Here is a 60,948-nt window from a genome sequence, read left to right on the forward strand (position 1 = left end):
ACAAGATCTGTGGAATAACGCCGAGGCTGAGATCAGGGCGCACGTGCGGCGTTGTTGACGGACGAGGAATTTGATCGATGGATTTAATGATTTAGAGTGCACAGATGGTTTGATAACATTATTGCTTATATAACAGTTATTTGATATCTAATTTATATATCGTTATATGGGCCTGTGGAATATTTTGAAGTGCAAGCGCTGTCAGCGGCGCGCAGCCATTGTTGACAAAGGACGATCGATGGATTTAATGAATTGGGGTGACATGGATGGTTTTATAAACGTGTTATTTATGTAATAGTTATTTGAATAACTCTGAATGTTACGTCAGGCCCGTTCTCAGCAATTAAAGTCCCAAAGTTTAAGTCCCAATGATCATCGTCACACACACATCTGGGTGTGGTGAAATTTGTCCTCTGCATTTAACACATCCCCATGTGATTTTGATCCATCCCCTGGGGGAGAGGGGAGCAGTGAGCAGCAGCGGTGCCGCGCTCGGGAATCATTTGGTGATCTAACCCCCCAATTCCAACCCTTAATGCTGAGTGCCAATTCGTTTGTGTTTATGTCACGTTAGCGTACCTATCGTTTAGCTTGTTGTTGCTCGTTCATGTCTGTTCTTGGTGTTGGATTTTGTCTAATAAATTTCCCCCAAAATGCAACTTGTACTCCGGAGCGACTTATATATGGGTTTTTTTCACCTTACTGTGCATTTTATGGATAATGCGACCTATATTCCGGAGTGACTTTTAGTCCGAAAATTACGGTACTTCCGTCCTCCCTAGGGTGGCTCCATCTGCCCTCATCGTTTGGTTCTATAGTAACTGTCTGAATCTGTTTCTCCGCATTTTCTTTGTACATAACTTTGACAAGTCTGTGTTTCTGAACCTTCTCAGTGTCTGGGTGGTAAACCAAGTATGCAGGGCTGTTTTTGTCATAGCCTGCAAAAAGACCTACGTCACACCTTGAGTCGAGTATGCCCTTGTTTTGTTTGTAGGTATAACACTCAGACCCAAATTTTTGGATTTTGGACAAGTCTGGTATTTTAGCTGTTAACATCTGGTAAGGGGTTTTCCCTGTACGCTTGTTAAAACATCTGTTTCTCACTATGGCTGCTGTTTGAACTGCATTGTTCCATAGACATTTAGGTAGATTAAGTTCAACTAGCACGCATCTGCCCATCTCAAAAAGTGTACGCCAGCCCCTTTCAGCAGTCCCGTTTTGGTGGGGTGAGTATGGCGTTGATGTCTTATGTATGATACAGGTCTTCCTCAACAGAGTTTGAGACTCTCTGCACACGAATTCTGTTCCATTGTCTGACCTTATACACTTTACTTTTCCATAAGGTGCTGTATCCACTAAGAACTTTTCAGTTGCCTGCATAGTATGGTTTTTTGCTTTAAGAAAGTATACAAACACTGCGTTTGGATAGCCATCTGTGAATGACTGCACATATTTGTAACCATCAATAGAATCATTAGCAATTGGACTTGCTAGGTCTGTATGCACCATTTGTAAAGCAGCCCCTGCTCTTGTATCAGGGTTTCTATTTCTGGTTTGTGCAAACTTTCCCTGGATACATACTTTACACTCTCGATTTGGCTTTACAGTAGCTCCCTTAATTTTCTTACTATTCACCACATTCTGTAGTTTGAGGACATCCTCGTAGTCGCAGTGGCCTAATATTTCATGCCATGTCTGCATGTCATGACAAGTATTACATTGGTCAACATCATTACTCTCAGTGTGTAGATAATACAACTTGCCGTATAGTACATAGATGTTGAATTTTGTACCGTCTTTATATGTCAGGTTTATTTTACTGGCATGTGTACTATAAAGTATAAAGAAAAGACTCAGCAAACAGAAATCACTGAGACAAGAATATTTATTCGAATGTTCGCGCGGAGTGCAGTACAGAAAGCTTACAACAATCTTACTACACTAAATATCTGTATGCACTCCTGCTCTTTTTATTTGGATTTGTCCTACCCACAATGTGAGACACAAGCTCCTAAGGGAGGGTGGAAGCATGTGGGCTTTGTCTCGTAAGCAAAAATAAACACAAGGTGTTGCATACTTATATGGCAATGTCGGCAAAACAATTTAAGCAATCAGCATCTCTCTTTGTCTCAATGATAAAAACAGGAAACTTGACGTTTTCTTGCAGCTCCATCTGAGAGTGTAAAATTGCGGTCAGACATGTTGTTTCTACGAATTGTCTCGGTCGACGTTCTCTTTTTGCAGAGTTGCAAGCTGGTAGCTTCGTCCTGCCTGACCCAGCCGTCACCTCTCTCATGACCCAGCTGTAACCTTTCTTTTCTGTAGCACAACATAAAAAACAGCAAAGCCAAACAGCAAGCATATATTGCAGTAATATTGCAGTAAAGCATTGATTAGAGAACGCATGATAACATATATATATACATTTTTCTAACATTATATATCAGCACGCCTGCTTGAAAATGACTGTTGCTCCACAGGCAGTGGCTGACTTGACCGAAAAGATGTCTTGCGGGTAGGAGGGTATGAGCAACGCATCCCTCAGCGTTGTCCTGCATGGTTGTCCTGTGTTGTCCACCAGGATCACCTCTGCAATCCCCTTGTGCTGAGCAACACCTCTGCACAAGGTGCCATCTGCCAGCTCAACACAGTGCATACCCGGCTTGAATGAGTCATCAAAACTTTTAAACTTGGATATAGCCGTGACAATATGGGAAGTAGCTCCAGTGTCGACCATCATCCCTTTCTTTGTGATGATGCGCGCTGGGTGCTGGTCTCTTCCGATGTCTGCGTCCTTGATCCTAAAGGCGTAGTCTGCTGCTTCCGATCCTGATCTGTTGCTGCTCTCATCTGCGACTTTCCTTGTGGCGTCGTTGTGGGTGTCTTTCTTGCAATGGCTGCACCAAGTCTTTCGTCAACATGCTTTCACCCGGTGACCCTTCATGCCACACTTGAAACATAATATATTGACATCTTCATTTCTCCTGTCCTGTGCACTTGGCTTTGCGGGTCCCCGCCCAGCTCGTGAAACAGTGTGCATCACATTGTCGCTGGTCTCTGCTGTAGTTAGGTTCTCTGTAGCTTCATAACTACGCAGCTTCGTTTTGAAATCGACAAACGTTATTGTCTCTTCATGATGGGCTATGTTTATTGCAAATGGTTTGAATTGTTCAGGCAGTCCCCTCAAAACCATAGCAATTAGCAGGCCATCTCCAAACGTTCCGCAGCGTAATGGTGGCCTCCACCCTGATGATGTAGTTCGTTACTGTCTTGCTGCTCGATTTCTGGAACAAAGCGTGGTGTACAAGTTGATAATGCAGGCCTTCCCCTTCCCGGCATAATACTCTCACAAGATCTTCCAAGCTTTTCTTCCATTGTCCGGTGCATTGCTCATAATTAATATAAGCCTTTTGTCATCCAAAAACTGTGTTAACTCAGCTCAATCATCGGCGTTCTTTTTGCCATCGGATGCTCTCTCTTCTTCGCTGTAAAGGGAAATGTGCTTTCGGCAGTTTGCAAACATATTTTTAAGGTTGTGTTAAACTTATAATCATATTAATATAATATCTAGTATTGGAGCGCTCGTGTGGATTGGTGGGTGGCGAAGAATGTGCAGGCAAACTGCATGAACTTGTTTTCGTTGAAGTGTTGTGTATAGGCCCAGACAGGGAGTACCGGACGAGAACATCTCAAGGTCGTTGAGGAACGAGAACAACAGCACGTCTATGTGGCCCGGCTTCGCGGGGAAATCCAACCACCTGACCTCAGCGATAGCGCCGACGCGGGGAGGAGATGGCCGTCGACCAATCATCTCACAATATTTTGCATGCTTTAACATTCATATTGTGTTTCTTTAAAACTGGGCAACCCGGAAGAATGTGTCGTCTTTTGGTGGTCACAAAAACGCACGAGTTTTAGTGTGAGGGACCCGGGACCCAGGCCTGTATTAGTGCGCTTTGTCAGGAATAAATAATTGGTAAATTTGGTCTAATTGATCTACTGGTCTTCTCTTTGACAGAACGAACTCGCAAAATTGTTAGGTGCACCAGTGTGTGGATTAGGACATAGCAATTTATGTGTTAAGTGTTGATCGCAATTTGGAGTCAGATCAATAACTAGAATCCGTAACCTAACAATTATCTTGGTGACCGCGGACGTGATGTCAAGAGAAGGGTAATTGACAACTCGTGGTCTTTAGCCAAGACACCGGACAGTGTCAGGGACACTGTCTCCCGGTTGGCGAACCGTTTGGAATAAGCGCACAACGTTGAGCTGGTACGACGTCTCCTCAACCCTGAGCTCATCACCGATAAGGTAAGCAGAATACCTGTTACTATAAGTTGAAATGCTGCAAATTGAAAGAGGAAATTTGAGAGGAGGCTGTCGTTCAGATCAAATAAGGTGTGCATGCTTTAATATTCATATTGTGTTTCTTTAAAACTGGGCAACCCGGAAGAATGTGTCATCTTTTGGTGGTCACAAAAACGCACGAGTTTTAGTGTGAGGGACCCGGGACCCAGGCCTGTATTAGTGCGCTTTGTCAGGAATAAATAATTGGTAAATTTGGTCTAATTGATCTACTGGTCTTCTCTTTGACAGAACGAACTCGCAAAATTGTTAGGTGCGCCAGTGTGTGGATTAGGACATAGCAATTTATGTGTTAAGTGTTGATCGGAATTTGGAGTCAGATCAATAACTAGAATCCGTAACCTAACAGCTGTTTGGTTCTTCCAGAATAGTTTTCTTCAATCCTAATAAGTGCCAATGTCCAAGCATTTTGGTCTCCCACAGCTTGTACTTCGTTTCATCTCCGTCGAACATGAGTCGAGGCAGCCTACTTGCCCCTTGAGCCTCCATGATGCGCTCTGTTAGCAGTTAGCACGCATTCCGTCGTGACTTTCTCTCGGCTTAAAACACTCTTCTCCGAGTTGCTCCTGGGCCCATAACCTGTTGAGCTTCACGCCGTTGTACTGCATGTGACTCGAAGAAAGTGTGCGTTGGAGACAAAGAAGCTCCTCTTAGCCGCTTTTTTTATTAGGAACTATATACAACCTCTCTCGAGGTTTCTTCCAACTCTCTATTTGGCACACTTGCGCCCCCCCCAATGTCAAACAAATCACTGCATCTGAGTACACAAACATGAACATCTTGATCTTAACAGGATTATTTCAATATAAATATTATTTATTGCACCCTGTGGTAGGTGGCACGGTGACGCACTGGTTAGCACGTCCGCCTCACAGTTCGGAGGGTGAGGGTTTGATTCCAGCTCCGGCCCTCCCTGTGTGGAGTTCGCATGCTTTGGTTTGGGTTTTCTCCGCATCCTCCGATTTCCTCCCACATCCCAAAAACATGCTTGGTTGGCCGATTGAGCACTCCAAATTGCCCATGGGTGTGTGTGCGAGTACGGATGGTTGTTTATCTCTGTGTGCCCTATGATTGGCTGGCAACTGGCCCAGGGTGTCCCCCGCCTACTGCCCAATGACAGCAGGGACAGGGTCCAGCACGCCTGAGCCCCTGGGCACAAGCTGTACAGATAACGGATGGATGGGTGGATGGCACCCTGTGGTAGCCCAACTCCTCGCAGATAGATGAGTCTTTGGTCATCTTCCACAGTACCTCTGTGGGAATTGGACGATGATTTGCCTCATTCGGTTTTCTTCCTTTCGGCCAGACAATGAGTGGAGTCTACAATGTGGTTGATATTTGATGCCCACAAAGGGGAGATTTTGATCAACAAGTTGCCATCTTGCCAGAAGTCCCGATCTGATTCTGAACATCCAACGCAATTCTTATCATTGGGAAATTGTTTCTACACAATGCCAAGTTTTGAAGGTGGAATTTCTTCTATTTTCCACACCTAGTTTGTTTCATTCTCAAATACCCTTAGACTCATGAAAAATAGAAATGTTTTATATCTTGTTTGTATAATTGACAAATACACATTATCTGAAACGCCCCCCACCCCCCCAGAACTGGTACCGACACCAGGATTAAACTCAGACACATAATAAAAACACGTACAACGAACAAGGCAGAATGTGACAAGTGTCCATTTGATGTTTATTTAGGATATTAGTTCACTCGTTTGTAATTTTTTCACTTTAGTAACTGCTGTTAAAATTACCCTGCGAGCATTTTGACGTCTAATAGACGTCTATTAATGTGGAATAGATTTGGATAATACAGATAGCATACTAAAACGGTAGTAAACAAGCAGTGGGATCAGATATTTTGGCTCGTCAAACTTAAAAGGAGTTGAAATTTAGCCAAGTAAAATTTTTAAATTGGGAATGAGACATTTGGACCAAATTGAATTCAGTCAAAAGGGGGCTAGGTTGCTCAATGTACCTAATCAATACAATAGTTATTAGTTAATTACATCTCAGTAGAAATTATGTTGTCAGAGAGTTGTGTTCATTAAAAGGAGAGTTAAAAGGGCATTAAGAAGTTTTGACCTTTAAATTAATTATGCATAAAAAGTGACAGTTAACAACATGACAAAGTAAAACATCAGACAAAGTAAAGAGCCAGCGGAATTTGTCTGATTATTCTTTCCTAGCTTTTTGATGAGAATAATTGATTAGGATAATTTTTTTGGGAGCCATCTGATGCTGCATGCTCCCCCATAACACAGACCCATACTTAGCCCCTTGAGTAGAAATATTTATTGATAATTTTATTGAAACTTGGATTGATGTATTTACGAAATATTTAATTGGCGAGACTGTCCAAACGGGTAGAATTATTTTTCAGGATTCAATGTTTGCTTGCTCACGTACATACTAAATTTGCTTGTTGTGGGATGAGAGTTGAGCTGTAAGGGTGAATGAATGGGCGCCCGAGTGTCTGTGAGTGTGTAGGTGTGTCCGTGCGCAATATGATTGTCCAAGGTAGTTTGGAGTTGGGGTGTTGTGATCACGATAGAGGATAAGATTCCTCTCACCTGAAAGTATAGTACAGATTGGAATACCTAGGATTTGATGATTGATCAGGGGCACCATTGACGACAAAATGGTTCAGTGTGGAAGGCCCGTTTCAGTCCTATGACCGGACACGACAGGAGCAGCTAGTCCAGCTACGATCAGTATGATACTGTGCCGGCACGCTTTGTTGGTCGCTTTTAATCCCTGATGATACAATTTAACACATTGCGTGAACGTGTCAAAGGGGGGAGAGTGAGTGTAAATGAGTAAGTAGAATCAATTTGTAAATTGTGAGATCCAATGTTTTTTCAAATGTACTTGTTTTTGAAGGCTCAACAGGGCATGTAAGAATTCAACATACCGTGATGGAAGGAGCAGAAGAAGGATCTCGAAAGGAAGGGAGTGAACAAGAGGCAACAACCTGGAATGGATACATTGCGTGGTAACAATTTAGGGATGATAAGGTTTATTTTTTTTTTTTTAAGATGAACTGCAAACGGTGATGAATCATACAGCTACAAGATAAGCAACAAATATTTAGAAGGTCGTTTAATGTAGGAGATAAATAGACCAATTACAGGGAATATTTGATAAAAGGGTAAATTGTTAACAAATTATTTTAGGACGATTTATTTGCATGATGAATATTGAATATTATGAATATTAAAAGAAATTGAGCAGTTGAACCATTTTGGGAAAATGATGAATGATTTGAACATGAATTGAATTGGACATGAGACATAGATAACTGATATACACTGAATTTGAATTGGGTTCAAGCACTCCTTCCCGCATTGATGTGTGTGCATATGTCTGTTAATGCCCAAACTGGGCACACCTCTTCTGAGTTGCAGAAAGGTCGCTGTTTTCCTGGACCAATTTTGACCCTTCCAGTTGCTGATCCATGTTAGGGTTTTCAGGTTAGTTTGATCCTATGATTATGTTGGAATGTAACCTGTAATAATTAAACTCGCTTGTCCTGTCTTAACAAAAGTAGTAGAACAAAGTGCTAAGATCTTTTGAACTGATTGACTAGCTGCAGAGGAAGCAATCAAAGTTGTTTTGTTCACACAACATCGTGAAGGACCCCCTGCTGTGCTTTGATCAGCCAGGGTCTTCGGCCATTTACCCACTCTCAACCCCCACTCTGTTTCTCTTAATAAATATCCCCTCGCAGGAACAAGGGTTCAGACTTCATTCTGGAGTGAGTGAACTCTCCACCTGCAGAGGTCAAAAAGGACTTACTTGTCTCCCGTGTGGTTCTTGCAAGATATTGTTTGAGTGAACAAATCTCTAACATTTTGGTGCCGAAACCCGGGACCCTCATACCCATCATCTGGCTGACGGAGGACGACGCGCTGCACACCGTCGACGGGCCAGCGTCCATTAGCCGGACCTGGTAAAGAAAGACCTGGGAAGGAAATTCTTCGCTGGGCCAGCATCTTAGGTCTGCCTTCGTCTGACAGAGGTGGATTGACGGGACCCGGCAGTGCAACGAACCAGGTGACAAGTAAGTTAAAGGCCTGAAGTTGTGTTGTGTTGTTAAACGCGTAACACATAGAGGTGCACGAGAGCCAGCTTGGGTTCAAGTCCCAGTGGAATGAACAGGCTAAGAAAAGCAGAGCTTCTTTTTCGTTCATCGAAGAAGTGTGTAGACTCTTCTTTGTCTGTTTTTCCGAGCTGAGGGATCTGGCTTGGGTTAGAGTCCCAGTGGAAGGAACGTGCTAAGAAACACGGAGCTTCTTTTTTGTTAATCAAAGAAGGGCGTAGATTTTTCTTGGTATGTTTTTCCAAGCCAAAGAATAGCTTGGGTTCAAGACCCAGTGGAAGAAACGGGCTAAGGAAAACAGAGCTTCTTTTTCTTAATTGAAGAAGGGCGTAGATTTTTTCTTTTGTCCGTTTTTCCAAAGCTGTTTGGGAGGGTTTTACACTCATCCCTGGATAGGCCTAAAAAGCGCTGGCGTTTGTGTGATTGAGTGTGTGACTGGTAGGATAAATTGACTAAAAAGCAGTTCTAGCATTGATCCACGGCATTAATACAGGCTAGTAATTTGTTGAAAGGTCAATTTAAACCTGCATTGAGGATCCTCAAAGAAAAAAAAAAATTGAAAAAAATTGTAAAACCTTAAACTACTAGAATTAAGATGGGAAATAAGAACGGTAAATCTCTTGCTCTGCTCTTCTTTGAGATGAGAAGTTCATGGCAAGGAGATTTCTTAATTGTATGCAATACATGCTGAAGTGAAAGAATATGTATGGAATACAAGGAAATTAGAAAAGAGAGAGAATTGGATTGTGCTAAAATGTGGTTGAAAGCTTCACAAGAAAGAAGAGAACAAATCCAAAAGACAAAAGATGGAAAGTTGAAAAGTGATGAAGCCGCCATTCAATTGAGATTTGAAAAAGAATTCTGGGTACATAGTGGCATCCCATTCAATGATGCAGATGAGAGTGCTTATCAGCAACATCTTAAAATTCCGCTCCTCACTGGTTTCCCCCCTGACTTGGGCAGTTGGGTGAGAAAACACTTGGTGGAAGCGGACACTGCTTGCTTTACAAAAAACATGCAGTGGCTCAGAGACGCTGACAAAGGGATTGAGAAAGGCAGAAGTTTTGATGTATTTCATCTAGATGATGATAATGATCTAAATGAAGATACAACAATCTTCTACCAAAGTTCCCAAAGGGGCAGAGGAAGAGTTAGATACCAACAACGTCGCAAGCCACCATTCAAATCAAAACCCCCATCAGATTCAGACAACTGTTGGAACTGTGGGAGACGAGGACACTTTGCAAGAGTGTGTCGTTCTGCAAAGCAATATCAATCAAAGGGTGCAGGAAGGGGCAGAGGAAAAGCCAAATTTTTAGCATGACAAGTTTCCTCCTCTTTGACCGCTTATGCTCATACAGAGAAAGAAAGAATAGATGCCCATATGGCAGCAAAACATGTCATTGTCAGATTATTAGAATTTTCTTTAGATTATTAGAAGTCTTGTCCATCCAAGAAGTATGACAATGCTGTTTGTATGCCCAAATTACAAATGACTAGAGCTCAATTTGTGTTACACTAAAGTTAAAATATGCAAATCAAGTGGTAAAGAAATGCAACTTGCTTCTAGAAGATAAATAAATAAAATTAGAATGTGCTGTCCTCGTGTGCATGGGAGGGACCAGCTCATGATCGACCACAGGAAATGGCCAGCCTGTGACGAATCATTGTTGCTGAGACCTACCTTCTGCACGCGAGAGCTGTGCATGTGTGTGCGTATGTGTTAAAGTTAAAGTTAAAGTCCCAAATTGATGAAGATTGGCTAAACTTTTAATATAAAGAAATTTGCTAGACTGTTGTCTATTCAATTTACACCGCAGAACAGAAACAATTTTGACAGATAAAAATGAGAGGAAAAGAGAGAAATCTGTTTGCGAGCAGAAACTAATCCACACTAGTGTATGTTAAGTGTCGAGCTCACATGAGAAATTCGATGAAGAAAAAAAAAAAAAAAAAACGACAGAACATGCTTTCAGGAATTGGAAGGAGCTAAATTGTGAATTTAAGATTTTGCAATGCTACATTTAATAGGAATAATTGATTGGTTGTGTTATAAGATTATACAAAATTCTAAATGCAAGCTAAATCTGAGAGATTGAGTTCTTCAAATTTAAAAACAAAGAAAAAATTCAGATTAATTTGCCAGTTGTTTGTTTTAGTTAAGTTTTTTTTGGACTGGTGGATTGTTCTACCAGGAAACCTGAGTTGAAAATGATATATGAATGCTGTGTGGTGAGCTTGGATGAATTGGGACCAATGTGATAGTATGACTCCTTTTTGGAGACTGTGTGAGATGCATATGATGAGCATTGATGAATGATTGCCTGAATGAAAGGTTGAATGGTTGAAGTCGTTGGCGACTACTATAGAAAATTAGTAGAGCGACTTTGATGAAAGAGTGATTTTGAGCAGGTTGAATGTTAGAAAGAAACACGTAGCTTTTGGATTGATAATTAACTAGAGAAAAAACTGGAGAACCAGTAACACATGTAGAAGATGTGTGAACTGAGAAATTGAGAAGCGTTTTGGAAAGAAAGTCAAATTAAATGATGATGGAATCATATGTAGTACAGAACGCATTCTCCCAAAAAGTTTGTCAAGGTGTGAGGCATGGGCGTTGCCAAGCCTCAAAAGGAGGGAGTGAGTAGGACAGATAGTGGAAGATAGTAAGAATACAACACTTTATGACAATGAATTTTCGAATACGTTTGGTGTTATACTGTGGTAAATTTTTTTTTTTTGTTCTGGTGTAGATAGGTTAGCAACACGGGAGATTTAGAGGTTCAAAAGAAAGACAGTTAAAAGAAAACATTTTTGATTTGGACAATTGCAGGCTAACAGGAACATGAGAACGATAAGAACTACGAGGTGGGATCCAATTTCATTGGGGAGATTGAGAATTCACAGCACCATACTCGAAGTCACATTTTTGAGCAAGCATGACAATAACATGTGAGAGGTCAAGACATACAGATCAGGGCTTGATGTGGAAAGCAGACCTCGATGAGTTGATTTTCAATAATGATACTGAAGACAACATACTGTCCGATTAAATTGGAACAATAGATAAAATGTAGCTCAAAAATAGGATGAGTTGCAGGATTTACGATATAAAAACGAGACCGCTGTTATTAGAAGAATTTGAAGTTTGGTAAACAAACGTTACCAGCAAATTGATGGAAGCAGCTACATTTGGAGATAGTCTTACAAGTTTGATGTCCCAGCCTGTCATTCTCAGTGTCAGGGTCCCTGAAACCCAATCCGAGACTTCGCCTGCAGCCGTGAACAACTACAAAATGGTGCCTGGCTCTGAAGCACCTTTGACCTTTGGCGAAGGACAAGAAAAGACTGCTGTTGTGCTTGGAGAAGGACAAGTACACTCCGGAGGACAGACAACATCCTCGGGGACGGAAAAGACAGTGAAAAGCGGAGGAACTCACAATGATGAAAATTGACTCATTTGAACAATGGACTCATTCAAGAGTGATGGATGGGGTCGCTCTGAAGCAACGACAAAAGAACACGAACTTGAGAGGGTGAAGTGCAGCAAAAAGATATGGACTTGGAGTGTCCGACAACCAAATCGCACTCCTTGCTACGGCGTTACCAAATTTGGTGAAGCTTGGTTCAAAGTGGAAGGGAGATTCATTGTGCACTGAGTTTGACAGAACTGAGGAGATTTGATAAATAAATAAATAAAAATTTGAAAAATACGTAGGGCTACAGAGAAAAGCATTATAATCAGAGATTGAACGGATTTGGATACAACAAATAGGCTAAAACGGTAGGAAACAAGAGCAAGATCTGATATTTTGGCTCATCAAGCTTAAGACGTAGAGGTCGAGTTATATAAATTTTAGAACAGGACATTTGGCAGTCAGGAAGAAGTTAGATTGCTCAATGTACCTACTCAATACAATAGTAAGGTTTTTTGTACCACAGTGGAGGTTGGATGGTCAGAAAGTTAGGTACGTTCAATTTTTGACATTCACACAATCATGCATAGGAGTCACACGGCGACAGTTAACAAGACAATGACTGCAATAGGGGCCACATACGACTGCACCGACAGGAAAAAAGTAGAAGCGAGAGAGCAGAGTATGGGATTATATGCTCAAACGTCTGCTATACAGTTACCAATAGGAGATTCTATCAAAAGAAGCTACATGAGAGATGGATTAGAATCTATTTGTCTGTGTGTTCTGTGTGTGTGTGTGTGTGTGTGTGTGTGTGTGTGTGTGTGTGTGTGTGTGTGTGTGTGTGTGTGTGTGTGTGTGTTCACACCCTGTGTGGGTGCGAGCGTGTGAGGAGAAAGAAGGCATGGGTAAGACAATCTCTTTTAAACCAGGAGGCAATAAATGGGAACGCCCCTGTCATAAATAGTTTTTGGTTAAAGGGAATCATTAGGAGGTGTTCAAACTCTTCCCGCAAACACTCCTATTTACCAGTTAAATGGGCACTACAATTGACTACGAGAGTTGCAAGCAACAGATAAAGAGCAGTCCTTGGCAGATTATATGATCAGGACGCTCAAACTGTGTCAAAGACAAATTTACTGCCGCCTGATCTTTCCTCCTCACAGGTCGACAACCCCATCAATCCAGGAGACTGGGTCTACATCAAAGTCATCAAAAGAAGGAACTGGGCCAGCCACGACAGGAGGGACCATTCTAAGTCTTGCTGACTACACATCCAAGGTTGCAGGACCCACAAATGCAGTAACGACGACTGCTCTCCAGGAGGAAACTGGATGGGAGCTTTGGACATCACCGCTGTGTGCCAGGATGAGAGAGCCGTTTTCAAGGTGTAAGGGCTCTCCAATCAACATGGCTACACCATCGAACGGAACATACTTCATACAGAATGGCTGGTGGCTTTGTGGTCACAAGGTTTATCCGATGCTGCCCGCCAACTGGACACGAGCGTGTGCGCCAGTGTGTGTGACGGAACACACCTACAGACTAGTCCATCATCAGCTGACGAAAACGCGAGCACATATACAACTTCTTAGACGTGACAGATGTGATAATGATAATGAGACGTGGATTGCGTAGATGCTGTTCTGTTGAGCATGTATTACGGAAACTTGTTGATTTGACCATCAAATATGCTTCGCAAGTAATGGATGCACTGATGTACTGTTTCTTTGTTTTTCTTTTCATTTTTTATTGATAGCATTCTGGTCGCCTAGGCCAAAGGGACCGTGTAAGAATTTTCCTGCTAATAACATCTGGCCAGCAGGTTTTTCGCTTACACAATAAGTTTGATCTGGGGTATTAAGGTAATGCCTCATCTTCACTGGAAGGTGTTGCTATCATTGTTTGTTGTTTGGGGTGGCATAATCATATGATAAATCAGGAGGGAGATGTTAGGGTTTTCAGGTTAGTTTGATCCTATGATTATGTTGGAATGTAACCTGTAATAATTAAACTCGCTTGTCCTGTCTTAACAAAAGTAGTAGAACAAAGTGCTAAGATCTTTTGAACTGATTGACTAGCTGCAGAGGAAGCAATCAAAGTTGTTTTGTTCACACAACATCGTGAAGGACCCCCTGCTGTGCTTTGATCAGCCAGGGGCTTCGGCCATTTGCCCACTCTCAACCCCCACTCTGTTTCTCTTAATAAATATCCCCTCGCAGGAACAAGGGTTCAGACTTCATTCTGGAGTGAGTGAACTCTCCACCTGCAGGTGTCAAAAAGGACTTACTTGTCTCCCGTGTGGTTCTTGCAAGATATTGTTTGAGTGAACAAATCTCTAACAATCCAGATTGTGGTTTGCTGAGCACACTGCAGCGGACCCAGATGGGACCATCGAGATCCAAATAACCCCAACTGTCTGGGTGAAAGCCCTGAAGAGAAAGTGGACAGAGCCTCGATGGACTGGACCCTTTGCAGTGGTGGAGCGCACGTTGCATGCCGTCCAGCTGGCCAGCAAAGGAGACACGTGGTATCATCTCTCCCAGTGTGGCCCTGTAAAGGATTCCTGCAAAGATCCAGATCTGCCCTCGACAGCGTCCCCACTCCCAATTGAAAAAGAGGCAGAATAATCCTCTTCCCCTTGGTGGCCAGGTAGTCTATCCTGAGCCACTGAAGACAAAGACTGCACAGCAGACGTTTTCAGGTTCCTTCCAGACGGAGCAGAGCTGCAAAAGGGGTAAGAACTGTGCTTACCCTCCACCAGTGGGCGTGCCAAGCCCCCAACGGCTGAACTGTTACCAGCAAATGTTATCTCGGACTGACGATAATGATAACATTTTGGTCGCCTAAGGCAAAGGGACCGTGTGAGCCATTATAACATCAGGTTTTTCACTCACACACTCAAGTGAAACAGAATTGAGACAAGACCTCCTCCTCACGGCAGTTTTTTGCTGACATAGTTTGAAGATTTTTGATACTCTCATACCTACAGCCACCACTCTTCCCCCAACCCCGACATAAGCACGTGTATCATCTGTGTTCGTTTTTACATGGTTCGTTTTACATGGTTGTTGTGTTCCTTGCATTCGGTCTTTGTGTAACCGACTGATTACTACTGTAATTGAGAGCCGCGATTTAGATTGACCTGCCGCCTATCACATGATCTAATATTCCCGTGTTCATAACGCAGTTTGTTAGTTTGTCCTTGCCTTTTGGTTGACCTCTGTTGAGGTCAAAAGGGGGCCTGAAGAGGGAGCAACAGCAATGTCTAAATACTCTTATTAATTTATACAAACATAGTTGCTCCATCAGAGAACAGACACGGCACACACAGCTTGGTAACTTTTCCATTACACATAAGGCAGAGCTCATTAACGTCATGACACATTGATACAAAACATTTAGTAGATAACAAGACATCCTTATGAGGATATGTTTTTCCTTTTTTCCCCCTCCCTTTTCTTCCCTTCCACATTCCTGCTTGCGGCGAGTATAAAACCTTCTGATCTGGAGTCTGAGGTTGTTGTTTTCACCTGCTGAAGTGCATTGTGTACTGACTGCCGTGAGACAACCCAAGATCTTGCAAATAAAAAAACAACTATTACTCCACATCTTTGTTTTCCTTGCTCAACGCCGGACATCTTGAACAAAACGCAACACTACCCAGACGTCTCGGCTAAAACACGTCTAAAAATGGTCTGAAAGTGTAGTAAATGTAGACGTCTATGCCGTAGACGTCTATAGCATAGACATCTAATAGACGTCTATACCATAGACGTCTACGGGATAGACGTCTATTAGACGTCTATATGTGAAGGTTTTTAGACGTCTACGGGACAGACGTCTATTAGACGTCTACATGTGATAGTTTTTTAGACGTCTACGGGATGGACGTCTATTAGACATCTATTTGTGAAAGTTTTTTTAGACGTTTGTTGAGTAAACGTTCGAATGATGGCTAATAGCTATTAGTGTGATCAGCGCTAATCGCGCTAATAGCTAGTGATCATTTGAACATCTAGATGTCTATTCAACATTGAGGTTCTCCAAAAAATTTTACCTGTAATCCTTACCTTTGTGTAGTTCCAGGAAGTTGTGAAAATGCATTTGATTAGTGATGGTCCAGGGTGTGAAAATTTACATTTTTAAATATAAAAACGTTTCAGTTACAGTCATACTTATGTTAGCTGCAGATATAAATACACCTTTTGATGTTAAAATATACTAAAACAATAATTGAATCTAAATTTTAAAAAAAATTCAAACATTATCCAACCATCACAAATATAAATGTGCAATGTTTTTAAATCATATGTTTAAAAATGTGAAAATATACATACAATATTAAAAAATGGGGGCTGTTTTAATAGAACAAAACTACTAAGTTACTATATATATATATATATATATATATATATATATATATATATATATATATATATATATATATATATATATATATATATATATATATATAAACTTTTCCTCAACCCCCGTGGGTGGTCTCTTTTTCCCTTCAAGCTCGGGTCCTCTACCAGAGGCCTGGGAGCTTGAGGGTTCTACGCAGTATCTTTGCTGTTCCTAGTACTGTACTTTTCTGGACTGAGATGTCAGATGTTTTTCCTGGGATCTGTTTCAGCCACTCCTCCAGTTTGGGGGTTACTGCCCCTAGTGCTCCAATGACCACAGGTACCACTGAAGTCTTAACTCTCCAGGTCTTCTCCAGCTCTTCTCTGAGCCCTTGATATTTCTCAAGTTTCTCATGTTCCTTTTTCCTAATGTTACCATCATTTGGGATGGCTATGTCAACCACAACGGCTTTCCTCTGCTCTTTGTCCACCACCACAATGTCCGGTTGGTTCGCCATTACCATTCTGTCTGTCTGGATCTGGAAGTCCCAGAGGATCTTGGCTTGGTCATTCTCTACCACCTTTGGAGGTGTTTCCCACTTGGATCTTGGGACTTCCAGTCCATACTCTGCACAGATGTTCCTGTACACTATTCCAGCTACTTGGTTATGGCGCTCCATGTATGCTTTACCTGCCAGCATCTTACACCCTGCAGTTATGTGCTGGATTGTCTCAGGACCTTATTTGCACAATCTACACCTGGGGTCTTGTCTGGTGTGGTAGATTTGGGCCTCTATTGCTCTGGTGCTCAAGGCCTGTTCTTGTGCAGCCAGGATCAGTGCCTCTGTGCTGTCCTTCAGACCAGCTCTTTCTAGCCATTGGTAGGATTTCTGGATATCAGCTACTTCAGGTATGTTTCGGTGGTACATCCCATGTAGGGGCTTGTCCTCCCATGATGGTCCCTCCAGCACCTCATCTTCCTTTGATGCCCATTGTCTGAGACATTCACTGAGCACGTGATCCGTTGGGGCCTTATCCCTGATGTACTTATGGATCTTGGATGTTTCATCTTGGATAGTGGCTCTCACGCTCGCTAGTCCTCGGCCTCCTTCTTTACGGCTGGTGTACAGTCTCAGGGTGCTGGACTTGGGATGGAACTCTCCATGCATGGTTAGGAGCTTCCGTGTCTTGATATCTGTGGTCTGTATATCTTCCTTTGGCCACCGTATGATTCCTGCAGGGTATCTGATTACTCGTAGGGCGTAGCTGTTAATGGCTAGGGACTTGTTCTTGCCATTGAGCTGACTTCTTAGGACTTGCCTTACTCGATGGAGGTATTTGGCTGTGGCTGCTTTCCTTGTTTCCTCGTCAAGGTTGCCATTTGCCTGTGGAATTCCAAGGTATTTGTAGCTGTCCTCAATGTCTGCTATTGTTCCTTCTGGGAGTGAGACCCCCTCTGTGTGGATTACCTTTCCTCTTTTAGTCACCATGCGGCCACATTTCTCAAGTCCGAATGACATTCCGATGTCAGAGCTGTAGATCCCGGTAGTGTGGGTCAGGGAGTCAATGTCCCGCTCGTTCTTAGCGTACAGCTTTATGTCATCCATGTAGAGGAGGTGGCTGATGGTGGCCCCATTCCTGAGTTGGTATCCATAGCCCGTCTTGTTGATTATTTGGCTGAGGGGGTTCAGTCCTATACAGAACAGCATTGGGGACAGAGCGTCTCCTTGGTATATACCACATTTGATGGTCACGTGTGCAAGTGGCTTGCCATTGGCTTCAAGTGTGGTTTTCCACTGTTTCATCGAGTTGGCGATGAAGGTTCTCAGAGTCCCATTGATGTTGTACAGCCTCAAGCATTCAGTGATCCAAGTATGTGGCATTGAGTCATATGCTTTCTTGTAATCAATCCAGGCAGTGCTCAGGTTGGTACGTCTAGTTCTGCAGTCTTGGGTGACTGTTCTATCCACCAGGAGTTGATGTTTTGCTCCTCTGGTATTTTTACCAATCCCTTTCTGAGCAGTGCTCATGTATTGATCCATGTGCCTGCTGATCTTATCTGATATTATGCCCGACATCAGCTTCCATGTTGTGGAGAGGCAGGTGATTGGCCGGTAGTTGGATGGGACTGTACCCTTTGATGGATCCTTCTGGATCAGGATCGTACGCCCTTGGGTTAGCCATTCAGGGTGAGTCCCATCCCTTAGCAGCTGGTTCATTTGTGCTGCCAGGCGCTCATGGAGAGTTGTAAGTTTCTTGAGCCAGTAGCTGTGGATCATGTCAGGGCCTGGTGCTGTCCAGTTTTTCATTCCTGAGACTCTTCTCTGGATGTCTGCCACTGTGATGGTTACTGGGTTCAGGGAGCTTGCTGTGGTCCTTTCTCAGAGCCACCAGCCACTGTGCATCCTTCTTATGTGATGCCTCCCGCTCCCATATATCCTTCCAGTACTGTTCAGTTTCCAGCCTTGGTGGGTCTGCTCTGCTATTATTCCCCTGCCACTGAGCGTACACTTTCGCTGGTTGTGTTGTGAACAACCTGTTTATTCGTCTGGCTTCATTCTCTCTTGTGTACCTCTTTAGGCGGCTGGCCAAGGCGTGGAGTCTTTGTTTGGCAGTTTCAAGTGCTTCAGGTATGGGCATCTGGCTGTATTTCTTGGGAACTTGCTTTTTCATTGCACCTTTCTGGGCCTCTGTCTTTGGCTCACTTCTCTCCGTGCTATCTTGATTTTGGCCTCCAGCCTTCTCTTCCATGGTGGGCACTGTTGTGGTCGCATATGGTCATTTTTCTTGTAGCCAAGCATTTCTAGGATCACTGCTGCTGAGGTGTATATCAGCTCATTCGTTTCAGTGATGGTAGCCGTAGGAATTGTTGTCAATGCTGCATTCACATCTTCTAGGAGACTTTCTGAGGGTACTTCACTTAGCCTCTGCAGTGTGTATCTAGGTTCCCGAGCATTCATTCTCACCGTGATCTTGTTCTTCAGGTCAGTTGCTGCCTCGTTCAGCTTGATTGTGCTTATTGGGGTTTCGTACCCAACCTCTGGGCTTTTACATGGATTTAACTCGTCTCTGACCTGGTGCTCTGGTTGGCCTTCGCTATGGCATTTGTGTTGTATCTCATCAATCTCGAGGTGTGATAGCAGGTGCCGTTTATGGATATTGGAACATTGAGCTACTAGTTGCTTGGCCGATAGTGTTGACTGTGGGTATTGAAGTTGCCATTGTTCCCGCATTCTCCGCATGTAACCCCATCTCGCTCAGGTTGCTGGAGTAGTAGCATTCCAACAGATCCTTATTCTCGCATCTCACCCATTTGTGTCTTGTTCCAGTAGCCCATTTTTCATCAGGGTGCCCTGGTTCCCCAGCACCTGACGCAAACCTTGTTTGTCCGGGCGACGTCTGAGCTGGCATGTCTTTCGTTTCTTGTACTCTCATTATCTCTGAGGTAGGCGGTATCGTTAAGGGTCTTGCCTAAGGACCCACACTGACTGTTGGTAAGGTAATCGCTCATTGCTCGTATTGTGCCCCTGCCGGGAATCGAACCCGGGTCTTCCGTTTGTAAGTCATGTCACTTACTGATTGAGCTAGTCAGCCGTATATATATATGTCACATATATATATATGTAGGAAATATCAAATAAACAAAACGACCAGCTTGGCGAAACACAAGGGGGAAACAATATAAACATCACTCTCTTGTGGGGTTTTGATAGCCCCCTTTGCTACTCAGCGCTGGAGCTTGTTTTAAAGCCATTGCGGTCCTTGTTTCATCATCCGTGGCCTCTGTGCATGTCGCCAACAGCTTCTACAAAGATGAACTCGATGGACATCAGGCAGTTTTTTATTTACCAGCGCTATCAGAGCAGTCTTCTTGTGCGCCCTCTTTGCACGGGTTTCACCACCACGCATATTGTCATTTGTGTAAAATCTACAACTGAAAAAAAATGTCAACATTGAGAGCAGCCACCACATCGTAAGCCTTCACTGTTGTCTTTTCTAATCTACAGTACAGATGTCAAACTAATAATACCTGTCCATGGTCTTGGAAACATGCAGGTCTTCAAATCAGACCCTCCCAGCACAAGGCTGCTTTGCAATCTGTATACAAGGCATTATGCAGTGTCTCAGAAGAGTGGAATTAAGAGTAGACAAAATTGAATTGAGGACTTTTTTCTTGTAAATAAAGCAAAAAAGTAACTGAAAAGTCAGTAACTTTAACAGCACAGCAGTTAAACCAAACGGAACCCTACAGGTTCCATTTGTAAGGTATCAAGAGTGAAGTGGGGATCACAACATCCAAAAGTTTGACTAACCAATTCCAAGCTTAGTCATTCTGTCATGAAGTCAAAGGTCTCCAGATCAATCATGGGCAACCGTCCACTCTCCACGTCACATTATGAATGAGAGTTGAGGCTCCTCAGCCCATGGATTGCCAGAAGGGGTTCCACGATGACCTTCAGAAACTCAGAGAATGTAGACAAATAGAAATGAAATACTCACTTAAATTACTGCAGCTATGACCTCTTTAAATGACTAATGCCTAACAAAAAACCCTCTTACTTTTCCCTGTGATGGGCGTTTCACACTCACTTCCTAGCTGTTAAAGAATGAAGCAAGTGTTAGCAGCAAGATTCAAACGAACCATTTTCCAACTTTGCCCTGTTTGAAAAAAACAAGATGGCATTCTGTCTGTGCCTTTGAATGTGGTGCAATTTAATTTGGCTGTTGTACCAATCACGTTATTTTAAAATACCGTAATTTCTGGACTATAAATCGCGTTTTTTTTCATAGTTTGGGTGGGGGGGGCGACTTATACTCAGGAGCGACTTATATATCTTTTTTTCCACAAATTTTTACTTGATCATTAAGACATCACTTACTTACAAGTATAGTTGACCACTTCCCATGTTATTTTTAGTATAGTTGATCACTTCACATGCTTTTATATCTTTATCTTGAACATATTCAAAACATAAAAAATAGAGAAAACATCAAATAAAGCAATTAACACTTTAAAGCACCATATCCAAGTCCACTGTCTGCTGTATGTACACTTGCTCCATTTTTGCTCCTCTTATATTTATTATTATTATTTGTTTATTTATCATTTATTCAACACTCTTATTTATTCATTGTTTGTGCCTTCTTGGGTTTTTTTGTGTTGCTTGTATGCATATGTGTACTATCTCACCAAGGGATAGTGGGAACGTAATTTCAATCTCTTTGTGTGTCTTAGTATATAAAAAAAAATCGACGATAAAGCAGACTTTGACTTTGATAAAACAACCCAAAAAAATTATATTTTCAGACGAAACTGGATGAGGGCGCTCTAAATTTCACCGTTGGCCGTGACTCATCAACTGGGTGGGCTTAAGAAAAATGGCACCAAAAAGAAACTCATATTTTGCAGGTTACAAACTTCAAGTTGTAAAATATGCAGCTGAAAACAGTAATCGAGCAGCAGAAAGAAAGTTTGGAGAACCGTGATGTACCAATGGATTACTATTTCAAGTGACGTCAGTGGCGCGGCGGTTATTTACATACAAACGTACCCACATAAGGACTACCGGCATCATTAGCGGTGATCATTTCTAAGTGACACGGAGGACAAAGAGTTTGAAGGAATTAAGGATTTGGAGTGACATAGAAGGTTTGAAAAACTATTATGGCTTTTACGCACGCCCGGTCCTACTCTACTGAGTCGGGGGCCAGCGCTCGGCCGAGTGGCTGTCCGCGAACGGTGCGTGGGGCTCTGACATGGCCATTACGCACGCCCGGTCCTATGCTATGAAGCTCTCGTGTCTGGAAGTCCACGCCGCCACACGTTTGTTTTGTTTAATGAAGAGCCGTTTACCAAACCCACGTCTATCCTTGTACTTTGTTAACGCTACAATATAGTTATATAGTAGATCTGTGGAATAAAGACGAGGCTGACGTCAGGGCGCACGCGCGGCGATGTTGACAAAGGACGAGGAATTTGATCGATGGATTTAATGGATTTAAAGTGCACGGATGGTTTGATAATATTATTGGCTTGTATTATAGTTATTTGAAATATAGTTTATCTATTGTTATATGTGGAATATTTTGAAGTGCAAGCGCCCTCAGCCGTGCGCACCCATTGTTGACAAAGAACGATCGATGGATTTAATGAATTGGAGTGACACCGATGGTTTTATAAACATGTTATTCATGTAATAGTTGTCCTTAATCACTCTATATGTTACGTCAGGCCCGTTCTCAGCTCTTTGTTTGTGTTTCTCACGTTAGCATACCTATCGTTTAGTCTGTTGTTGCTATTTAATGAATTGGAGTGAGACCGATGGTTTTATAAACATGTTATTCATGTAATAGTTGTCCTTAATCACTCTATATGTTACGTCAGGCCCGTTCTCAGCTCTTTGTTTGTGTTTGTCACGTTTAGCCTGTTGTTGCTATCGTTTAGCCTGTTGTTGTTCGTTCATGACTGTTTTTGGTGTGGGATTTTGTCGAATAAATTGCCCCCAAAATGCGACTTATACTCCGGAGCGACTTATATATGTTTTTTTTCACTTTTTGGGGCATTTTATGGCTGGTGCGACTTATACTCCGGAGCGACTTATAGTCCGGAAAATACGGTAGTACTGACAAAATTGCTTGTTCTACAAGTTGTTATCCATCCATCCATCCATCCATCCATCCATCCATTTTCTGAACCGCTTAGTCCCCACGGGGGTCGCGGGCGTGCTGGAGCCTATCCCAGCCGTCATCGGGCAGTAGGCGGGGGACACCCTGAACTGGTTGCCAGCCAATCGCAGGGCACTCAGAGACAGACAACCAATCGCACTCACACCTAGGGACAATTTGGAGTCTACAATAGGCCTACCAAGCATGTTTTTGGAATATGGAAGGAAACCGGAGTGCCCGGAGAAAACCCACGCGGGCCCGGGGAGAACATGCAAACTCCACACAGGGAGGGCCGGAGGTGGAATCGAACCCGCACCCTCCTAACTGTGAGGCAGACGTGCTACCCAGTGCACCACCGAGCCGCCTAAGTTGTTATCCATATGATGAAAATGTACAGGGTAAACCTGGGTTTTATTTTGCACTTTGACATTTGAAAGTCAAGGCAATGACATGTCATAAATTCCAGTTCCATATTGAAGATTGCAATTACGACATACGCTTTTCGCATATGCTCGACAGTAGCTAAGCATACATAAGTATATTCAAACCACCAATAACAGATCAATTTCTAAGGATAACGCAAGGCAGTTGTGATTACTTCTACAATCAAGAAAAAGTCAAAAATCAATCTGTACCTTGTGGAGTCTGGTCAGTTTTTAATACTGTTGGAATAATTTTAAGTGAAGCTTTGGCCTGCCAGACCTGGAGGCCTCGCCTTGACGAGTTTATCTTTTCCTTTTTTCTTGGTTCTAACTTTTATGTGATAGGGATGTCTTTTGATCCCTGTCAGCCATTTGTATCCTTCCTGTCCTTATGTTGTCTGTGTGTTTTGGTTCCCGTAAGAGGCTTTCACTAACAATGAGCAGGGCTTATTTGCATAGGTGACATGTTCTTTGTTTGATTCACAGGAACTTCATTCCTTTTCATTTAGATGTAGGTTTGGTTTATAGATTGTAGTTTATCAGACCTGTTTTTCTTTGTTAAGGGTTACATACAGTTAGAAGTAGTTGCATAAAAGTTATCCCATATTTACTCAATGTTTGTTTAAGGAACTGCATACCGGTTACCTCACGTTTGCTTAATGTGTGTTGAAGTGTTTAGGACAAGTTACTTATTATTATTATGTGTTAATTTACCAAGTAGATAAAGTTAGCAAAGGTCTAGTTGCATTTGTTCCACAGCAAAGCGGCAATCAACGTGCTTCAAGGTATTTGACCACAGTCGAGGACGAGTCAGCCAACTGTGAGGGAAGACGGCCTCTGTGGGGGGTCACGAGCCAACAACGAAGTGCTAATTCACACCACACTACATTCTTTTGCTAATCAGCGTTGCTACAGACACAATCCCCCCCCTTTAGTGTAGCAACGCCTCTGTAACCAGGGCAACCATAACATTAAAAAGAGGGGCACGTGGAGTAAGGACTCAGAACTGATGGAGGTTTTAACTGAGATTGCTTTCTCTATCGTTCTCCTCGCGAGTAAACCTGTTCTGGTTGTCTTCTCCTCTTCATTCCAGTGAGTGATTTAATGTCTAATCGTATTTAGACCCAACAAATACAGATGCTCCTCTTTTCTCAGGCTTGGAGTCTGAAAAAGAGGGTATAGGGAAAAAGAAAATGTCTGATTTGACAATTCACCCATTAACCGCTGTTAACCGCTGTTAATCACATGACAACGCAATTTTAACTTTTGAAGTGATTTGCCTTGGAGTTCCAAGCCCTGTTGAGCGCAAAACAAAGTTAGGTGCCCATTTTAATGACATCAGAAGATAAAAACCTACCTTTTCCCGTGCCACTCCTTGAGCTAAATCTGGAGTCTCAAATCACAACATGGGTAAAAAGGGAAATTACATCTTTGCCATGGTATCAGAAAATCTCAAATTTGTGATCTATACCTAGTGTTTGATCTTGGTTTTGTTTTATAATAGCCATGGCGATTTTTGAAAGCGAGCTGCTGACATCTGCAAAAGCAATGCCATTATTTACATTAGTTTTGAATTCACATATGATTTGTAAATGCATACGGCAAAACCTCTTGTCAAAAATAACATGTCATTTTTAAATATAGGCAGTTACTATATGCCTTATATGTACAGTTATAAACTTTCAAAAATATTTTATTTGCTTGAGATTTTTTTTACTTAAGAAAACCACTACATACACTATGCATCGACATGAAACAAACTTTTCGGAATTTGAAGCAAATTCACTTAAGCTACCATCAACGTTTAGCGACCATTAACAATTGTGTCAGCTCTTCTCTTCAGAAAACAATTAGTCAGGTAGAAAAAACAAAGGACTAGCAGGCAAGCTACAACTTAAGTCCAAGCTTGAAATCGATTGATAATGAAATGGACAAACTTTGGACACGGATTACTGCAACCAATGCGGCGTGGCATGGAGGCAATCAGCCTGTGGCATTGCTGAGGTGTTATGGATGCCCAGGATGCTATAATAGCGGCCTTTAGCTCATTTGCATTGTTGGGTCTGGTGTCTTTCAGCTTCTTCTTCACAATACCCCACAAATTCTCTAATGGGGTTCAGGTCAGGGGAATTGGCAGGCCAATCGAGGACAGTAAGGCCATTGTTAGTACACAATTTACTGGTGGTTTTGGCACTGTGGGCAGGTGCCAGATCATGTTGGAAAAGGAAATCATCATCTCCATAGAGCTTTTCAGCAGACGAAAGCATGTAGTGCTCTAAAATCTGCATTTACTCTGGACTTGATGAAACGCAATGGACCAACACCAGCAGCTGACATGGCTCCCCAAACCATCGCTGACTGTGGGAACTTCACACTGGATTTCAAGCGACTTGGATTTTGCTCCTCTCCAGCCTTTCTCCAGACTCTGGCGCCTTGACTTCCAAATGAAATATAAAACTTGCTTTCGTCTGAAAAGAGGACTTTGGACCACTCTACAACTGTCCAGTGCTTCTTTTCCATAGCCCAAGTCAGACGCTTCTTCCGTTGTCTTGAGTTCTGAAGTAGCTTAACCATGGGAATATTGGCTATTGTAGGCCATTTCCCGGACACATCTGTGAACAGTGGCTTATGATACCTGGACTCCAGCTTCAGTCATCTCTCTTGGTTGTGCAGCGTTTCCTGCCACATTTCCCCCTTCCAACAGACTTTTCGTGGATGTGCTTTGAAACTGCACTCTGTGAACAGCTTGCTCTTTGAGAAATTTCTTTTTGTCTTACCCTCTTGATGGAGAGTGTCAATGAGGGTCCTCTGGACAGCAGTCAGCAGCAGTCAGACTTGTGATTTAGTTTACTGAACCAAGCTGAGTGTTTTTCAAGGCCCTTGGAGGTGTTTCGAGTTAATTAGACCATTCAAGTGATTAGTTGAATACCCTACTAGTATACTTTTTCATGCTATTCTAATATTTTGTGATAGGATATTTGAGTTTTCTTAAGTTGTATGCCATAATGAGCAATATTAAAATAATAAAAGGCTTGCAATATTTCAGTTGATTTGTAATGAATCCAGGATGTATGACATTTTTGGTTTTTTAATTTTATTACAGAAAATGAAGAACTTTATCACAATATTCTAATTTTCTGAGACAGTCCTGTATGTGTGCTCTGCGATTGGCTGGCAAACAGTTCAGGTTGTCCCCTGCCTACTGCCTGATGACTGCTGGGATAGGCTCCAACACGCCCGCGACCCCCGTGGGGACAAGCAGTATAGAAAATGGATGCATGGATTTAATTTTGTCGTCTGGTTTAGGTTATTCCATAGCCCTAATATCAGGTTACAGAAATAACTACACTTCACACGGATCAATGGTTGTTTAAAACAAAGCATCGCAACTTCTGTACATTATTTATACAACTAACTGAATGGTTTTGGGTTCGATATTTTATATTTGATGGACTTAATTTTGTCGTATATTTTAGGTTATTCCATAGCCCCAATAACACTTTACATGGATCAATGGTTGTTTAAAACAAAGCAACACAACTTGTTTTGGGTTTAATATGATCATATTTGATGGATATAATTTTGTCATCTATTTTAGATTATTCCATAGACCAGGTCACAGAAATAACCACCCCTCACACGGATCAATGGTTGTCTACACAAACCTAATTTTGATGTCTATTTTAGGTCTATAGAATAACCTAAAATAGACGTCTATTTTAGGTCTACACATAGACCTAAAATAGAAGACAAAATTAAATCATCAAATATGAAATATTAAACCCAAAACCATTCTGTAAGTTATATACATAATGTACAGAAGTCGTGTTGCTTTATTTTAACCCTAAATCAGGTTACAGAAATAACCACACTTCACCCTGATCAATGGTCGTTTAAAACATAGCAATGCAACCTCTGTTCATTATTTATACAACCTACAGCTGGTTTAGGGTTTAATATTTCATATTTAATGAATTCAAATTTGTCATCTATTTTAGGTCTACATATAGACCTAATTTAGACATCTATTTTAGGTCCATAAAATAAGCTAAAATAGACATCTATATCAGGTTACAGAAATAACCAATTCACATGTACGGATCAATATCCTTGTTCAACACAAATCCAAACAACTTCTGTACATTATTTATACAACTTACAGCTGGTACAGTCTTTAAAATTTCGAAATATGATCATATTTGATATTTTTAATTTAGACGTCTATTTTAGGTCTATATCGAGACCAATTTTAGACGTCTAAATTAGGTCTATACCTAGACCAGACGTCTAATAGACACCTATGGCTGACAGGGAAAGATATCAATGAATCACACATTACATGCATAGGGCTATGCACAATAAAAATAAAGAGTCGTCGACCCACATGTTTGGAGCCGACCATTCAACGTAAAAGTACGTAACTGGAAAGTACCAGATGCGTAGATTCTGTCCCCCCCCCCAACACACACGCGCGCGCACTGTCCCCGGTTCATGTTTCTGTATGTTCTGTTTTGAATGAAGGTCTTTAAATAAATTCTGACATCCACCCCAATTCAGAAGGTAGCAGTAATCCACAAGTTGTTTGCCAACAAAGAAGAAAAAGACGATGAAGAAGAAAAAGACGACAACGACGAAGAAGAAGACGACGAAGAAAACGACGACGAAGAAGAAGACGACGAAGAAGATAATCATAATAAATATAAAGAGTCGTCGACCCACATGTTTGGAGACGGCCATTCAATGTAAAACTACGTGACTGGAAAGTATCGGACAGATTCTGTTCAGAATGGCCTACCAGACTTTTCAACAGGAGTATTTACAGATTCCGCTTGTGACGAGGGCATATACTACAGCATGTGTCCTTACAACTGCAGCAGTGGTAAGATAAATACTCTTGACTGTTGGCTTGTCAGAGGTTACAGAGGAAAGATTACATTCACTTCGCTTTATTCCCACTTCATTCCTATAACAGCTATTATCTATAGTATCACTTTTCTGCGTTATCATTCACATATTGTAGGCTAACGTGTGTATAAGAAACGCCACCCACTCTTTGAAGCGCAAAACCTATGCACCACTTAATGCGAAATATGAATACGAATTTAATTGCACACCCTTTTTCATCGCTACAAATAATTTCTGTGTTTGCATTCTTGCCTTATTGAGCAATAATATGTAAACGTTCACACACGGAGCAAAAATGACAGATTTGTTTGTGATGTATGATAATAATTACTTACTGACTTACTTACTTACTCTTTAGTAGTGATTATTTTACAGCAACCGGCAACTCTCCTGCTAACGTTATTTTGTTGTGAACAGCGATTTTACCGTGATTACAGTCGTCACGAATAGGTTATTTTAGTCACTAAAATTTTGTGTGACGTGTTAGCTTGGCAAGCCAGACCAATGCTACAGCGAAGCGGGGCAAACCTGAGTAAACAGACAGTTCGAATAGACCAATCAGCGAAGAGCAGTCTTCTATTGAAATACAGTAATCGTTTATCGCGGCTTCAGTACATTGCAGATTTTTTTCCAAATTAAAAAAAAAAATCAAAAATTTACAAATTCAAAATAAACCTTTTCAGTTGAGGAATCATGGCATGAAAGTTGCCCACACGCCACCAGAAGGCAGGGAGTGTCCACACAATTGCAGTGCGTACACTTGTATCTTTTTATTAAAAAAGTTATAATAATTAGAGTTCTAAAAACATATTTACAGTATTGTACCTTGTTATAAAAAAAAAATGTCATAACAATTAAAGAGTTCTAAAAACATATTTACCGCATGTGCACTTGTACCTTGTTATAAAAAAGTTATGATAAGAAAAGTGTTCTAAAAACATATTTACAGTATGTATACTTTAGCTACATCTACGCGCACGCACACACACACACACACACACACACATTTATATTTAGATTATTTATACATTATTTTGTCATTTATACTACGTATTAATATAGTATTTACATGTTTGAAACTATTATTTAATGTTCTGATGATGAGATATGCACTAATATGGTTTAATATACACTTATTGATACACAAAATATTTAGTATGTATTGTATTTGCCTGAATATAAGACGATGTTTTTTGCATTGAAATAAGACTGAAAAAGTGGGGGTCGTCTTACAGGGATGAGATTCTTCCGCGGATCCGCGGATTTTCGTTTTTTTTCCCGTCAGGAGTAGCATTTTTGTAAATCGTGTAGATCCGTTTCGTCACATCATTTGCCCACTCATTTGCCTGATTAGCAAAAGTTTTAGCCAGCATGACAAAGGTTTTAGAGAAAAAAGACGAGGATCGTGCCAGGGAAATAGACAAGTCGAACGGGATCAAGAACTGCTTCAGATGGGCATGGCTCGAGAGCAGCGTCATTTTAGAACTCGGAACACAAAGACGCTCTTAAAGTGAGTGCCTGGTGCACTGCGGTTGTGCGATTGGACTAAATTAAGCTCCCTGTGCACTTCGGTCCACTTGCAATTTGGAAAGTTCATCTGGAGTTTAAAAATATTTTCTAAATTCAGGGATGAGAATCTTCCGCGGATCCGCGGATTTTCGTGTTTTTTTCCGTCGGGAGTATCATTTTCGTGAATCGTGTAGATCCGTTGAGAAATTTGGTTTTATGTATGGAAGGGGGGGCGGGGCAGCAGTATTGCGACAACAGCTGTCTTATTTTCGGCAGCATTTTGGCGCTACTTTCGTCACATCATTTGCCTAATTAGCAAAAGTTTTAGCCAGCATGGTGATACTTTTAGAGAAAATAGACTAGGATCGTGCCAAGGAAAATAGACAAGTTGAACGGGATCAGGAACTGCTTCAGATGGGCATGACTCGAGAGCAGCATCATCTTACAACTCGCAACACAGTCCGTAACCACCTACCTGACGGAACATATCTGTAAATTAGATGTCCCGGGGAAGGTTTTGTGCATTCTTTGTCAAAATGTGATAAGCTATGGAGGTTGCGGCGCTTCGACCATTAAGGAGCACATAAAAAAAAAAAAAAACACACACACACAAAGGTACGTTTTTACTTTTACAAGCATGTGGGTAAAATGATGTTACATGTAAGCTAATGTTAGGAGTTCCTCCTAAAGCTGCTGCCCCTGCGACCCGACCTCGGATAAGCGGAAGAAGATGGATGGATGGATGGATGGATGGATGGAAAGATTAATTTGGTGTTCAAAAAGTATTTTTTTCAAACTTGAGTCTTGAAAAAGAGAGGGTCGTCCTATAATCAGGGTCGTCTTATATTCGGGCCAACACGGTATGTTAAAAATGAGAGGGTGACACTACTTCTTGGTCATTGAACCAATTATCCGCGATAAATCAGGGATTACTGTAAATGCTTCCACTGTCGTCGGTTGCTGGGGTTTTAATGACTGAGTGGTTATTCAAAATTGAGTTTAATGCTGAGTAACAAACTACCATCTCTCTCGTGCGTGTATTTTGTGATGTTGCACAAAAAGGATACGTCACACCAAGTAAACAAATTTGATTTGTCAGTTCAAATGTTTGTGCCAAGCCGCGGACTGCCAGGTTTGTGACATGTCAACTAGATTCCAGATTAACTGGATCCTGATTCCAGCTGTCGCCGTCAGGGAAAAGTTAGTCCAGTCATGCAGATTCATGGCAAGTTCGATCGGTGACTGATCATCATTGGCCGATATTTATGAAAATGGCCATGATCAGTATATTTCATCAAAACCCTCCATAGTCAATCATTACGGCCAACTGTGTGCTTACAACAGATGTCAATCATGCATAAAGTCGACTCCTTAATTAACTCAGAGCCAAAGTGCACATCAAAATGGACTTTCACTAACAATGCCCAATACACTACGGTTAATATACGATGTGAGTATTTCATACACATATTTGAGTTACGGTTTGTTGGGGAGAAAAAAAACAATTATATAAATGTTAACATATCATTCAAAATCCATTTTTTTACCTTTTATATACATTTTAATATGCACTTTGTTTGAGTCTCCAGGTTTGAAGAAAAGTTTAATTTAATCCCTTCAAGTGCTTCAAAGATACTTTTGCAATCTGTTTGGGGGATATTATTTAATCTGTTCAATTTTATCTATTCCCTATTATCGTATTTTCAGGACAATAAATCGCAGTTTTTTTTAGTTTGGCCGGTGGTGCGATTTATATACTCAGGAGTGACATATGTGAAATTATTAACTATTACTTGATCATGAATACATTACTTACTTACTCGTATTATTATCACTTCAAATTAAATGAGTACCGTATTTTCCGGACTATAAGTTGCTCCGGAGTATAAGTCGCACCAGCCATAAAATGCCCCAAAAGTAAAAAAAATATATATATAAGTCGCTCCGGAGTATAAGTCGCATTTTGGGGGGCAATTTATTCGACAAAATCCCACACCAAAAACAGTCATGAACGAGCAACGACAGGCTAAACGATAGCAACAACAGGCTAAACGATAGGTATGCTAACGTGACAAACACAAAGAGCTGAGAACGGGCCTGACATAACATATAGAGTGATTAAGGACAACTATTACATGAATAACATGTTTATAAAACCATCGGTGTCACTTCAATTCATTAAATAGCAACACCAGGCTAAACGATAGGTATGCTAACGTGACAAACACAAACAAAGAGCTGAGAACGGGCCTGACGTAACATATAGAGTGGTTAAGGACAACTATTACATGAATAACATGTTTATAAAACCATAGGTGTCACTCCAATTCATTGAATAGCAACAACAGGCTAAACGATAGGTATGCTAACGTGACTTTGGCATGTGGAGAAATTGACAATAAAGGTGACTTTGACTTTGACAAACACAAACAAAGAGCTGAGAACGGGCCTGACGTAACATATAGAGTGATTAAGGACAACTATTACATGAATAACATGTTTATAAAACCATCGGTGTCACTCCAATTCATTAAATAGCAACAACAGGCTAAACGATAGGTATGCTAACGTGACAAACACAAACGAAGAGCTGAGAATGGGCCTGACGTAACATATAGAGTTATTAAAGAAAACGATTACATGAATAACACGTTTATAAAATCATCGGTGTCACTCCCAATTCATTAAATCCATCGACCGTTCTTTATCAACAAAGGGTGTGCGCGGCTGAGGGCGCTTGCACTTCAAAATATTCCACAGGCTCATATAACGATAGACAAACTATATTTTAAATAACTATAATATAAGCCAACAATATTATCAAACCATCCGTGCACTTTAAATCCATTAAATCCATCAATCAAATTCCTCGTCCTTTGTCAATATCGCCGCGCGTGCGCCCTGACGTCAGCCTCGTCTTTATTCCACATATCTAGTATATAACTATATTGTAGCGTTAACAAAGTACAAGGATAGACGTGGGTTTGGTAAACGACTCTTTATTAAACAAAACAAACTTCCAAGCGTGTGGCGGCGTGGACTTCCAGACACAAGAGCTCCATGGCATAGGACCGGGCGTGCGTAATGGCCATGTCCGAGCCCCATGCACCGTTCGCGGACAGCCACTCGGCCGAGCGCCGGCCCCCGACTCAGTAGAGTAGGACCGGGCGTGCATAAAAGCCATAATAGTTTTTCAAACCTTCTATGTCACTCCAAATCCTTAATTCCTTCAAACTCTTTGTCCTCCGTGTCACTTAGAAATGATCACCGCGAATGATGCCGGTAGTCCTTCTGTGGGTACGCCCCGTGCTGTGCCACTGACGTCACTTGAAATAGTAATCCATTGGTACATCACGGTTCTCCAAACTTTCTTTCTGCTGCTCGATTACTGTTTTCAGCTGCATATTTTACAACTTGAAGTTTGTAACCTGCAAAATATGAGTTTTTTTTGGTGCCATTTTTCTTAAGCCCACCCAGTTGATGAGTCACGGCCAACGGTGAAATTTAGAGCGCCCTCATCCAGTTTCGTCTGAAAATATAATTTTTTTCAGATGTAGTTTTTTGTTTTGTTTATTTGGTTGTTTTATCAAAGTCAAAGTCTGCTTTGTTGTCGATTTTTTTTTCATATACCAAGACACAAAGAGATTGAAATTACGTTCCCACTATCCCTTGGTGAGATAGTACACATATGCATACAAGCAACACAAAAAAAACCAAGAAGGCACAAACAATGAATAAATAAGAGTGTCGAATAAATGATAAATAAACAAATGATAATAAATAACAATAATAGATATAAGAGGAGCAAAAATGGAGCAAGTGTACATACAGCAGACAGTGGACTTGGATATGGTGCTTTAAAGTGTTAATTGCTTTATTTGATGTTTTCTCTATATTCTATGTTTTGAATATGTTCAAGATAAAGATATAAAAGCATGTGAAGTGATCAACTATACTAAAAATAACATGGGAAGTGGTCAACTATACTTGTAAGTGATGTCTTAATGATCAAGTAAAAATTTGTGAAAAAAAACATATATAAGTCGGTCCTGAGTATAAGTCACCCCCCCACCCAAACTATGAAACAAAACGCAACTTATAGTCCGGAAATTACGGTATTAAGTAGAAATTTAATGAATAAGCAAGAAAAAGAATTACAAGTCTCAATTGTTCGAACAACCAACAATAATTCCACTCACCAATCTCATTAGAAAGAACAATTACTCGGTCTCGAAGTTCTCTCGATTGAAAATTCAAAAATACAGTAAGACAAGGGTAAGAGACTAGAGGTCTAAAATGCTGTTTGGTGGAAAAGTCTCCTTGTTCCAAAAATCAGAATTCTATTTAAAAGAACAGGCTGGCCTAAAGAAGGGAGATGACGACGCCCTAAAAATGGCTCCTCTCTCCTGCACCGAGGTCTGCAAAACCTAGCCTGTCTTTAAGCTTAAAATTTGACTAAGTCCAATTCGAAAACTCTAGAAATTCATCTTAACGGACCTTGGGTTAATCTCAGAAAGAATGAAATCTATCTTTGTCTAATCGGCGTTCTCGACCCACGGGCAGTAGCCTGCAGGGGCAAACCCCTGACGGGGAGAGCGCCGCTCTTTGTCAGAACGAACCTTTTATACCAGTTCAGCCAGTGGGTCCTATGCCAGCTTGGTCACGTACCAGTTTTTTTCCATGACGTCATCTATTGTCCTCAGATGACCCAAATGCTTCTAGAATAGACTGCACCTGCATCTCGGCCGATCTCACCCGGATTCAACCAGATGAGGTGACCATGTTCTCAGGGATGTAACCATTTTCTCAGGGATGCTTCATCCTGTTTCTGACTTCCAAATTTTCCAATGCTCAATAGCATGCGATGTCCGTCAACTTGTGTCAGCAAGACATTTGCAATCGGCCCTCCTTCTTACTTGTGTTCCATCAAACAGCACTACCCCCTCCCTCGTCCCTCTCGATACATTCATGTGTAAATGGCACATCAATGTTACAGACATGTTTGATATAGATTAAACATCTTGACAATAATAACACATACTTTCACAATAGTCAACTTAACACATAATCATAACTATGATCGTGGATTGTCCTAGTTAGCAGATTAAAACACTCAAGCAGCTTCAAAACGTATTTTGACAAGCTGGTGACCTCTAGGTCAAGCTCAAGCGTGGTATTGCAGTCTTCCACCAACAGTATCTGTCAAGCCCTTGTCCTTCCTCAACTCTTAATACAGGGGTCACCAACCTTTCTTAAACCGGGAGCTACTTCCTGGGTACTGATTAAGGCAAAGGGCAGTTTGACACACACTTCTGAAATAGCCAATTTGCTCAATTTGGCTTTCACTGTGTGTTATTATTGTCATTTCCAGTTCACATGTAAGTGTGATTTTAACAAGAATAGCAAAAATACAGTCAAACCTTGGTTTTTGACCACAATCCGTTCCAGAAGGTGGTTCGAGAATCAAATCGGTCGAATTCCGAATCTATTTTTCCCATTAGAAATAATGGAACATTTTTTAATCCGTTTCAAGACAAAAAACCCGCCTTTTTTAAGCATTTTTTCATTTGAGCATATTTTTCCGATCGCGCAACTGCACCGCGCTGGTCGCATTATTGTGACAGAGCCGTCGCTGAAATTTAGAAAATATTTTTAAAGTCCTGATGCACTTTCCAAAATTTAAGTGGACTTCAGTGCGCAGGGAGCTTAATTTGATCCGATCGCGCAACCGTAGCACGCCGGGCGCTCACTGTCGCATTGCTTTAAGAGCATATTTGTGTTTTAGGATGGCTTTACTGCTCCCACTTGCTTTCTTTGGAGGCATGATTAGGGGTTAATACAATCCTCAAAGTAATGAAAATACAATAACAACGGAGTCAGTCGGCATCCAGGCCGCGCGGTTGGGTTTTCTCGGGTCCTCCCGGCTCATCTCGCAAGGTTCGACCTCCGAATTTTGTTCGACAACCGAAGCAAAAAATCTTGAATTTTTTGTTCCAATTCCGATTTGTTCGAGAACCAGGACGTTCGAAAACCGAGGTTAGGCTGTAAAATAAATAGATGAGGCTCACTGACAAGTGCCGCTATTTGAGCTAATTTTAGAACAGTCCTGCGGGCGACTCATGCGGTCCTCACGGGCGACCTGGTACCCGCGGGCACCGTGTTGGTGACCCCTGTCTTAATACATTCATGTGTAAATGAAACATCAGTGCTATGAATGTAAACAAGACCAAGGAAATCGTTGTTGACTTCCGGAAGGGTCACACAAAACACCTGCCACTGATCATCAATGGTGCTGTGGTGGAGAGGGTGAGCTGCACCAAGTTCCTGGGGGTGCACATCAGTGAGGACCTCTCCTGGTCCGCAAACACCGCATCACTGGTAAAGAAAGCTCAGCGCCGCCTGTACTTCCTGCGGAAGGTCAGGCGTGCATGTGCTCCTCAGGCAGTCCTGTCTACATTCTACCGTGGCACCATTGAGAGCATCCTCACCAGTTGCATCGCTGTCTGGGGTGGTAACTGCACTGAACAGAACTTGAAGGCCCTGCAGTGCATAGTGAATACGGCTGGTAAGATTATTGGTGCTTCGCTCCCCTCCCTGAAGGACATTTACACCTCCCATCTCGCCCGCAAGGCAACCTCGATTGCGAGTGATGTGAGTCACCCGGCTCACTCTTTGTTTGACCTTCTGCCCTCTGGGAAGAGGTACAGGAGCCTGTGCTCCCGCACCACCAGACTCGCCAACAGCTTCTTTCTCCGGGCTGTTAGGACCCTGAACTCGCTACCCCCTTCTGCGTAGCGTGTGGCACTGTTGCACTATTTTCTGGAATGTCTGCTGTACGCTCACTTGCTCCTTTTTGCTCCTCTTATTTATTTATTTGTTGTGTTATTTATTCATTATTTATTCAGCACGCTGTTGTTTACTTGTTTACTTGACTGTCTATTGTGGGCCATGTCTTGTCACCGTGGGATAGGGGGGAACGAAATTTCGGTTTCTTTGTGTGTCTTTGGCATGTGGAGAAATTGACAATAAAGCTGACTTTGACTTTGACTTTTTTGACTTTGATGATGCTGCTCAAGTTGCTACTAACTATATAACATGGCAAAGCAGAATAAAATAAAGTATATTGCAGCTTACTCTAACTGTGATTATCATGTCTCATTCTCATCACCTAACGATGACCTTCTCTAGTTAGCAAATTAAAATACTCAAACAGTTTCAAAGTATATTATAGCAAAACAAAATAATATAAAACATTATTCAATATTTAATATAATATTTTATAACCTAATCCAAAATTGTTTTGCTGTGTTTCAGAACAAGTCTTCATCTACTCGATGACCTTTTAAACTATTAATTTACTATGTTAGGTCAATCTGACTTTGGCACCATCTTCTGGTGAAATATGGAACGTGAATGGAGGTTGACTGGCTCAACCAACAAACTCCCCTTTACCAGTTTAACAATAGTTAATTTTGAAGAACTAACTTTCAAGTAACCCTTACTCAGACCCTCTCCTTCAGGTCTTCCATGTCAAGCTTTGTCACCATCTTCTGGTGAAATCTGGAATTTCATCTGAGCCAATTCGTCTGGGTCAAATCCAATACACATTCACGCACCATCTTGTACCATCCTATCCTCCATGTAACTTGACACAGAGGACAAAGATTTCCATGAATTTAATCATTTGGAGTTATTTGTTATATAGGCCTGTAGAATAATTGGAACCGCAACTGACAATGACGTCAGCGTTCAGGAATCAGCAGCGGCGTTTACACAGAGGACAAAGATTTCGATCGATTTAGTGAGTTGGAGTAACACAGATGTTTGATAAACTTGTTACTTATGTTATAGTTATTTAAATAACTCCACGTCAGGCACGTTCTCAGTTCCTCGTTTGTGTTTATGTAACGATAGCATAACGTCTCATTTAGCCTGTTGTTGCCTGTTCTTGGTGTTGTCCATTGTTAGGTTACGGATTCTAGTTATTGATCTGACTCCAAATTGCGATCAACACTTAACACATAAATTGCTATGTCCTAATCCACACACTGGCGCACCTAACAGTTTTGCGAGTTCGTTCTGTCAAAGAGAAGACCAGTAGATCAATTAGACCAAATTTACCAATTATTTATTCCTGACAAAGCGCACTAATACAGGCCTGGGTCCCGGGTCCCTCACACTAAAACTCGTGCGTTTTTGTGACCACCAAAAGACGACACATTCTTCCGGGTTGCCCAGTTTTAAAGAAACACAATATGAATATTAAAGCATGCAAAATATTGTGAGATGATTGGTCGATGGCCATCTCCTCCCCGTCCAGGTGTCGCTGAGGTCAGGCGGTTGGGTTTTCCCCTCGAAGTCCGGTCTCATAGACGTGCTGTTGTTCTCGTTCCTTCACCGACCTTGAGATGGTCTCCTCCGGTACTCCCTATCCGGGCCTATTCCACAACACTTCGAAGAAAACAAGTTCATGCAGTTTGCCTGCACATTCCTCGGCCCCCACCAATCCACACGAGCACTCCAATACTAGATATGAATATGATTATAAGTTTAACACAACCTTAAAAAATACGTTTGCAAACTCCCAAAAACACATTTTCCTTTACCATCCATCCATCCATTCATTTTCTGTACCGCTTTGTCGCCACTGGGGTCGCGGGCATGCTGGAGCCTATCTCTGCTGTTGTCGGGCAGTAGGCGGGGGACACCCTCAACTGGTTGCCAGCCAATCTCAGGGCACACAGAGATGAACAACCATCCACACATACTCATACCTAAGGGCAATTTAGAGTGCTCATGCTACCAAGCATGTTTTTGGGATGTAGGAGGAAACCAGAGTGCCCGGAGAAAACCCACGTGGGGACGGGGAGAACATGCAAAATCCACACAGGGAGGGCCGCAGGTGGAATCGAACCCACCTAACTGTGAGGCGGACGTGCTAACCAGTGCGTCACCGAGCCGCCCTCTTGGTGTTGTATTTTGTCAAATAAAGTTCCCCCCAAAATGCGACTTATACTCCAGTGCGACTTATATGTGGTTTTTTTTTCCTTCTTTATTATGCATTTTATGGCTGGTGCGACTTGTACTCTGGAGCGACTTATAGTCTGGAAAATACGGTACGTATTTTGAACAATTACGTCACAGTCTTTGGAGCGAGACTGCTAAACAAGGTAATGGGTGTGGCCAAACGGCTTCGCATATCCTTCAGTGAGTCTGAACAGTGATAGCACACCATTGTAATACGTTCATCTGAAGTCATGGTTCTACAGGTTCGTCGTCTTCACTGGCCTCTCATTATGGGTCAGATTCTGGCTCCAACATGTACGGATGGTTGGATGGATAAGTCTTCTGCTGTTGACATCTTTTAATCAATCAAAAAGTTTGCGGCACAAGTAAATGCGACCTCTGCTAAAATAAACTCCAAGTATGTCTGACCGAAGTGGAGCCGCACTGGTTACGGCCCGGAGGGGGCGGGGTGTGAGGTATCTCATTTGCATTTAAAGAGACCGCACTAACAACTTGCTCTCAGATGATTCTTAGAACAGTGGTAAAAGAGACCTGTGTTTAGGGACAGAATTGAAAACACTAAGATGGTTTGGTCATGGACCCCAATTTTTTCGGCACATTTTAAATGGACGATATTGTAGAAATTTTAGTGCGAAAAGACAAGAGGCAGTTTCTACTTTTGTCTACGCAATGGCGTGTCGTTTATTTTTTCTCCTTCCATGTTCCTCAATAGCATGGCGCTTCAAAACTCCCGTCAACCCATTGTCCATCTCTCTTAAAGGGACCGTAGCAATCACTTAAAGGTTGTACATTAGCACAATGGAACCGACCCACTGGAAGTAAGCAGGGGTAGGTAAAGACTTCTTATAATTTTTAATATTCATTTCGTATTAATTCTCACCCAGAACAATGATGTCATTCCCCAAATGCAAACGCGTGTATCTTATTACTTGTTTCCCTACTGTAATATCCCGATACACTCGTATGCATTGTTCTGAATTATTTTCCCCCTTTCCAGGACTTTCTAAATAATGTGCTTTCAGGGATAACGTGATTCCCAAAATCTGCACCCCAAAGTCCGCGTAAAATCAAGGTTTACCTGTATTTACGTGCCTATCCTTGACTGATGAAGGCGTGAGGGATCGAGTCTGAAGTTCATTGATGTCCTGTTTGTTTTTTCTTCCAGCAACTCGAGATCATCACACCTTTTCAACTATACTTCAATCCAGATTTGATCCTAAGGAATTACCAAGTGAGTAAGCAAACTTGAGTGTCAATCTTGGTTTAATATCAGGAAACATAAAATGTGAAACTAGCCTCAAATGTTAGTTAGTCTTTCCGCAGCTATTAAAATGTTGGGTCAGTGTTGTTACAATGCCAACATTTTTACTTACTTTGATAATATAACTGCATACCTCAATACCGGTACCAAAACAATACCATGGCAAAAACATAAAACATAATAGTAGCTGACAGCTAAGCATCTTAAAATTTATTTTATTTGCATTAAAAAAATACAATAAAAATGCTCATTTGAATCTTTCACCCCTCCGTGGTGGAGGGGTTTGCGTGTCCCAATGATCCTAGGAGCCATGTTTCTGGGGCTTCATGCCCCTGGTAGGGTCTGCTGGGAACGTTTGTCAGGAAGAGCTTCAACTCCCACCTCCGGCAGAGCTTTTCCCACGTCCTGGAGGAGGTGGGAGACATTGAGCCGGAGTGGACCATGTTCCGCGCCTCCATTGTTGAGGCAGCCGACCGGAGCTGTGGCCGTAAGGTTGTTGGCGTCTGTCGTGGCAGCAATCCCCGAACCCGCTGATAGACACCGGTGGTAAGGGATGCCGTCAAGCTGAAGAAGGAGTCCTATCAGGCCGTTTTAGCCTGCGGGACTCTGGAGGCTGCTGACAGGTACCGGATGGTCAAGCGGAACGCGCCTTCGGCGGTTGCTGAGGCAAAAACCCAGGCATGGGAGGAGTTTGGCGAGGCCATGGAGAGTGACTTCCAGACGGCTTCGAGGAAATTCTGGTCCATCATCCGGCGTCTCAGGAGGGGGAAGCAGTGCACCGTCAACACTGTTTACAGTGGAGATGGGGTGCTGCTGACCTCGACTCGGGATGTCGTGAGTCAGTGGGGAGAATACTTCGAAGACCTCCTCAATTCTACTTACACGCCTTCCATTGTGGAAGCAGAGCCTGGAGACTCCGAGGCGGACTCTCCAATCTCTGGGGTTCAAGTCACTGAGGTAGTTTAAAAAACTACTCGGGGGCAAGGCCCCAGGGGTGGATGAGATCCGCCCGGAGTTCTTAAAGGCTCTGGATGTTGTGGGGCTGTCATGGCTGACACACCTCTACAACATTGCGTGGACATCGGGGACGGTGCCTCTGGATTGGCAGACCGGGGTGGTGGTTTCCCTCTTTAAGAAGGGGAACCGGAGGGTGTGTCAGTGGAATCACACTCCTCAGCCTCCCTGGTAAGGTCTGTTCAGGGGAACTTCGGATTCAGTGTGGCTTTCGTCTTGGCCGTGGAACAGTGGACACTCTCGGCAGGACCCTCGAGGGGGCATGGGAGTTCGTTCAACCAGTCCACATGTGTTTTGTGGATTTGAAGAAGGCATTCGACCGTTTCCATCGGGAAGTTCTGTGGAGGGTGCTTCGGGAGTACGGGGTGCCCACCCAACTGATAAGGGCGGTTCGGTCCCTGTATCACCGATGCCAGAGTTTGGTCCGCATTCCCGGCAGTAAGTCGGAATCGTTCCCAGTGAGGGTTGGACTCCGCCAAGGCTGCCCTTTGTCATCGATTCTGCTCATAATTCTTATGGACGGAATTTCTAGGCGCAGCCGAGGCGTTGAGGGTGTCCGGTTTGGGGACCTCAGCATCGCGTCTCTGCTTTTTGCAGACGACGTGGTGCTGTTGGCTTCTTCAAGCCATGATCTCCAGCTCTCACTGGAGCAGTTCGCAGCCGGGATGAGGGTCAGCACCTCCAAATCCAAGTCCATGGTCCTCGGTCGGAAAAGTGTGGAATGCCCTCTCCGGATCGGGGATGAGATCCTGCCCCAAGTGGAGGAGGTCAAGTATCTTGGGGTCTTGAGCACGAGATTGACAGGCGGATTGGTGCAGCGTCTGCAGTAATGCGGACTCTGTACCGGTCCGTCGTGGTGAAGAGAGAGCTGAGCCAAAAGGCAAAGCTCTCAATTTGCCGGTTGATTTACGCTCTACCCTCACCTATGGTCAAGAGCTCTGGGTCGTGACCGAAAGAATGAGATCCCGTATTCAAACGGCCGAAATGATCCGCAGGGTGTCTGGGCTCTCCCTTAGAGATAAGGTTAGAAGCTCGGTCATCCGGGAGGGACTTGGAGTAGAGCCGCTGCTCCTCCTCGTTGAGAGGAGCCAGATGAGGTGGCTCTCATCAGGATGCCTCCTGGACGCCTCCCTGGGGAGGTGTTCCGGGCATGTCCCACCGGTAGGAGACCCCGTGGACGACCCAGGATGCGCTGGAGAGACTATGTCTCTTGGCTGGCCTGGGAATGCCGGGATGAGCTGGATGAAGTGGCTGGGGAGAGGGAAGTCTGGGAGTCCCTCCTAAAGCTGCTGCCCCCGCGACCCGACCCTGGGTAAGCAGAAGAAAATGGATGGATGAATGGAATCTTTCACACCATAGAAAATACATTTTTAATATTTTGAAACAGTAAAACAATTTATCGTGAAATATTAAAAAAAATTGCACTTTACTGATCATCTTGTGTATGTACTACATTACTGTTATTATTATTACTTCAGCATTTGGGCAGTATAAACTCTCTTTGAATATTTAAGATCTAACATCCCAACCATTTGTTGTAAGATAGGTGACCATGCAGATGGACCAGTGATGGTAATGAAGTAAAATAGCAATGTGATTTCATACACATAATTTTTCTTGTATGTCAGCTTTTATTGCTTGTCAGACAGCCATCATTATTTAGACATTTGTTTTTAGCGTTTAACGCACTGATAAAGGATTTTGCTGTTTGAGTTTGAAATGTCTTTGACTTTGAATTAGGGCTGCTCAATTATTCAAATTTTAATCATGATCACGATCTTGGCTTCAGACAATCTCAAAATTCATATAATCAAGGACAAACGATTATTTGGTGTTTCCATTCTGAGACGTACATGCGCAACTCGGCCCTATGTGTGTGTCTAGTGGAGATCCAGGCCATATTTAACAGGCAGTGTTATGCCTGAACGCGTTCATTGAACAAAAGTTCATATTTTGTACGATCGTGAACTGAACGTTGCGCATTTTTGCTCCATTTTTGTGAATGCATGCATTTTGGGACCATAAATTGTTTTAAACAGTTAGGCAGGTAAGCGGTTCACAGGATGCCACGTTTTCTCTTCCTAGACTTTAAAACAAAACCCCGCTCATCACACTAAACGTGGCTTAAATAGGTGGGGGGAAAAGGATTTGCATACCCCAGTCACAAACAGTCACATGGCGATGAAAATCATGTCGCGCGATGAGCAGCTCCTGCTAGCCTTTTCTTGTCAAACAACAAAACGGCATCATCCTGTGAGAGCATTCAGAAATTTGGTGTTGAACCACAAATTACTCTTAATCAGATTGTTTTTATTGTTTTCGTAATTTATTTGGGCTTTGCACCTTTACCGTTGCACTTGTATGCCCAAAATTCCAAACGTATTCTGGTTATTTGGGCAAACAAGAAATAATACATTCATTAAAAATGAAAAGTTAGTTAAAGCAAATATCATGTTACTTTAAATGTTTTGCACTTCATTTGTACATCCTTTGATTCATTACCTCAGTCTGGCGCCTACAGCAGACTGTGCTTGCACATTCTGAACCACAGTTATGTTTTTGTTTCAATTCATTAAAGGAAAGAATTAAAGCAACTGGCGGCTCGGTGGGGCACTGGGTAGCACGTCCGCCTCACAGTTAGGAGGGTGCGGGTTCGAATCCACCTCCGGCCCTCCCTGTGTGGAATTTGCATGTTCTCCCCAGGCCCGCGCGGGTTTTCTCCGGGCACTCCTGTTTCCTCCCACTTTCCAAAAACATGCTTGGTAGGCCGATTGAAGACTCCAAATTGTCCCTAGGTGTGAGTGTAAGTGCGAATGGTTGTCTGTCTCTGTGTGCCCTGCGATTGGCTGGGAACCGGTTCAGGGTGTACCCCGCCTACTGCCCGATGACGGCTGGGAAAGGCTCCAGCACGCCCGCGACCCCCGTGGGGACTAAGCGGTTCAGAAAATGGATGGATTAAAGCAACTTTCTCTTGTATCTCTTGTAAGATTGTTCTGTGATAGCAGCATTGGGATACTAATGTGAATGGAATGGGTGAAAATAATGAGAAAATACCAAAATGGCAGGGGGTAACAACTCGAAGCAACTTGATTGGCGGAAGAAAAGAACTAGAAACTTTTCATCTTTCCAAAGTGTCTGTCGCTACGAGGCAGCCATTAAAGCTATTCACTGCCTCACGAAATGTCTCCAGTGATGCTGTCATGTCGTCCTTCAGTGAAATACGTTTTTTATCCAGTTCAGCAACAAGTGAACTCATGGATAGAGCATGCGGGGAGACTACTGAAGAGACATTAGCTTCGGAGCTACTCGCAGCCATTTTAGCTTGTTTGTTGACAATTTAACCGATAGAAGTGGATACATTGGAACATAACCTACACTCTAATATATTATTTGACATGGTATTAAATGCGTGGCTTTACAAAAATAGTCATTGAAGCCCACCCTTAGCCCTGAGTGCCATTGGCATGAGGCAAAACGCTTGAAAACACACACTCTCGCCCAATTAAATAACCATTCTGAAACACAGGACATGTAAGATAATATTTTTTTAATCATTAATTACACCATTAGAGCTCAGACATTTATCTAAACACAAATAATTAGTGACGACCCCACAACTATCGAAACACATCAATGATATAAGCTGGGTGAGATAATCGTCCTTGACATTGGTACATAATGTAAACATTAGCCTAAGTGCAACTCAACGTGGCCGCATTGATCGTAAGCAGGGCTGTGGACAGTATTCCTACGCGCATTCTCAGCAGCATGATGAAAATAAAATTGAACGTATTTTTTTTATTGTCGGACTCGGTGGACTCGGTCAAAATCAGCACCGAGTCCGAGTCCGGCAAAAATGACAGAGTCCGAGTCCCCGAGTCCGAGTCCACAGCCCTGGCATACATACTATATACATGGTTCTCTCTGCGCTTTAAACAGAACCCTGAGACTACCAAAGAGCAGGTGCATTTATACGGAGACTTGATTACACACAGGAGCATTATATTTATCATCATCAGTCATTTAGGACAACATTGGATCATTCAAAGATCCTCACTGAACTTCTGGAGTGAGTTTGCTGCACTGAAAGTAAAGGGGCCGAATAATATTGCACGCCCCACTTTTCAGTTTTTTATTTGTTAAAAAAGTTTAAATTATCCAATAAATTTCGTTCCACTTCACGATTGTGTCCCACTTGTTGATTCTTGACAAAAAATTAAAATTTTATATTTTTATGTTTGAAGCCTGAAATGTGGCGAAATGTTGAAAGGTTCAAGGGGGCCGAATACTTTCGCAAGGCACTGTATATATAAGTGTGTGTGTTTGTGTGTGTATATATGTGTGTGTGTATATATGTGTGTGTGTATATATTAGAGATGCACTGATCCGATATCTGGATCGGATATCGGCCCCGATATCAACAAAATAGATGGATCGGAAAATGCAGCCGATCTGTGAGCCGATCCTTTCCTTAATCTATTGGGACGTGGGCTACGTCATACGTCAGCAGCACATGTGCCGCATGCCGCGAGAGTTTTCTAAACAAACGCAAACATGGAGCGAACGAAAGAGTCAGCTGTGTGGAGGTACTTTAAACTGAACACGCCAACTAGTTCGACGCCAGTTTGTAATGTCTGCAAAGCTAATGTTGCCAGGGGTGGTGGTAGTACTGCCAGTTATAGTACTACCAATTTAATTAAGCATCTCCAGAAACACCATGCAACGGAGCACCAGGAGTTCCAGCAGTTGAGCAGATCTAAGGGAGCGGGAGGTGGACCTACACGGCAGTTAACGTTAGCAGATGCACCTGGACGACTCAGAAGAGGCCTGGAATAAGGTGATGTGGTCAGATGAGACCAAAATAGAACTTTTTGGCCTCAACTCAACTCGTCGTGTATGGAGGGCAAAGAACACCGAGTACAACCCAAAGAACACCATCCCCACCGTCAAGCATGGTGGTGGCAACATCATGCTTTGGGGGTGCTTTTCAGCCAAGGGGACGGGACAACTCCATCGTATTGAGGGGAGGATGGACGGGGCCATGTATCGTAGAATTCTGGACCAACATCTCCTTCCCTCAGTGAGAGAGCTGAAGATCGGTCGAGGATGGGTGTTTCAGCACGACAACGATCCTAAGCACACCGCCAAAGCAACAAAAGAGTGGCTGAAGAAGAAGCACATCAAGGTTCTGGAGTGGCCTAGCCAGTCTCCAGACCTGAATCCAATTGAAAATCTTTGGAGGGAGCTTAAAATTCGAGTTGCCAGGCGACAACCTCGGAACCTGAATGATTTGGAGGCTGTCTGCCGGGAGGAGTGGGCCAACATCCCTGGCGAAATGTGCACAAAGCTTGTCACCAACTATAAAAACCGTTTGACATCTGTGCTGGCCAATAATGGCTTTTCTACAAAATATCAACATCCTGTTTGTCCAGGGGTTCAAATACAGACGGTTATCAATTTTTATAAATTCTTATGATGTGATTATCTGGAATTTTCTTTGGGATTCCGTCTTTCACTGTTAGAATGTACATATGATTAAAATTATAGATCGTTGCATTCTTTGTAAGTGGGCAAACCTGCAAAATCAGCAAGGGGTCAAATACTTATTTCCCCCACTGTATATATGTGTGTATATATATATATATATATGTGTGTGTGTGTGTATATATATATATATATGTGTGTGTATATATATATATGTGTATATATATATGTGTGTGTATATATACATGTGTATATATATATATATATATATATATATATATATATATATATATATATGTGTATATATATACGTGTATATATGTATATATGTGTACATATGTGTGTATATATATATATATATATATATATATATGTGTATATGTATGTGTGTGTGTACACTGTATTTTCCGCACTATAGGGCACACTTAAAAGCTTATAATTTACTCAAAAATCAGTGCACCTTATAATGCAGAGCGCCTTATATATGGATCAATTGATGAATTTGTTGGTCCATACTGGTTGTGTACAGCGCTCTTCTAAAACGTTTCAGTACGACTAGCAAATTAAAAGGTCGCATCGCTTTCAGCATTACCAAAGTAAGCCACTACTGGTTGATCGCATGACGTTTAAAAAAAAAAAAGAAAGAAAATTGTATAGGCTAGAATCCTCCATCCCATCGCTTGATTGACATACATATAAGCCTGTTGCGAGGCAATCACAGTGAACCGCACATGCGCAATAGACAGTGACTACACCACCTCACTGCAGCAGTTTGGCTGCGCATACACCGGCACCAAAGCTAACATGCTAATCAACGCATTACATATCAACGCACGCACTCGCTTTTTTCTTTTAAACTAAAGAAAGTTTATGACCATCAAAAATTAGTGGGGTTGCTGGACCAAGTAAGAAGCAGGGATGAAAATTTTCCGCGGTTCCACGGATTTCCGTGTTTTTCCGGCATCTTTTGGCACATCTTAAGTCAAAATTAGTTAAGCTGTGAGTACGGAAATCGGCTTTCCTCTGCAAACTTAACTCACTGGCAGCAGTGATGCGATAACATCCGCCTCATATTCCGCAGCATTTTGGCGCGACTTTCGTCACATCATTTCCACTTGTTAACTCGCGCAGCGAACTAGTGTTTTTACACCACCACAGTGTAAATTTGCGATTGGGTTTTCATCACTTGTAGAAAAGTTATTTAGTTAGATAGACCTAGGGCAGAGGTGGGCAATTAATTTTACAAGGGGCCACATGAAAAACCTGAGTCGTGTCAAAGGGCCACACCTACGATAACTTAAACCTGCTCAATTTTCTTCCATTGTAAAATGCACTAAATTATTTATTTTAAATGGTTGGTACTGGTAATTAGAAGAATACAATTATTCTGTTTATATTTATATTAAGCTATGTGAAATTGTGGTGTAAAGGTCAAATAAAAAAACAATTATTAATCAGTACAATTTATTCTTAACTTCTTTAACTTTTCCTCAAATGACAAAGCCGCTCCATCTCTGGGTGTGAAGTTTGATAAAAAGTCCTTGTGGGCTTGCAGTTTTGCTAGCAACGCATCAGCCTCAGATGCGCCCTGTTTATCAGACAGATGTATTTTTTCTCATGCTTGGTCGTGTAGTGGCGACTCAAATTATATTCTTTAAACACAGCGACCTGTGTACCACAAATCAGGCACATGGCTTTACCTTTCATTTCTGTAAAGAAATACTTGGCAGTCCATGTCTTGTTGAAAACACAGCGCTCCTTGTCAACTTTTCTTTTCTGAGGGTCAGCACACGTTTCTCGGGCAGCATTACTTCGCACTGTTCACCTTCACGCACAGCTCACATACACGTACGCTATACGGAAGTGCGACGCCTTTCAAAATAAAAGCAAAACAGTTGTATTGTATGCACGAGACTAATTTTTTTTTTTTTTTTAAATTACGATTGGCCTCATGCAGGCCGGACAGGGACGCACAAAGGGCCGGATGTGGCCCGCGGGCCGTAATTTGCCCAGGTTTGATCTAGGGCCTACTCGGCAAAAGTTTTCACCATGTCGGCCCTCCAGACCCCCGGCTACTTTTCAGTGTTTTTTCACATTTGCCATTCTCATCCCTGAAAAAGCCAAACCGTATCACTTTCATCCCATTGCTTGATTGACATACAGGTAAGCCTGTCGGGAGGCATTCACAGTAAATCGCACATGTGCAATAGATAGTGACCACACCCCCTCACCGCAGCGGTTTGGCTGCGCATACCCAAACCTGGCACCAAAGCTAACAAGCTCATCAACGCACACGCTTGCTTTTTTCTTTTAAACTACAGAAAGTTTATGACCATCAAAAATTTGTGGGGTTGCTGGACTAAGTAAGAAGCCAAACCGTATCACTTTCATACGGAACGGGAGTTGGACCTTTTTTTACCTCATTGACTGGGTTGACATTCCCTTTAGCACAGCTCCATCAAGTGGATGCATACCGCAAACCTAGTCAACCCCAGTTTGATGCAGTAGCTTCTATTCTATATGCCTTTTAATCCGCCCTATATATGAAAAAAATTCTAAAATAAAACATTCATTGAAGGTGCGCCTTATAATCCAGTGCGCCTTGTCGTGCAGAAAGTACTCAGTCAGTCAGTCAAATATATTATACTGTTTACCAACTCTAAAGACTTGAAAAAATTCTCACTTGAAAAACTCTATGAAATGTTCGCAATGTGTTGTGGGTGCTGCATAATCTCATTTTTCTTCCTTTTTTTTTTAGGTATGGCGACTAATAACAAACTTTCTATTTTTTGGTCCGGTTGGCTTCAATTTTCTGTTCAATATGATATTTTTGTATCCTTCTCAATTTTCAGTCCAACTCCATTCAGATGCACAATATCCATTTTCTGAATCATCTTCGCTAGGGTTGCGGGCATAATGGAGCCTATCCCAGCAAGTGGTTGATACACCCAGAACTGGTCATGAGCCAATCACACATACTTAGGGTTGGGCATCAATTAGAAGTGAAACCACAGGCAAAAAGATTAAGAAATAATAATAAGAATAGGCTTATTTTACATTTTTCAATTACAATTTTTAAATGAGAAACAGGAGATGGCCCGTTCCTGTTCAGTGGAGACTGCAACACCGCCTACTTGTAAACAGAAGAAGCATAGCTTATTACACATAAATATCTGAGGCGTGTGTGTGTCTTGAAATGGCATGATGTTTGTGTCAAAAAGAAATGCACGTGACCCATTAACACACATTCCACACTGCACACAGAATTGAATATTTACAAATAAGTCATGATAAATGCACACAACAATAAAATACACATGAAAGTTGCGTACTATATACAGTATTTGTGGATTTGAAAAACGTGGAAATCACAAATATGTGTGCATCTGAAAAATGTGAAACCACAGACTGACGAAAAATGAGAATAGAATAATGTGTGCGCTTGATGCGCAATACACACGTCTATTAACTAAGTAGGAAATTTGTGCAATCATCAAGCCCGTGGTCAATTGGCTTACTATGCGTGTCTTAGGAAACAGGAGTACACAGAGGAAACTCAGGAAAGCACGGAGAAACTTAAAAAACATGCAGGAATGCGACCCCTGAGGACTAGAGTTTGACACCTGTGGTACACTGTTTAAAGCACTGTGAAGCTGCGGGAATGAGTGAGAGGAAAACAAAGGTCGACCGCGTTGTAGCGCATATTTAGTCAATGACATGTACACACAACAGTATATATTTGATCATTTATTGTTTGACATTTTAGGGGAAGTTGAGCTTCCCTTGCAATCTTAGAGCGATCGCCTCGGTCTTCCACTAATATTGCTCACTTGAAAATTGGGTGGGTTCAAATGAGGAGGCGCTCTGTCTGAGTTCTTTAACACATCTAAAAGTAAAAAAACATCCCTGAAATAAAAGGCGCAGGGCGGCTCGTGGGCACACTGGTTAGCACGTCCGCCTCACATTCAGAGGTTGCGCTTCCTGTGTGGAGTTTGAATGTTCTCCCCGTGCCTGCGAGGGTGTTCTCCGGGTACTCCAGTTTCCTCCCATGTCCCAAAAATATGCTTGGTAGTCCGATTGAGCACTTCAAATTGTAGATTGATAGTGATTTGTCTCTGTGTGCCCTGGGATTGGCTGGCAACCAGTTCAGGGTGTCCACCGCCTGCTGCCCAATGACGTCTGTGATAGGCTCCAGCACGCCCGTGACATCCGTGGGAACAAGCGGTACTGATGGATGGATGGATGGATGGATGGATGGATGGATGGATGGATGGATAAAAGATGAAATTCTGAATTTTTTTTCTGAAACCCAAATAGTTACAACAAAAAACTTTAAAAATTTACCTTACAGTTTACTGTAGAGGACTGCTTAATTTGTATTTGGTGCCAGACTTCAAATTTGAATGTAAACAAAGAATTTTTCTATCACCGGCATTTGGTGTTCTTGATCTGTGCTGTTGTAAATAGTCTGCCAAATAACAGTTGCACACAAAAAGTGACAATATTCTCTGACAAGTGTCACGGCCAAAACGCTGAAAACAGTCCAAAATATGTTAACTTGATACAAAACCAACACAAAATAATTACTACAATTAACGGAAGGGAGTAAGCCATCACCAACCTTACAATTTTTTTCTGCATCTTTTGAGATTGTTAAGAAATGTCATCCACTTCCTTAACAATTTATTTTTAGATACAGATACTGTCGTATGCTGGAGGAGGGTTCTTTCAGGGGGCGAACAGGTGACTTTGTTTTCATGTTCCTCTTTGGTGGATTTCTGATGACTGTATCCTTTTCATTGAAGTTTGGACGGGCAACCTTTTTCTACAGGTCAATTCAGTTTATTTTACAAATGTAAATGTACTTATTTTTATGTGTAGCTTTTTTATCTTTATGTTAACCATTAATGACTTTCAAAACGTAATCACCAAGTGGTACTGCATTTCTAAAATGAAGCTCTTATTACCGTATTTTCACGTTCAAAAGGCGCACTGTAATAAAAGGCGCAGTCTCAGTTGTGTGCCATGACTGTGTTTAACACACATAGGGCGCAACGGCTCATAGGGCGCGAGTTTTATATATACAACCCACGCCCACACTTAGCCCTTTAACGTTCTCATGGCGCTCTCAACTACGTCCGCCTTACACCCCCCCAGCAGACATGTTAGCTTTACTTGTTTTACATGTTTACTTTGAATGGCCGGTTCACACCGATGTCCAGCGGTTGGAGTTCCTTTGTCGTGCCTCCCGGAATGACAGTAAGCTCGGCGTTCATTGCTTCAATTGTTTTTTCACATCGGCTGTGACGACAGCACACACACACACACACACACACACACACACACACACACACACACACACACACACACACACACACACACGAGGCGCACTGCAAATCCACGCAACAACAACAACAACAACACACACAAGCATACAAGTGTGCGTATTTAAAAGTAAAGCGGGAGCAAAACTGAGTTTGGTATTCACATTTTTATTACTGGTAATGGTCATCATTAAACCCATCAAAGTCCTCATCCTGTTTCCGAATTGAACAGCAGCGCTAAATCTCCAACTGACATGCCAGGTTCACTTTCTTCACTGTCAGAGTCACTTTCCGTGCCGTGTGGCTCCTCGGATATGATGCCGGCTTTTACGAAAGCTCGAACAACAGTGCCAGCAGACATGTTAGCAAGCTCGGCGATCATTTGCTTCGCTTGTTTTTTCACATCAGCTGTGAGATGGGCACGCATAGTCACAGATCAACAGCGATGGTGGTGCGTGGAAAAAACTACCTGGTCCCCTTACATATATTTGTGTGTATATGTATAGGTACCGTATTTTTCGGACTATAAGTCCCGTTTTTTTCCATACTTTGGGTGGGGGGGGGCGACATACGCAGGAGCGACTTATACGTATGTGAATTTTTTCACAAATTTTTACTTGATCATTAACACGTTACTTACTTACTAGTATAGTTGATCACTTCACAGTTGATCAAAGAGCGATCCAGGACGCTTGTGTGTGTTGGCTCACATGTTGAGCTCTTAATTTGTGAAATAAAGAGCCGGTTATCAAACCCAAGTCTTGCCTGGTACTTTGGTAACGCTACAATATAGTTATATACGTAGATCTATGGAATAATTGGAGCTGCCAACTGACAACAAGGCTGATGTCAGCGCGCACCTAGGTCCAGAATCGACAGCTGTTTTTTTCTTTTTTCTTTTTTTTTTTGACACAGAGGATGAATATTCTGGAGACTTTAATGATTTGGAGTGACCCGGATGGTTCGTTAAAATTTTTGTTTCTATTACATTTATTTGATGTATCTAGTCTGACGTCAGCGGCTCACGTAGTTCCGGTGTCAACATCTGTGTTTTTTTTTTTTTTTTTTTAAGTGACATGGAAGACAAAGATTCTGATGAATTTATTGATTTGGAGTGACACGGATGGTTCGATAAAATTGTTGTTTATATTACATTTATTTGATATAGTATCTCATCTGACATCCGTGGCGCACTTAGTCTTTCCGGCGTCAACAGCTGTGTTTTTTTTTTTTTTCCCCCAAGTGACACGGAAGACGAAGATTCTGATGGATTTATTGATTTGGAGTGACACGGATGGTTCGATAAAATTGTTGTTTATATTATTGTTATTTCATACATGGTTTATATATTGTTATATGGGCCTCCAGAAAAAGTTGAACTGCAACGCGCCGCTGACGTCGGACTTATTTACATAAAGAAGGACCAACTCGATAGATGGATTTAATGATTTGGAGTAACACTGTTGGTTTGATGAAGGTTTTATTTATGTTATAGTTATTTGAATAACTGTTATTGTTAGATCACGCCCGTTCTCAGCTTCTCGTTTGTGTTTATGTCACGTTAGCATACCGTATCGTTTAGCCTGTTATTGCTCATTCATGTCTGTTCTTGGTGTTGGATTTTGTCGAATAAATTTCCTCCAAAATGCGACTTATACTCCGGAGCGGCTTGTACGTATATGTTTTTTTTCACTTTATTGTGCATTTTATGGCTGATGCGATGTATATTCTGGAGTGACTTTTAGTTCGAAAAATACGGTAATAATGAGACAGAGGACGATAGCGAGTGCTCAAGTGTGTGAATGTATTGAACCGACGCCCGTGCGTCATGACTTAACACAACACAGCAGTCCCGCTGGGGTATACCATTGTATGTGGGAGCGGGGGGTTTTCCACTTCCTCTAACACAGTGCTTCTCAAATAGTGGTGGGGGGTGCGGTGCGATACCAAGGGGGGCGCGTGTGAGACCAGGGAACATGCTTTTCTTTTGGCTGTACTAGATTAAAGCGTAATTAGACATCAACTGCAGTAGGTGGGAGTGGCGGTATCACTGGTAAAGTGTGTGCAAGGAGTAGTCGCTCTACAGCAGTGGTTCCCAAACTTTTTCAGGCTAGCGCCCCCTTTGCTCCCCAGTGAATTCCTAGCGCCCCCCAGATTTGGTATGCTGCAAAAAAATACAGCATTTTATCGCATTTCATAAATAGGCCTACTTAAAGACAAAAATGCCAACATTGAAGGTATGAAAAGCAAGTTTACCCTCTCACGTATACATTTTCTTCCATTTACTCACAGAAAATGGTGGCGGATGTGATCTAAGGCACGCCACCCTCGCCACCCACACAATGACACACGCGCGAACACGCACATATGCACACACACATGCACACACAGGTACAAAGTCATATATGTACATTCGTAACAATATATATCAGTGAATGCACCACCCTAACCAACTCAACACAACACAGCACGGCGCGTTCTGGCGAGTCCCCAATTTCATGTTGACATGAACTCAAGATGATGTTGACCGCCAGAATGCGTTTTTTATTGTACGATAAAATTCTGAACATTACAAGCTTGAAATTACAAACCTGAGTTTTTGCTTTTATGTCTGTGCTGTCTATGTAGTGACTACATAGACTTCGGACTGTCGCCCCCTTCAACTTCTGACTTTGACTTCAGACTGCCGCCCCCCTACCGCCCCCTTCGTCCTCACCGCCCCCCCCAGATCCTTCCACCGCCCCCCCAGATCCTTCCACCGCCCCCAGGGGGGCGGTACCGCCCACTTTGGGAACCACTGCTCTACAGTGTAGAGCGCACGGAACATAAACACACACAGCACAGAGCAGGCGATAAAAAGTGCAGTGGGACACCATGGAAAAATGAACAGGGTTGAAAAGAACGGCGGAGAGAAACGGAGATAAGAGAATTAAGAGTCACACAAAAGCTATGACAAGGAAATATGACGAAGCGTACGTAGCGCTCGGCTTCAGTGCGACTACGATGGGAGACAAGGAAAGACCGATGTGTTTACTGTGCCTTACTATGTTGGCAGCGGACAGTATGAAGCCAAATAAATTAAGGCGGCACTTATAAAGTCATTGCACCCCAATCATGCTGATAAGATGCTTGAGGTTTTTCAGCGAAAACGGGCTGAATATTGCCAACAATCATCCCACTTTGCAGCGTACCAAATTGCTCAGTGCAAGGAAAAAACACACCATTGGAGAAGAGCTGATACAACCTGCAGCCGTGGATATGGCCTCCGTCATGCTGCATCACTTTGAGCACAAATTGTTTTATTGATTTTTGTTTTGTAGGTTAAAATGTTTTATATATTGTGCTCCTGAGTTAATGTTGCTGATTACTTTGAATTGAATATTATTTATTGCTATTTAATTTAATATTATGTATGTTTATTATCATTTTATTGGCAGTTGGTCAAGAATGTTTATAGTTTAAATAATTATAATTTATTTTTCATTTCAGGCAAAGTGATGCACATTGAATCTTCTGTTCTGTTTCAGACTAAAAAACAATGTTAATAGTTATTCTGTATTATAAGTTGATTTTTCTTTTGTATTTATATTTCGTTTTTCTTTAATGTTAATAACATGGAGGTGGGGCGCGAAATGTTTTCCTCTCCCTAGTGGGGCATCACAGAAAATTATTGAGAAGCACTGCTCTAACATCTCCCCTTTTATAGATGGTACCTTATACATTGCTTCAAGCTCCCGCAAAAAATATAAGAAACCAAACTGGTGCAGACTAAATTTAAATTCATTCATACTGCAAATCCACGCCCACAATTCTCCCTCTAACGTTCTCATGGCGCTCTTTAATATGTTCGCCTTACAACAACACACATAGGGAGCACTGCATGATAGGGCGTGCCACACATTTTGAAGAAAATCTAAGACTTTTATCCGTGTCTAATAAACGTGAAAATACGGTATATACCTTACCTAGGATAGCTGTTCCAGATGGCTTCTTAGCTCATCTAGCTTTGAACCCTGCTGTTTATAGTCCGGTGCGCGTTATCTATGGATTTTTCTTGATTTTTATGATGTACAAGGGTTATATTCAGGTGCATATTATAGTCCAAAAATCACGGTACTTGAATACATTACAAAGACAAGATATTTTATCTTCAAACTGATAAACTTTTGTTATTTGCAAATAATCATCAACTTAGAATTTTATGACTTTACAATGACTAAATGACAATGGTTTCATGTCATTGTATATAAACACAATGTGATTATGATCTCCTATACCAATATTAGGTATGAAATAGTTTAATGTTTTGGCACATGCTAATTGCAGTCTTCACACATGGTTAATAAAACAATATATTTTTTCAGCTTCCTGAATATTATTTCAGATATTTGGAACTTTTGTGAGTTTGGTGTTCCTGGGCCAAGCTTTCACAATAATGTTGGTGTACATATGGAGTCGACGAAATCCAAATGTTCGAATGAATTTCTTTGGCCTTTTGAATTTCCAGGCACCCTTCCTGCCTTGGGTGCTGATGGGATTTTCACTTCTGCTGGGCAATTCCATCATTATAGATCTTTTAGGTACAATATTTATAACAATCATCTGCAATACACTGTGTGGTGAATGATGTCTCAATAATTGTCTTTCAATGTCTTTTACCTTTCTCAGGTATCGCAGTTGGTCATGTATACTTCTTCTTGGAAGACGTCTTCCCTAACCAGCCTGGAGGTGGAAGATGGCTGAAGACTCCATCGATCATGTGAGCTGCTAAAACCTTTAAACCATTTAAGGACCAGAAATTGTTCTATTTTTGTGGGCACTGACTGCTTCGTACATTGGGCTTATATCCAAACCAACAACACACAACCAACGTTGAGTGACTTATCTTCTTTTAAGTTAGTCTTTTGGTGTTTACTGGCGGTTTGCAATTTACAACTCCGGCAACTCGAAACAGGAGCAAATAATTAAATAGCTCTGATTGGCTATTGTCACAAATGAGACCACCTCCTTCTGCTTTGAGTATAATGGCGGTTTGCAGCTGTAGCCTTGCATTAGCGCCATTGTAAAATGAGAAAGTGTTCTCAATTGGCTTACCTCGTAAAACATTGAATAAAAAAAAAAAATACTGTATGCTTATTGCAACCAAGCACATGCTTGATTGAGAAATATGCACACACTGATCACTGCAATCAACTGAGATTTATCAGTAATCATGATCACGATCAGGCCTAGTAGATTCAAGTAAATTTGACAGTGAAGTGGCAAAACAAAACTCTACAGAACACTCTCTGAAAAACTTTACACTTTGATGTGATTGATAACTTCCCACGGGCTCACCACCTGTGGGAGGGGCCAAAGAGGTCGGGTGCAAAGTGAGCTGGGCGGCGGCTAAATGCGGGGACATGGAATGTCACCTCTTTGGCAGGAAAGGAGCCCGAGCTTGTGTGCGAGGCAAAAAAGTTCCGATTAGACATAGTCGGACTTGCCTCCACACACAGTTTGGCTTCTGGTATAAATCCTCTTGGGAGGGGCAGGACTCTTTTCCACTCTGGTCTTGCCCACGGTGAGGGGTGTCGAGCAGGTGTGGGCATACTCATTGCCCCCCGGCTGGTGTGTGGGGGGCATTGAGTCTGAGTGGACCATGTTCCGTTCCGCCATCGTTGAGGCAGCCAACCGTAGCTGTAGCCGTAAGGTGGTCGGTGCCTGTCATGGCGGCAACCCCCAAACCCGCTGGTGAACACTGGCAGTAAGGGATGCCATCATGCTGAAGGAGTCCTATCAGGCCGTTTTGGCCTGTTGAACTCCGAAGGCAGCCAAGCAGAACGCGGCCTCAGCGGTTGCTGCCGCAAAAACCCGGGCGTGGGAGTTCGGCGTGGCCATGGAGAATGACTTCCGGATGGCTTCAAGGAAATTCTGGTCCACCATCCGGCGTCTTAGGAGCGGGAAGCAGTGCACCGTTAACACTGTTTACAGTGGAGATGGTGTGTTGCTGACCTCGACTCGGAACGTCATGAGTTGGTGGGGAGAATACTTCAAAGACCTCAATCTCACCCACACGCCTTCCGTTGCGGAAGCAGTGCCTGGAGAATCTGTGGTGGACTCTCCAATTTCTGGTGTTGAAGTCGCAGAGGTAGTTAAAAAGCTCCTCTGAGGTGAGGCCCCGGGGCCGGATGAGATCCGCCCGGAGTCCTGAAAGGCTCTGGATGTTGTGGGGTTGTCTTGGCTGACACACCTCTACAACATTGCGTGAACATCAGGGACAGTGCCTCTGGATCGGCAGACTGGGGTGCCCTCTGCGGATCAGGGATGAGATCCTGCCCTAAGTGGAGGAGTTCAAGTATCTTGGAGTCTTGTCCACGAGCGAGGGCAGGATGGAGCATGACATCGACAAGTGGATCGGTGCAGCGTCTGCTGTGATGCGAACTCTGTCCCGGTCCATCGTGGTTAATTTAAATCTATTTTAATTTTAATCAAATTTAAATGGTCGATCTACGCTCCTACCCTCAGCTATGGTCACGATCTATGGGTCGTGACCGAAAGGACAAGATCTTGGATACAAGGGGCTGAAATGAGTTTCCTCCGCAGGGTGTCCGGGCTCTCCTTTAGAGATAGAGAAGCTCGGTCATCTGGGAGGGACTCGGAGTCAAGCCGCTGCTCCTCCACGTTGAGAGGAGCCAGATGAGGTGGCTCAGGCATCTGATCAGGATGCTTCCTGGATGCCTCCCCGGGGAGGTGTTCCAGGCATGTCCCACTGGCAGGAGACCCAGGGGACGACCCAGGACGCGCTGGAGAGACTATGTCTCTTGGCTGGCCTGGGAACGCCTTTAGATCCCCGGGGTGAGCTGGACGAAGTGGCTGGGCAGAGGGAAGTCTGGGCATCCCTCCTAAAGCTGCTGACCCTGCGGCCCGACCCCGGATAAGCGGCAAATGGATGTGATTAACAAAACAAACTTTGAGTCCAGAATAATGCTTTATATGTATATCTTTATCTCCTAACCTAACCCCACACTACTAGAAAGATGCTGTTTGACACACCTGACGATGATGCCAATTACAATCCATTGCCTGAGGATCGCCCAGGAGGGTTTGCTTGGGGAGAGGGACCACCACATTTTGGAGGTTAACGATAATTCGGTTATGTTCTTTCAGTATCTTTCAAAAATGTTCCACCAGAGTGATGACGTTGTACTGATAAGATTGTTTTGATTCATGGGCGGATAATGCAACAGCAACTAAAAGAGAGAGAAATCCAATGATTATTTTTGTTTAGTTTTTCACTTTCGATTTAAATTATCCTAACAATTTCCAATGCCAGTCTCTCTCGGAAAAGTCATGTTTTCTTTTTCTTCTCTGTTAGCAGTGGACAAATGAGGTCATGGTTGCAATTATTTTTACAATAAGGGTTAAGTCAAAAAGCTGAACTGTTTACTAATCTGTTCAACACAGTAAATTTCAAACTTAGGGTTGACTGTCTTTGATGCTATCATTTTATTATTTGGTTTTCATTCGCACAGTACTGTGCAAGTTGTACAGTCATGTCTGTAGTTGTTTTTCTTTTTTAAATTAAATATTACTTGTTGGTTGAACAATGCAAAATCTGGTCATTATAACATCATCTTCACTCTTCATCTATCATATACATTGAAATATGATTGACAAGTGCATTAACAAAATATCTGATTAAAAAATAATTCAGACTATTGCTCAACCAATGAACACAGAAATAATCACAGGCAAAGATCGATTAGCATGCAGCTGCAGTGGGGTGAGGGGTTTTAATATCGCATTCCCTTCATGAACACTGGAGCTTTAATTGATATTTATATTTATATGTTAAGTTTATAACCTTTAACAACTAGGCTAAACTAGGTCATCAAAATATCACAAAAACATACTCAAGTGCTGAGAAAGTACCGTAATTTCCGGACTATAAGTCGCGGTTTTTTTCATAGTTTGGGTGGGGGGGCAACTTATACTCAGGAGCGACTTATATATGTTTTTTTTCACAAATTTTTACTTGATCATTAAGACATCTCTTACAAGTATAGTTGACCACTTCCCATGTTATTTTTAGTATAGTTGATCACTTCACATGCTTTTATATCTTTATCTTGAACATATTCAAAACATAAAAAATAGAGAAAACATCAAATAAAGCAATTAACACTTTAAAGCACCATATCCAAGTCCACTGTCTGCTGTATGTACACTTGCTCCATTTTTTCTCCTCTTATATTTATTATTATTATTTATTATTATTTGTTTATTTATCATTTATTCAACACTCTTATTTATTCATTGTTTGTGCCTTCTTGGTTTTTTTTGTGTTGCTTGTATGCATATGTGTACTATCTCACCGAGGGATAGTGGGAACGTAATTTCAATCTCTTTGTGTGTCTTAGTATATAAAAAAAAATCGACGATAAAGCAGACTTTGACTTTGATGAAACAACCCAAAAAAATTATATTTTCAGACGAAACTGGATGAGGGCGCTCTAAATTTCACCGTTGGCCGTGACTCATCAACTGGGTGGGCTTAAGAAAAATGGCACCAAAAAGAAACTCATATTTTGCCGGTTACAAACTTCAAGTTGTAAAATATGCAGCTGAAAACAGTAATCGAGCAGCAGAATGAAAGTTTGGAGAACCGTGATGTACCAATGGATTACTATTTCAAGTGACGTCAGTGGCACGGCACGGCGCGTACCCACAGAAGGACTACCGGCATCATTCGCGATGATCATTTCTAAGTGACACGGAGGACAAAGAGTTTGAAGGAATTAAGGATTTGGAGTGACATAGAAGGTTTGAAAAACTATTATGGCTTTTACGCACGCCCGGTCCTACTCTACTGAGTCGGGGGCCGGCGCTCGGCCGAGTGGCTGTTCGCGAACGGTGCATGGGGCTCGGACATGGCCATTACGCACGCCCGGTCCTATGCCATGGAGCTCTCGTGTCTGGAAGTCCATGCCGCCACACGCTTGGAAGTTTGTTTTGTTTAATAAAGAGTCGTTTACCAAACCCACGTCTATCCTTGTACTTTGTTAACGCTACAATATAGTTATATACTAGATATGTGGAATAAAGACGAGGCTG

The 60,948-nt window shown here is 42.2% G+C and overlaps 1 protein-coding gene and 2 long non-coding RNA genes across 5 annotated transcripts; all 3 read left to right on the forward strand.

The window, feature by feature from the left end:
- The first annotated feature begins 3,492 nt into the window (after window positions 1–3,492).
- Window positions 3,493–3,986, forward strand: LOC148390100 (uncharacterized). Its single transcript, XR_015861558.1, has 2 exons — window positions 3,493–3,532; window positions 3,659–3,986. It is a non-coding gene; the product is annotated as an uncharacterized LOC148390100 (long non-coding RNA).
- Window positions 3,987–7,267: 3,281 nt separating this feature from the next.
- LOC148390101 (uncharacterized) lies at window positions 7,268–14,176 on the forward strand. Its single transcript, XR_015861557.1, has 2 exons — window positions 7,268–7,846; window positions 8,104–14,176. It is a non-coding gene; the product is annotated as an uncharacterized LOC148390101 (long non-coding RNA).
- A 13,645-nt stretch (window positions 14,177–27,821) lies between these two features.
- derl2 (derlin 2) lies at window positions 27,822–59,448 on the forward strand. 3 transcript variants are annotated; one of them, XM_088391183.1, is made up of 7 exons: window positions 27,901–28,207; window positions 39,935–40,000; window positions 49,287–49,360; window positions 51,222–51,315; window positions 56,237–56,432; window positions 56,521–56,611; window positions 58,868–59,448. In XM_088391183.1, the coding sequence occupies exons 1-7, from the start codon at window positions 28,115–28,117 to the stop codon at window positions 58,974–58,976; spliced, it is 723 nt and encodes a 240-aa protein (XP_088247309.1). In that variant the 5' UTR covers window positions 27,901–28,114; the 3' UTR covers window positions 58,977–59,448. The 3 variants fall into 3 exon arrangements, with proteins under 3 accessions (XP_088247311.1, XP_088247310.1, XP_088247309.1); XM_088391185.1 differs by lacking the exons at window positions 49,287–49,360; window positions 51,222–51,315; window positions 58,868–59,448 and adding an exon at window positions 50,674–50,752 and having other exon boundaries at window positions 27,822–28,207; window positions 56,360–56,432; window positions 56,521–56,584; XM_088391184.1 differs by lacking the exons at window positions 49,287–49,360; window positions 51,222–51,315 and having other exon boundaries at window positions 27,890–28,207; window positions 56,360–56,432.
- The last annotated feature ends 1,500 nt before the right edge of the window (window positions 59,449–60,948 follow it).

Source organism: Syngnathus floridae, chromosome 12 (assembly GCF_059516105.1).
Source record: "Syngnathus floridae isolate MCC-2025c chromosome 12, RoL_Sflo_1.0, whole genome shotgun sequence".
NCBI lineage: Eukaryota > Metazoa > Chordata > Actinopteri > Syngnathiformes > Syngnathidae > Syngnathus > Syngnathus floridae.

What these genes read in the sequence shown, in the direction of transcription:
- derl2 (XM_088391183.1), top strand. Translation starts at nt 28,115, where the DNA reads ATGGCCTACCAGACTTTTCAACAGGAGTATTTACAGATTCCGCTTGTG. An exon ending in TCCTTACAACTGCAGCAGTG is followed by an intron (nt 28,208 to 39,934) that starts GTAAGATAAATA and finishes TTTTTCTTCCAG; the next exon opens with CAACTCGAGATCATCACACC. An exon ending in TTGGTGGATTTCTGATGACT is followed by an intron (nt 51,316 to 56,236) that starts GTATCCTTTTCA and finishes ATATTATTTCAG; the next exon opens with ATATTTGGAACTTTTGTGAG.